Source organism: Choloepus didactylus, chromosome 11 (genome assembly GCF_015220235.1).
Source record: "Choloepus didactylus isolate mChoDid1 chromosome 11, mChoDid1.pri, whole genome shotgun sequence".
Lineage (NCBI taxonomy): Eukaryota > Metazoa > Chordata > Mammalia > Pilosa > Megalonychidae > Choloepus > Choloepus didactylus.
The window spans coordinates 43308680-43380768 of NC_051317.1; the positions used below are offsets into that span (position 1 = coordinate 43308680).

At 35.7% G+C, this 72089-nt stretch overlaps 1 long non-coding RNA gene across 1 annotated transcript; it reads right to left on the reverse strand.

Annotated features, from left to right (window-relative positions):
• Positions 1 to 2194: 2194 nt before the first annotated feature.
• On the reverse strand, positions 2195 to 58726 carry LOC119505860. The gene is made up of 3 exons (XR_005210890.1): positions 58597 to 58726; positions 38942 to 38991; positions 2195 to 2434 (listed from the first exon to the last, which is right to left on the reverse strand). It is a non-coding gene; the product is annotated as an uncharacterized LOC119505860 (long non-coding RNA).
• Between the last annotated feature and the right edge of the window lie 13363 nt (positions 58727 to 72089).

Sequence of the window (72089 nt, forward strand, 5' to 3'; positions counted from 1 at the left end):
TTCATTCTAAGAAGAAACTGTACTGCTAATTATATATTACATCTTAATTGAGTTATCTGACAGTTTTGATTTCACTAAGATGCCAATTACTGTGAATTCATTGTGTTTACATTCTGCTTTCAGTGTGAAATAAATCTGTTTAGTGTAACTGTTTTTTGATAATTATGGGTCATAGAAAATTGAATTAGCTTCTGTCTATTTACACTTCTGTGAATGCATAAGAATAAAAAAATAGTTTCTGAGTCACACAGAATATGGTAGCATTGATATACTGTTTGCATGTTTGAGGAAACCAAGAGGATAACGATAAAACAAATATTTGAAGGTAAACTACATTTGGGACTAATTTGAAGTTCACCTTCAAGCACTTTTGCAGACTATGTGCCACCTTCTGCCATTAAAAGATAAAGACAGCTGTGTCCAGGTAGACATGTGAACCTCTTGGGATTATAAAGAGGAGACAAAGTAAATTAAATGGTTACCAAATGATTTTCTGCCTACTTCTTTCAGAATATAGGTTTGGGTAGAATGTAAGCTGTGAGAACCCATGCAAGAAGTATTGATTAAAATGAGGTTTTAAATCTGCTATAAGACTGATGTGAGAGAATGACACTGCATTTCTGGGGTGGAAATTATAGTTCTCTTTTTTTTTTTCTGTATATTCTAGCTTGTTTGAAATTATAAGTGATTATTCTTTATGGAAGGATTTTAAAACCGCATGATGAATAACAGAGAAATTGGGGAATGAAGGAAATCTGCCAACAAGAGGAAAAAAATAATTGATGGAAACATAAAAGTGAGCTGAGAATGTGGGATCCAGTAGGGGTCTGTTTTTGGAGTTGGTGAATCCTAGAGTCTGCCGGAAGTTGTTGAAGGGGTTAATTCAATAATAATACTTAACACTAAGTGCTGACTATGAGCCAGACATTCTTCTGTGTACTGTACTTGAATTAATCAATTTAATCCTTGCTAAATGCTAGCCTCATACAATTATTATTACCCCATATTACAGATGAGGAAGCCGAGTCATAGAGAAATTAAGTAACTTGCCCAGGATAACATACCCAATAACTGGAAGAGCCAGGATTTGAAGATAGGTTACAGTTCTAGAGACTGCAGTCTTTACTGCCTTTATAGTAAAAGACCTTCAGAAAGAAGACCGATATCAGAGAGGCTAGGTTTATACTTTAGCATAAAGGAGCAAGGCATGTCTCATTTATAGGAGAAGAACCAGTTGGTGCAGTTACCAGGAGAGACAATTTAACTCTCAGTAGTTGGAGAGTCAGAGACCCATAAATCAATTGTGGAAGAGAAAGGGGGATGGCTTCTAGAGTAGGGTGGGACAAACTGAAGGCCAGGGCCAGAACATGGGTGGGTGGAGGGGGAGAACAAATAAGAAATTCAGGTGCCAGAAATTTCAGACCTTCAGAATAGACAAAGGAACCAGTAAATTATTGTTAGAAGGTCTCATACATCAAAGGAGAAGTATTTTGGATCAGAAGTACAAGTGCATTTTTCTTCCCAAAGTGTCAAATCATTACTGGGATGCCCACATCTGAACAATAGATTGATTACTAAATTCAGAAAGAGACCGTGGACCACACTGCATCTTTAAACATGGCTAACTCAAATGTAACTCAGAATAATTTTCGGATAACATGGTTGAGCTTTGCCGACCGAGGATGCGAAGTGGCTGGTCCCAATTTTGAGAATTTAAGACCTCTCCCGTGAAGCCACCTAATAAGGGTGCCTGGGACCAGGGTAGCATTAGACAAGTGTAGTTCCCTGTAAAAATCTGTTAGGAGATGGTGACAGTGTGGTAGAGTGAAAAGTAAAATCTTTTGGGAATCTTAAAGTCATAACTTATTTCTCTGAATAGTGTCTCCTCTATTTTTTTTCCTATGACCTTAATAAGAATACTTAAATTCTTGGAATTTGTTTAATTAACCATGAAATCAGAACAAGAATACTGACTTCATAGGGTTGTTTTGAGTGTTGATTGAGGTGCTGTATGTAAAGTCCTTACATGCTGCCTGAATCTATGAGTATTAATCTTTCCTGATCACCTTTGGAAACATTTAACTTCCAAATATTCCTGATACATATTATGTCCTGGCTTACAGCAACCATTAGCAAAGTTTGTAAAGGAAATAAGAAGCAGCAAAGAAAAGGAAGTATTTTAAAATCTGTTTTACTGACAGCACAGCTCAAGCTGTTGTGAATCCAGGGCCACGAGGAACAGTCTAGGGCAGGTGGGTGATTCCATCTGGGGCTGAGCATCTTCTGGGTTATGGCCATTGGGCTGCACCACATGGATAAGGTAGCTTTACAGCACCACACCGTGACCCAGCCCACGGGTGAGGAGGGATGTGATCCTGAAGTTGCATGCATCTCTTCTGCCCTCACTCCATGGTCCAGAACTGGAATCACAGGGCTGGAAGAATGATGTAATATAGGTTGGTTGACATTTTAAAACTGACATTTCAAGATATAACATTCTAATTGCTATGATGAGGGGATGAACAAGTTGCAATGGGAACAAAGATAAGAGCATTTTGAAGTAAGGGATATCCTTTCTTGGTCCTCATGTTTACTAATTTCTATTAATATTTCACAAAATTGACACTATATATAGTTTAAATGTGCTCCTTTTATTGACATGCCAAAGGGTAGCTTCTCTGTGAATTTCAAATTATCTATGTTGATCTTTATAATTTTTTAAATCTCACGCTGTACATTTTGGTGTTTTCTCAGGGTATGACCTTGGGTCCATCATTCTGCAATAATCATAATGGTCACTGTGATCTTAAAGTTATTTAATTCAAGTAAAGTGACCTGTATATGAATAGTCATCCTCCCTCATTTCTTTACTCTTTTAATGGCAGTCAAATAGATGTTGGAAATCAACAGAATTGAAGATTAGAGACAGAGAAGAATGATTAAGTATATGGCATTAAACCCTGGGTGGGACAGGAAATCTGACTCAATGCTATTAAAATAGTGGAGCTGAGTTGAGAAGAGAGAGAAGTCAAGTTAGTCATAATATGCTCCAAAATGGGAGATTTCCTGGATGTATGTTCAGCCAAATGATCAACTGAATGGGCAACACTTGCTAAAAATCTTCCCATTGAACATTTTGAGCCCTCTCAACCATGACTAAAATGAATGGAAAATGTTAAATTAATAAAAGTTAATCACTGCTTTTCCTATTGAACTATCTATGGTGTTTCGTGTGTCTTGAGTTCTAATTCCACCAAGAAGCTACTGGTGATATATTTAAAAAACATTAATTGACACCAAGTATGAACCAAAAAGTGTGTTAAGTGCTAGAGGTAGAAAGATTAGAAAAGAGCTCATAGTTCATCAGGTAAGAAACTGTGTGTGGAAACTATTTCTTAAGTGTAGTTAGTGTTGTAATGGTGTTATATAAAGTGATGGAGCAGCGGTTGGCATATTAGGGATTGCGAACAGGCATAGACACTGTTTGTAGAAGGAGAAAAAATATGGAACTCTGGGACACTCACCAACACCAGTCTCTCTCCCCCTTACTAATTCTACTGGCTCAATCAGAACAGATTGTGATTTTATCAGTTTACATATTCATATTCTACATTCAATTTGTTTGAAGAAAGGATTCAATAGGAAACAAGAATTGAAAACCCCATTGTTTCAGGATCACAAAGTTAAAGAAACAATGGCTTCTGAGTGTTATGGATGCAGACCAAGAAAGGTTTCCTTGACTAACATTATGTTTTTATATTTTTAATATTTATTAAAACACATATATAATAAGCAAATACGAATATAAAATATGTACCCAATCTGCTCACCACCGAGCTTAAGAGAGAAAATGTTACCATTAGAGTCTGAGATCTCTTTTTTTCATCTTTAAAAAATGTTTCTTTCTGTTGGCATGGTTTAAGTGAACACTTTTTGAAAGTTAGGAAACATGTACCAACTATCCAACAAGGCTTCTAAAGCCTGAATTTTTTTTTACTGTATATAGAAGGCAGTTGACATTCCTTTCTTTTTTTTTTTTTTTTTTAACTTTTATTCAGACACCATACAACCCAAAGTAAATGTACAATCAATGGCTCCTGGTATAATCACATAGTTATGCAGTCACCACCACAATCAATATGGGAGCATTGCCATTTCTTCTGAAGAAAAAAAAAAGGAATCTCATCCGCTTCGCTTATACCTCCCTATTATTAACATTTAGCCTTAGTTTAGTGCCTGTTACAATTAATGAAAGAATATTACAATGTTACTACTAACTATAGAACTTAGTTTGAATTAATTGTATTTTTTCCTGTATACCATTCCACAATTAACACCCTCTAATAATCATATACATTTGTCTAGTTCATGTAAAAACTTTCTTATATTTGTACAATTAAACACTGCTATCACTCTAGGTTTCACTAAGTTATACAGACCCAGTTTTTATCCTCTGGCTTTCCTTCTTGTGACATGCACAACCCTAATCTTCCTCTTTCAGCCATGCTCACACTCAGTTTTTGTTAATTAGACTTACAATATAATGTTACCATCACACAGTATTGTGCTATTCATTTCTGAACCTTTACAATCAACTTTAGTAAACGTTCTGTTATCCCTAAGTATCAGTTGCCCAATCTCTACCCTCTCTCTCCTGATAACCTATGCTCTCAAATTTAACTCCCAGAGTTTGCTTATTACAGCTAATTTACATTAGTGAGACTGTACAAAATTTTTATCAACCAGGCAAGGTACTTACCCTTTTTTTGATCTCATCCCTGGCTGTCCTCCTTTCAGTCATTAAACTGAATTTGAAGATGATCAATGAAGGTGAATATTCCCAGTGTTTACCCGTAAGAATAGGTATATATTCTAAACAGTATGGTTTTACTGAGTTTAAACTCTATATAATTAGTACCATGCTGTTAAGTTTTTTCCTATGTCTTGTTGTTTTCAATTAATTTATTTTATTGGATCCATCCATCCAGGTTGACAAAAAAGGTCTGTTTCATTCATATTCCATGTTAAAGAGTATTGCATTGTTTGAATCCTCCATGCTTTATTATTCACTCTCCTGTTGATCTCACATATTTTTCCTGTTTTTAATGAAGCCATGTAGCATGCAGAATTCTGATGGCCCCAAAGACTTGCAACCCCTGGTGTACATGCCCTATAAAATCCCCAAGCTTTGAGTGTGGGCAGAACCATGTATATAATGGATTTCACTCTTACAATTGGGTGACATTATGAGATGAAGATGCAGAATTACTTAAGGTGGCAATTCAGTTGACTTTGAGTTATTCTGAAGGGAGATTACCCAAGGTGAGTCTGATCAAATCAGGTAAGCCCTTAAAAAGTGTTGCACACTTCCTGTAGGAAGAGATTCAAAACATGAAAGAAATTCTGTTCCTGGCCTTAAAGAAGCAAGTAGCCTTGCTGTGAATTTCATATGGAGAGGGACAGCCTCGGAATAGCTGAGTGCCTCAGGCCTCCAGTCCCAAGGAACTGAATTTTACCAACAAAATGAATATGCTTGGACCCCGAGTCTTAGATGAGTTCACAACTCTGGCCAACATGGGGATTTTGTTCTTGGGAGACCTTGAGCAGAGTACCCAGCTAACTTGTGTCCAGACTTTTAACACATGGAAATTGTGAAACAAATTTTTGTTCATTTAAGCCAGCAGTTTGAGGTAATTTGTTACATAGCAATAGAAACTAATATAAGCAGCTATAAACATTTCCATAGATATCTCCTTGTATTCCTCCACAGAAATTTCCCTAGAATATGTAACTAGGACTGTATTTGCTGGGTTGTAAGACATATATATGTCTTCAATTTTACCAGAAATGGTTAAATGACTGTCATAGGTGTTGAACCTCGTTACATTACTGCCAACTGTGCATAAAGCAGCAGCTGACTTTCCCAGCAGAGGAACTAAGTATCACGTAATCCGATTTGTGACCAAGAACTTTCTCTGATACTTCAGCTTTATGGTAAAGTCCTTAATCCATATACTCTGATGGTATAATAGAGTCTCATTAACCCATTATTTTTCTTAAGAATTCATATTGCAGATGTACTTCTCATATTGCATAGTACAGTAAAAAAGTTCTTAAGGTCAAATATATTACTGACATAGTAATTAGGGATGCCAATTTTTAGTACATAACCAATTTTCTGTCTTATATTTTTCTGAGAGACCATGGGTTCATTGGCTCATTTAATGTATACCCTGAAAAACATTACAATAAAATGGCCATGTCTGGAGTGCTATCCAAATTCATAAGTAATGCCAAAATAACCAAAGATCCTTTATGCACTTTAGTTGCAGGCACAAAAGAAAGGTCACTAGTTTTGCCTCTGCAGATCTATATTTGCACATGTTGCTAGGCAATGCAAGACAATCACAGCCCTATAGCTCTCGATTGCCTTTTCTGACATCCATTACTACAGTAAAATTACTAAGTATTTGCAGTGAAGTGATTTTATATAATCATTGTTGGAATGTTGTTAAGCACTAATATCTATCATAGATGATAAAAATGTTAATTTCTCCCTGTTAGCAAATGTGAAGTTATATTTCTCATTTCTCTTGCTTTCCTTATGAAACAGTCTCAGATCTTTTATTTATTATTATCATATTTAGAACATGACAGTTTTCTTTTAAAAATCCAAAATGATGTTAAATAGTGTATGGCATTTACAGGTTTAATATTTGGAACTTCAATTTTTCACAAGCGATGAATTTGATGATCTATATCCCTTTATCATTTTGCCGAGGCACGTATTTGACAGTGACCTTAGCAGGCCACTCAGTATCCTCATTACATATGTCTTATTTCTCTCTATGTAGGTGTTCTTTCTTGTGAATCAGACAAAAAAAAAAGACCTTTGTTGCTTTGTGAAAATTACTGTCTCCCTCATACACATTATTCCAAGGCCATGGGTGGAAAAAGCAATGAGACTTAAAAAATTTCTAAAAAAAAAGAAAAGAGCCTGGGTCGTAGTTTGACTTTGAAATTTGGGTTTCTGAAGTTCTTCAGAAAGCATCTGTTAATATCAACTATTTCCTTTTTGACATTTTATCCTTTCATTTTGATATCTGTAGGCAGTGATCAGATCTGATTGGCCTTTTTTAAAAAAAAAATGAAATTTATGGATGTGCATAAAGCATTCTGTAGGGAAGGAACATAAGCCAGAAGGAAGAGTCTGTGAAACTTCCTTCCAGGCCTAGAATACATAGTGGTCTATAAGGCTGGGCATTCCTGTGTATTCTTTCCATCTGCTGTGAACTTGCCTTCCTTTTGGAACTGGTTTCAATGTCTCTTGTTTCAGGCTTTCTTCACTCTCCCCCTGCCCCTAAGTTAGGATATCTGCCATCACATCTGCAGACTCCCTTTTGCCATGTGAGGTAACATAGACATGGCTTCCAGGAATCCAGCATGGGCATCTTTAGGGTAGAATGGGGTAGTGTGATTCTACCTGCCACAGTTCTTTTGCATTTTTCTGATTACTATTGAAGGTGAGCATATTTTCTGTTGTAATTGGACATTTGGGTTTCTCTTCTTTCAATTTCATGTTCATGTACTTTTAGTAATTTCCTAAAGAATTATTTATGTTTTCTTATTGATTTGTTGTGATTTGTTTTATATTCTGGTTAGTAATCATTTATCTGTCATGTGCATTGAAAATATTTTAAAACTATAGCTTGGCTTTTAAATTTGTTTATGATATCTTAAAGTAATCCACCTTTTCAAAGTTTTAATGTGGTCAAATTTATCAGTCATTTTCTTTCTAACTGTGATGTCATAAAGATGTTTATGTTTATCTACATATCTTCTAAAAGTGTTTAGTTCTCCCTTTTCTTCTCCTTTTCTACTTGTGTCTTTAAATTATTTGGAATTGATTTTAATGCATGGTAAGATATAGAAATAATTTTATCTTTGGTAGATTTGTCTCAACACTGTTTATTTAATAACACTGATTTCTCTTTTGGTATTGATATCAAATTCTCATATACAAGGTTTCCATATATTTCCCTTAACTCTCTTTTATCATACCAATATTATACAATTGTTAGCTATAGTGAATCTTGTTATTTGGTAAGGAAAATTCTTTCTTAATTATCTTCCTCAAATTTTCCTTGGCTAATTTCTCCACATTTGCTCATGCTTGTGTATTTTAGGATCAGCTGGTTAAGTTTTGTGAAAAACTCTTTAGGAATTCTAAATCTTGTATTTATAGTTCACATGGTGAGAAATACCATCTTTATAATACTGATGCTTCTGTTTGTAAAACAATAAAAAAACAAAACAAAACATGTTCTCCATTCATGTAGATTTTATACTTTTTAACAGCTATTATTTTTTTCCAAAAAGATGTGTTTCTGCTGTTAGACTAATGATATCATACTTTTAATTGCATCAACTAGTTTTTCCTGCTTCTGTACAGAAATGTTATTTTCTTTATATATTGATCTGTAGCAGCTAAAGTTGCTATAAATTCCTTGACTTTTAATAGTTTGGAGTATCTTTAATTTTCTGTGATGACAAAATTGAAATCAGTGAACTCAAGCAGATACTTGAACACCAGGGTTCATGGTGGCATTATTTGCAATAGCCAAAAGGCAGAAACAATCCAAGTGTCCACATACTCCATTGACAGATGTGTGAATAAACAAAATGTGGTATATACACCATGGAATATTATTTAGCCATGAGAAGGAATGAAGTTCTGAAACACCCTACAACATGGATGAACCTTGAAAACATTATGCTGAGTGAAATAAGCAAGTCACATAAGGACAGATACTTAATAATTCTACTTTTACTAACCATGTAGAAATAGCAAATTTGTAGACGCAGAAAGTAGATTACAGATTATCAGGGGTTTGGGGGAGTAGAGAGTTGTTGCTTGGTGTATACAGACAGTAAATTTTGGAAATTGTTAAAATAAAAAAATATATTGTAACATTTAATTTAATATTTTATTAATTAAACAGGGTCTTTGCTCATAAGTGAAAGTGGCTAAAAACTTCTCATGTCTTTGGTTTAAATTCTTCATTAAATGAATTACATGCAATGGAGACACTTTCTCTTTTCTCTATCCGAGAACAGAGTGTATGAATTAAATACTAACATTTCTGTGAATGTTTCATAAAACTTATCTGAGGAAATGTCTACATCTCATAGTTATTTGTGAATTGTTTAACCAATCTTTCAATTTCTTTATTGAGTTTTTTATATTTATATTTTCTCCTACATTCACTCCTTGGATTGTGGACCCATGAATTCTTCCTAATAGAGAGCTCTAATTTGGTGCATAGATTCTATCCTGGAGAGTGACATCTTATCCTCACAGATTATTGCTTCTCCACTGTTCCTTCAGCTGTCAACTGGCATCAAGTGGCTGTTTGGTCCCCTTGAGGAATGGTGCCATCATACTGGGGCTCAGTTTTGGTCTTAGTGGTTGACAAATTGGTTGTTCAGCAGCAGCAATGGCAAAAATAAGCTTTAATAAGGGGAAAGCTATGTTATTGGATAAACAAGTCCAAAACTGGCCATTTCCTCTCCAAGTCATCCACATTATGCCAATGTACCAATCATCCCAAAATGAGAATCCACAGATTCATTAGATTTCAAATATTTCTGGAGAATTATCAGAAACCATATTTTATCCATTTTATGTTTATCTGAATAAGTTTATTTTACTAAATAAACATTACATTTTAATGAGAATAAAACACTTTTAGAAAAAGCTCTGAGGGTATCATTTGTGCATTTTAGCATCTTACAAACTCAAGAAGAGTAAGGCATATTGTATAGAACAGTGTTTCTTAAATTTAGCATACATCAGAATCACCTGAGGGGCTTATTAAAATACAGATTGTTAGCCCACCCCCAGTTTCTGATTTAGCAGGTGAGGATTTAGGGCTGAAATTTGCATTGTTGATACGTTCCCAGTGACGCTGATGCCTCTGGTCCTCCCTGGAACTACTCTTTTTAAATTTACTGCAGGGAGAATACTGATTTCCTCATTTGCCTTTTCCAGGCTCTGTGCACTTTATTTCAGTGGATTGAGCCATCTATGATGTCCTCTTTTCTCCACAAATCATTTTTAGTTCACCAGCAAAGAAATTTAAGACAACATAATTTTTTGTATTTATTGGAGATTGGATCATGTTCCCCACAACAGGCATGTTCGGGTCCCAACCCCTGGTCCTGTGGGTGTGGACCCATTTGTAAACAGGACCTTTGCAGATGTTATTAGTTAAGAGGGGCCCAAACTAAACAAGGGTGGGCCTCAATCCAATATGGCTGAAGTCTTTATAAGCAAAGGAAATTGGGCATGGAAGAAGCTGCCACAGAGAGCAGTCAGAAGTGGAGGTCAGTGGAACCAGAAAGAGAAAGGAGAAGATGCCACCTTTTGCATTGCCATGTGACAGAAAAGCCAAGGAAACCAAAGATTGCTGGTCAGCCCCAGGAAACCACAGTCTTCAAGGAGAGAGCATTGTCTTGCTGATGCCTAGGTTTTGGACGTCACTCAGCTTCAAAATCATGAGCCAATAAATACTCATTTTTTTTAGCCAACCCATTGTATTGTATTTGTTTCAGCAGCCAAGAAACTAAATGGTATGATTTGACTCTTCCTTCATTGGTTCTTATTTTTTGGCAGCTCAAGTTCTGCTAATCTTTTCATGTCCTGATTCACCCCATGAAGCCTGTGCTGTTGTGTGCCTTTCTTGTCTGAACTGATTAGGCAGCTTTAAAACTCCATCCCAGCGATGACTGGCTGGAAGCCCAAGAAAACACTTCCTGTTTCAGTTTTGTGTACTTCAGAAGACCCTTGCAATCTCTTCCTTCTCATAATCGTCCTAAGCTAAAAGTTCAGTGATTTTTGTCCCATTGCCTATGAACTGGTTTTTGCTTTTCGATCTACCTTTCCTTTGAACCATATTCTTTTGGTTATCAAACCACAGTGTAGTCCAAACCATAATAGCAACCAGTTCTCGCTCCCAGTCTAGATAAAATTCATTCCTCAACACTTAACCTGCTAGAGAGGTTAGTACAGTTACTTTAATTAAGGTTCTCATAGCAAATTTCAGATCTTTGCAGTTTTTCAATGTCTATTATAAATATTGAGCCTTCAACAAGGATTACTAAGGAAAATCTGTAAAGTCTTCTTCAATAGCCTACCCCTAAATTACTAAAAACAAAATAGATGATATCCCTATTGATTTCAGTTTCTCAGCTTTCTATCTCTTCCTTCTACACATTTTAGTTCCCTGCAAAGCTGTTGAGTGGGTCATTTTGTTCAAATTCTTTCGTAGCAGCAAAGAAACATTGAGTTGATGACATTTTGTAATGAGTCCTACGGCTGCAGCAGTTCAAGGATATTATTATTTAAACAATTTATGTCCACTTTTATGTGAGCTGCACATACTCACTGTCCTGTATAATATCCACACTGATAAGCAAAAAGAACATACAACCATGCCTCAGCCTTCACTTTTATGAGTATGCTTTTCTTAACATCCTCATTTTAACTTTTAAATGACTTTCAATATAATTGATATCCCTAGTGAAAAGTGAAAACTTTGATACAAAACAAACTATTTCTTATTTACTGTACTTTAGGTAACTTCAGTCCTCAAGGGCTAATATTTATTGCATTCATTCTCCTCATACATTCTGTTTATCTTTTATGTATATTATGAGATCATAAAGCATTCCATGGAGCTGTTAGTTGCGCCATGTTTTACAATACGATGAATGCATTTTTGCACATCTAAAATGATACATTGGCCAAAAAGAAATTGATTAACACTAGGTATTTTATGAACTGAACCTAATGGTTTAACTGAATGGATTAGTTGGAATCTCTTAGACTTCTGGGAGGATATGTTGACTTGTTATCATGCCTTTCTATTTCTATTATAATAAATTTTCTGCAAATGAATGACTTTATAACAGAGTACATTTCAATTTATAGGCAACATGGGTATGCTAGTTTCTCAAAATATATGTTAGAACTCATAAAAAAGTCTAATGAATAAATTATTACACTTTTTATGGTACATATTTTGCCAGTCACAGTAATATGAAACTAGTTTGGGGACTTCCAAATTACTCAAAATTTTATCTAAAAAGTTTGCTACGACTATACTCATTATGAAAGTTTGACCTTTTCTGCCCCTATCTCTTATGACTGGAACTCAGGGAGGAAATAATGAATTTCACTTAGTTACTTACATTGCTCTTACACAGATTTTAATGGTGCTCGCAGATGTATCTGCCTTGAATTTTGCAGCCATGAAACCCATTATAGTTGGCCCCATGTGAATAAAAATTTAGCTTTTGCTATGTTTTCTGAAGTAATAGTCCTGCTAAGTTTGAATGTATTCAACTCGGGTATTCTGCCATTTGAAGAAGTCTTAATATTAATAAGACTTGACTTGGAACATGACTAGTTTTTAGGAAACATGGTCTAGATATTTATGATTTATTAACTTCTTACAAGGAAAATTGTTATATCTGAAGTCTTTTATGATACCAGATAGTTCATACTCTATGTTGGCCAAATTTCCTGGCAATTCCAATCTTAGGCATTTTTATCTATTTTTATTTAGGGTAGAGGCCAAGATGCAGTAGCAAAAGCCAACATGACCACTATCTATAGCATCTCGAATAATACAGAAGATTCTCTTTCTCTTATGCAATAGTCCAAAGCTAGGTCACTCTTCAGGGAGGACAGGTAGCTATGCTCCACATGATTCAGGAAACTGGCTCCTTTTTTTCCTGCTGCTCTTCCATTGTCTAGGGTTTTGCCCTCTTTCCACATTACAGCTTGCAGGAAGGAGAAAAAGTGAAATGGGAGTAAGAAATTTCTTATGTAAAAAAGGAGAGAATGAGTTCTGCTCCAAAATCATTAGCCTTCTCTTTTCCCTTTTGAGGTATAACAGGTTGATTTTACTAGGTCTAGTTAAAATTTTTATTCTCTAATCAACATTTTATGCAAATATATAGCCTTCAATTTTTTAAAATTGGAATGAATATATGAATATTAATATAAAAATTTATCATGGTTAATTATAGACTTCAAAGTGAATCTTCTAAGGAAGCTATAGTAAACGTATTCAAGACGTTCTGTCTGGAAAGTTATGAGATTAACATTTCCATCCAATTTGACCATTTTTAGGTATTTGTAACCTGCAGGGCATTTACAGACACTGGTGATACTTCGACTTAAAAATATAGTGCTTCAATTCTGGCCACAATATTTCTGTAGCATTACTATTTGCAATATAATAATAATAATAATATAATAATGCAAGTCAAATCAAATAATTGTGATCTCTCAAATGTAGTTGTTGATTTATTGCATATAAGTTCTTACTATAAAAATGTGACATTAAAAATAAATATTATATTAAGCAAGATGCCCAAACAATGTAGGCACTAATTACTAAGTTTGAAATATTTTTAAAAATTATAAAATAGAATTTATGTTGAAATTGTGTTTATGGAATTATATGTATTGAATGGATAAGTTCTCAGAATCCCTATTTTATTAAATTATTTTTAATTATTATTATTTTTAACTTTTTATTTTGAAATACTTTCAAACTTACAAGACAGTTAGAAAAATAATACAAATTCCCTACATAGAATGCCAACCTACCCCTACCTCCAAATCCCATGACCCACCATTTTTAACATTTTGCCACATTTGCCATATTGTTTGTTCTATCATCCTTCTATCCACCTATCTATATTTCTGTCATCTCTCTATCTCTATCTCTATCTGTCTGTCTGTCTATATTTCAATCCATTTTCTGAACATGTAAGTATAGGTTGTATACATTATGCTTCTTGAATACTTAATACTGCTATATACATTTCATAAGAACAAGGATATTCACGTATATAATCACCTTAAGGGCAGTTATCAAATTCAATAAATTTAATATTGATATAAAATTTACAGTCTATATTCTGATTTTTTCATATGTTTCAATACTTTCCCTTTGAGTTTTCTCTCCTCTGTCATACCCCATACAGGATCATCTTGAGGCTAGCTCTTGTGAAACTTATGGTTGTAAAGGGGAGGCTAATCCCACCGATAATTATGCCTAGGAGTCACCTCCAGAGAACCTCTTTTGTTGCTCAAATGTGGATTTTCTCTCTGAAAGCCCAACTCTGGAAGTAAATTCATCACTCTCCCGCTGACATAGGACAGGATCCCCACATTAGTGAGTCTCCCTGGTGAAGTGGGACATGGATTCCAGGAATGAGCCTGACCTTGGCATTGAGGTGTTGAGAATGTCTTTTTGTCCAAAAGGGGGAAAAAAGGCAAAAAATATGGTTTCATGGCTAAGAGATTTCATATAGAGTCAAGAGGTTGCTCTATGTAAGCTTCAGCTAGATATACCAAATGGCCACAGTATGATAAGCCCAAGTCAACACTAGTCCCCAAAACCCTAAAGAATTCTCAGGTCTCTAGCTGAATCTCAGAAATTTAGCTAGGTGGATAGATAGATGATAGAACAAACAAAATGGCAAATGTGGCAAAATGTTAAAAATGGTGGATCGTGGGATTTGGAGGTAGGGGTAGGCTGGCATTCTATGTAGGGAATTTGTATTATTTTTGTAACTGCCTTGTAAGTTTGGAAGTATTTCAAAATAAAAGTTTCACTCACTAAGTTTATTTTTTCAGAAACTTAAATCCTCCAGAGAGATCCAATGCCAGCTAAGTCCCCAAACTCAGAGGCAACAGCTTCTTCAAGAATGTCAACCAGATGCATCGCCTTACTCCATAATGTCAACACCCCTTTTCAACATGAACAAGTTAGGGTGGTCACTGCCTAGATATACCTGAAGATCAGGAAAGTGATTAAACTAGAGGAAGGGGTAGCAACAGACAAGATAGAATTTAAGGTTTACAAATACTGAATTTCTATATAATTTTATTTTTCTTAGTTGCTAGGGTACTAAAATATCTACAAGGAAAGAACTGAAATGGTGGAACTGTGACCCATGAAATTCTTTGAAATTTTCTCTATAGCTAGTTGTTAAATTATAATTGGAAAGTTATCATCTTTTTGTATATATCTTATATTTCACAAAAAGGAAATAACTGAAACTATGGCACTGTAACCTATAACATTCTTTGAAATTTCCTATATAACTACTTATTAAATTGTACTTTGAAAGTTATCACCTTTTTGCATATATGTTATATTTCATGATAAGGAAATAACTGAAACTATGGAACTGTAACCCATAACATTCTTGTTAAATTGCACTTAGAAAATTATCACTTTTATGTATATATGTTATATTTCACAATAAAAAAATGAAAAACAAAAAAAGTAAATAGAAAATACATTGCATTTAATTGTTACTGTCTTTTTAGTTGTTCTTTCTTTTTATCTTTAATTGTAGGAACATATATTCAACATAGATGTTCCCATCTCAACCACTCCCAAACATACTATTTAACAGGAGTATTCACATTCACGATATTGTGGTCCCCTCACCATGTGCTAAAACTTTCCTAGCTCCCTAAACATAAACTCTACACCAATATGCATTAACTCCCCATTCTTCCTGTTCTCAGCTCCTGGAAACATTTATTTTAATTTCTATCTCTATAAGTTAACACATTCTCAAAATTTTCTTTGTGGTTATGGAGCTTAAATTTAGTATTATAAATCTAGAACAATATCATTTGCTTTGATACCAACTTAACTTCAATAGTATACACAACCTATGGGCCTATACTCCTCCATCCCCCCAATTGTATGTAGTTCTTGTCACAAGCTGAATGTTTATAAATTATGAGTCCAATACCACTTATTTATCATTACATTGTGTGTATTTGTCCTTTTGATCCTGCAGGAAGTAAAATGTGCAGTTACAAGCCAAAAATAAAATATTACTGTCATTTGTATTTACCTATATTATTACCTTCACTGGATTTCTTTGGGTCTTCATGCAGCTTTGATCTATTACCTCTAGTCCTCTACTTTCAACCTGAGAGCTCCCTTTTACATATCCTGCGGGACTAGTCTGGTTGTGGCAAACTCCTTCAGCTTTCGTTTATCTGGGAGTGATTTAATCTCTCCCTCATTATTAAAAGAGAGTTTTGCCAGATATAGAATTCTTGGTTGGAAAGTTTTTGCTTCTAGGAATTTAAATGTGACCACACTGACTTTTTGCTTCCATAATTTCTGAAGAAATCACCATTTAACCTAATTGAGGCTTCCTTGTATGTAACCTATTGGCTTCTCTCTTACGGCTTTCAGAATTTTTGGCATTTGAGGGTTTGATTATAACATGGTGCAGTGTGGGTCTATTCAGATCTATCTTGTTTGGTAGAGTTGCTTCGATATGCATATACATGTCTTTCACTATATTTTAGAAGTTTTTAGCTATTATTTCTTTGAATATTCTCTCTGCTCCTTTCTCCTTTTTTTCTCCTTCTGAGACTCCTATGATGTGTATATTGGTATGCAGAAGTGTTTGTCTGGTGTGTCCCAGGTATGGCCCTCCTCGTTGAAGGAAGGAAAGAAGAAGAAAAAAAGAAAACACCTTTCCCAGTCTTTGTAGATTGGCCTGTGTGAATTTTCCTCAGGGCTGATCCACACAAAGAATTTAAAGAGTAGCTCCAGGCCAAGGTGTAGTGGTTTCCCTCATCCTTTCTGTGCATGTGATAGGTCTTGCAAATGTACATATGGTCCTAGGAATTCCCTTTTTTACAATACAAATGTCCTGTTTCCCTAGGAATCAGTTTTCTCACCATTCTAGTCACCTCACTATATGTTCCACAGCTACCAATCCCTTGCAACAGGCAGCACAACTTGACAACTGTCCCACAGAATTCTGTAGGAGAGCTCTGTGAGCTGCCTTCTACATGCAGGGCAAGTTCTAAGGCAGCAAGTTCCTCAGGCCACCAGCAAACAGATTGGGCAACACAAACACATGCTCCCTGTGGAGCAAGTTGCTTTATAGTGTGTCTTGAGAAACCAGGCTCAGGCACAACAGAGGTTACCAGCAAATGATTACTTTATTGCTTAACAGCACAAAGGGTCCCAAAAGAGCAGCAGAAGATTCTATGTTGGCCAGTCCCCCAGGCAGGACAACTGTTTGGATCATTGATACTGGAGGGTAGCTCTGCACATCTCTCTTTGAATCAAAGATGAGGGACCATTTGTGGCTGGTGCCCTGAGAAGGCCAAGTACTCAGCAGCTCCCCCTTCCTCTGTTTGCATCGGAGATGAGGAGCACCTGTACTGACCAAGTTCTGAGCTTTTATATACTCCAGGGAGATGGGCATTGCCAGTGACAATTTTTGCTGGGGCTGATTAAGGATTAATGGCTACCACAGCTGTCTGTGGCCTCTTGCAAAATAGAAACATCCCAAACACCTGCATGCAAACAAGAAAAATGAAAACATAACAAACACCTGCATACAAATAAATAAGAATGAAGACATAGCAAACACCTTGCAAACAAGCAAGAGGGGAAAAGAATGGGATAGGTTCAAGCTTGGAGATAGCCAATGAGTGTGTCCTTTACTTCTCCAACACTCCACATATGTTCTAGAGGGTTACTGTTTCGTAAAGTACTGGCACCAGGGATCTATGCTGTGCCATGCCAGTGAGGGGAGGGGGAAGGACCAGACATGGTGCCATAAGATCCTACCACTTGTTTCTTTAGAACCAATTATATATAATTTGAGGGAACACAATTTTTCTTCTTTTTAAATTATGTACAAACTTCTAACATTGCTTTTAAGAAAACCATATTCTACTAACATGTATGCAATGTAAAGTTTCCCACTTTAACCATTTTTCATTTCACTGGTATTAACTACATTAGCAATGCTATGCTACCTTTAACACCATCCATTACCAAAACTATCTCATCAAAACCTAAAACAGAAATTCTGTACCAATTAAGCATTAACTCCCCAACCCCACCCCAACCCCAACCCCAATGTAACATGTATTCTACATTATGACTATGAATTTGTAATTCTAATAATTCCGTATCAGTGAAATCATACAGTATTTGTCCTTTCGTGTATCACTTATTTCACTCAACATCATGTCTTTAAGGGTCATCCATGTTGTCACATGTATCAGAACTTTGTTCTTTTTAATGACTAATTAATGAATAATACCCCATTGCATGTATCTATCACTGTTTATCTATTCATCTGTTGATGGGTTCTTGGGCTGTTTTTACCTTTTGGAAATTGAGTAATACTGCTATGAACATCAATGTGCAAATATCTGTTTGAATCTCTACTTTCAATTCTTTTTTATATAACCAGTAGTGGGATTCTCAGGCCAAATGTTAATAATATACTTAACTGTCCATAGAACCACTAAACTCTTTTCCACAGGAGTTACAATTTTACACTCCCCAAAATAAGGAAAGAGTATTCCTATGTCTCCACATAATCTCCAATACTTTGTTTTTTGTTTTTGTTTTTGTTTTTGTTTTTTTAGTAGTAGTGGGATATTTTGATTAGGTTGTTTCCATGGAGATGTGACCTAATCAACTGTGGGTGATAACTTTTGATTAGATTATTTCCATGGAGATGTAACCCTGCCCATTCAGGGTGGGTCTTGAGAACTGAACTCTTGGGTACAAAGAAACCAAAAATTGATGGTCTGGGAAATTCTGGGTTTTCAGAAATTGAGACCCCAGAGGATAGTGCACCACATGAGAATTTAACTATGTATGGAAACTAACAGCCATTTCAGCATAAGCCAGGGTTGGAAATGGAGTTATCGAGGAAGAATTTGTGGAAAGTCCTATTGTCTGATGGTTTTGACCCTTGTCTACTGCATGTCAGGCCAACAAATTTCTTGCAAGATCTGTATAAACTGAACCACTGCCAGTCTTGACTAAAAGGGACAGAAAAGGGACAATTTGAAGGAAAACTTTCTTCAAAGGCAGAACCATGGAAGCTGAGGTCTGGAGTCAAGAAACCTCAGGCCAAGAGAGCAGACCCATCCATACATGTGGAGATGGTGAGTTCAAAGAGGATGGAGCACATTCCTTGGGGATTGGGGAGAGCTGGGCCATCATCCCACCATTCTGAAGGGCTTGAGCATGTCCCAGAGATGGCAGAGAGTCAGGGTGCCACCCAGATGCTTGAGGAGGGTAGGGCTGAGAATAAGGTGTTCTTCCCAATACTTGAATATGTTGGAGCAATCACCCCAGCATTTGGAGAGAGCAAGGCCACTGCAGAGGCCCTTGCAAAGGGTGGGACTGCTGCTCAATCAAGCCCAAGGATAAAATATCATTCTACAAATGACTCTCAGATTTGAAATCTAATGGAGTTTGCTCTGCAGGTTTCTGGAACTGTTTGGGTCCCATGACCCCCATTTTGCTTCCAAATTCTTCCTGTGGCATTGGGAATGTTAATCCTGTGACTGTCCCTCCTTTGTATATTGGAAGCAGATAATTTATTCTAAGTTTCACAGGTCCACAACCAGAGGAGAATTTTGCCTTAGGACAGATCATGTCTGTAACTGCTTTTGATAAGACTTTGTACTTACTTATTGCTACTGAAATGATTGAAGGTTTTGTAATATTTTGATGGAATGAATGCATTTTACATATGAGAAGAACATGTATTTTTGTGGTCCAGAGGATGGAATGTGCTAGTTTGAATCTATTATGCCCCCTGCAAAAGCCATGTTCTTTTCATCCAATCCTGTGGGTGCAGACTATGGGTGGAACCTTTTGATTAGGTTGTTTCCTGGGAGCAAAGGACCAGTAGTGCTAGATTTTGTTACATGTCTTTTCTGCATCCATCAATATGATCTTTTTTTTTTAAACTTCATTCCATAATGTGTTTTATTGCATTAATTCTTTTACTTTTGTTAACCATCCTTGCATGCATGGGATAAATCCCATTTACTCATGATGTGTAATTCACTAAGTGTGCTGTTGGATTTGGTTTGCTAGTATTTTGTTGTGAACTTTTGCATCTATATTCATAAGAGACATTGGTCTGGAATTTTCTTTTCTTGTCATGTCTTTATAAGGCTTTGTTATGAGAGTGATATTGACTTTATAGAATGAGTTAGAGAATGTTCCTTTCTCTTCAATTTTCTTGAAGATTTTCAGCAGGGTTGGTATAAATTCTTCTTGGGAGGTTTGGTAAAATTCACAAGGAAGCCATCTCATCCTGTGCTTTGCTTTCTTGGGGGATTTTTGATTACTGATTCAATCTCTTTATTTGTTATGTGTGTGTTGACATCTTCAGTTTTTTCCCAAGTCAGTGTAGACAGTGTGCTGGTTTGAAAGTGTTATGGACCCCAGAAGAGCCATGATCTTTTAATCCAACCTTTTTGGGTAGAACCTTTTGATTGAGTGTTTCCATGGAGATGTGACCCCACCCATTATGGGTGGGTCTTAATTAGATCACTGGAGTCCTTTAGGAGAGCTCCTGGAGAGGAGAAGCTCAGAGAGCCTGAGAGAGACAATTTGGAGAGAAACTAGGTTATGTAATCTAGGTTTGCCCCTGGGAGAAGCTGAGAGCTGACACAGACCCAGAAACTTGGAGACGCTGGGAGATGCAGACAGAAGGATATTTGGAGAGGCTAAGCTAAGAGATGAAGCCTAGAGTTTGCCCTGGAGAAGCTAAGAGAGGACCCCCAGACATTCAGAGCAAAATGCCTTGGATGACATGCAAGGATGCACAGAGGCTGGAACAGAGAAGCTAAGAGAGACAGATGCTCAGAGACATTTTGGAGAAAGCCATTTTGAAACCAGAACTTTGGAGCAAAGGACCAGCATATGCCAGCCACATGCCTTCCCAGCTGACAGGTGTTCTGGATGCCATTGGCCTTTCTTCATTGAAGGTATCTTGTTGATGCTTTATTTTGGATACTTTTATGGTCTTACAGCAATAAATTTGTAACCTAATAAATCTCCTTTATAAAAGCCAATCCATTTCTAGTATTTTGCATAACGGAAGCTTTAGCAAACCAGAACAGGCAGTTTGTGTGTTTGTAGGAGAAAATTTATTGTATTATCTAATATATCACCTATCCTGGAAATTATCTATGTGCACTAGAGAAAAATGTGTACTCTGCTGCCATTGGGTTAAGTGCCAATCAATGGGGATGAGGAATGGAGCCTAAAAGACTGACCTAGGAAACTTGTCTCAGGCTGCCTTCCAGACAGAAGCAGCTTGCAGCAACTAAAGCAATGTTTGAAACAATTAAGTCAATATATATATTTGTTAAGTCTAATTGATTTATAGTATTATCCATGTCTTCTATTCCCATATTGAGCTTCTATCTAGATGGTCTATCCATTATTGAAAGTGGTGTATTGAAGTCTCCTACTATTAATGTAAAACCATCTATTTCTCCCTTATAATCTGTTAATATTTGTTTCCTATGTTTTGATGCTCTGTTATAAGATGCACATATATTTAACATTGTTATGTCTTATTTAATTAACCTCTTTATTCACATGTAATGCTTGGCTTTGTCCTTCATAACAGTTTTTGACTTACAGTCTATATTGTACAATACAATAGTATTGGCATTTATAGTTGCCCATATGGTTACCATTACCAGAGGTCTTTATTGCTTTATGTTCCTTCAGTCCACTGTCCAGTGACCTTTCCTTTCAGTCTGAAGAACTCCCTTTAGCATTTCCTGTAAGGCAGGTCTAGTGCTGACAAAATCCCTCCATTTTATTTTTCCAGGAATGTCTTAATCTCTTCCTCATCTTTGAAAGACAGGCTCGTGGGACACAATATTTTTAGTTGTTAATTTTTTCTTTCAGTACTTTAACTATTTCATCTCACTGCCCTTTGCCTCCACAGTTTCTTCTGGACTCCCTTGTACCTTGCTCTTCTCTAATCATTTCCAGAACTCTCTCTTGTCCTTTGCACTTGACAGCTTGACTACTATCTTTTAAGCATGTTTCTCTTTGAGTTTACTCTGTTTGGGGTTCACTGGGATTCTTGGAGGTGCATATTCATGTTTTATACCATGTTGGGAAGAATTCTTCCATTAATTTTTTGAAGATCCCTTCTGCCCCTTTCTCACTTTCTTCTAGTTCTGGAACTACCATCATGAGAATATGTGTGCACTTGATGTTGTTGTCCTATTTCATTTTTTTAAATTCTTTTAATTTCTGCAACCCAACCTGATTCATTTCAATTCTTTGTCTTTGAATTCACTGATTCTTTCTTTTGCCATCTCCAATCTGCTTTTGAAACTCTCCAGGAAATTTTTCATTTCAGTTATTTTGGTCTTCAACTCCACTATTACTTTCTGGTTCCTTAAAATTTCTATATATTTATTGAGATTCTAATATTGCTCATTCATTTTTTTTCTTGATATTCTTTAGTTCTTTCTATGGGTTTTCCTTTATCTCCTTGAGCATATTGAAGATTGTCCTTTTAAAGTCTTTTTCCAATATGTGCACAGAATGTTCTTTGTTGATATTTTCTGGATTTTATCCTGTCTCTTTGGATGGGCCATCATTTCTTGTCTCTTTGTATATTGTAGTCTTTTGTTGCTCACTGTATATTTTAACATTTTAGAGTGTTAAATCTGGAATTTAGTCTTTGAACTCTCTGCCCCTTGAGTTTGTATTCAGTTCATGTTATGACTGAGATTTCCTTGAGGATTTGGAGCTAAGCAAACCAAACAAACCAATGCAAAAACAAACAAATAAGCAAAAACAAAAGCAAAACAAAACAGAAAAAACTTCACAGTCTTTGAAACTTTCATTGGCTGGTACTCTCCTTCAGAGTTCAACACTCCTATCAAGATCAATCCAGGGCAAATGCAGTGTCCTTCCAGTATTTCCTGAGCCTGTGTCTTGTCCTGAGCTTGTGTTTGCTAGTGACCTTAGGACTTCCTTGTTTACATGAATTTTAATGCCCTCTCTACTCACTCGAGGTAGACTTTTGCCCTCTCCCAGATTCTCTGTTGTATGACCTAAAGCAGGTAAATTTTTCCTGCAGTCTGTTTTGACTTAATTGTTTTTAACACTGCTTTAGCTGCCCCAAGTTGCTTCTGTCTGGAAGGCAGCCTGAGAGGAATTTCCTAAGTCAGTCTTTTAGGCTCCACCTCTCATCCCCATTGATTGGCACCAACATACTGGCACAGCAGTATGGCCATTCTACTCTTGCTGGAAGAGGGCCAGGGACTCACAAGGAGAGTGAAAGCTGCTCTCCACCACTTTGGGGAAGGGTTGGGGAAGGGCCAGGATAGGTGCCACCTGCTTCTACAGGCTTTTGAAGCTGTGTTTTCTTGATTCAGCACTTGCCCAGTTACTGCAGCCCTTTAACTGTTTTCCACAATTTTCAGAAAGGATACTGTCTAAGACTCATCTGCTACTTTTGCCTGAGGGAGCTTGGAACAGTGGCTGCCCTTAGAGCCAGTACCCAGTGATCTGAAGTAGCTGATGAAAAGCAGTGTTCAGCAATCAAAGCACACATCCTTGGAGTTTGGAAGACTAGGTCTTTATATCCCAAGCTGGCATCAGCAAGCTGTACCAGGAACTGGGGCTGTGCAACCCACTGCTACCTATAAGGCTGGGGGATGGCAGCTACTGCTTGGAGGGTGGGATTCATGGATATTTACTTCAACGTACCAGCTCCTTCCTCCAGCTCTAACTTGGATGTTGCACAGTTTTCCTCTATGCTCCAGAGTTTCAAAATAGTTGATTCAGACAGTTCCCACCAGTTCAATAGTTATTTTGGCGGAGAGACTGATTCTTGGAGCTTCCTACTCTGCCTTTCCATAATACCTTCCCTAATAGTTCCTGCAGGTTTTAAGTAACCTTATTCCTACAAACCCTTAACTGTTTTCTGGAGCTTTAAAAGAGAACATTCTACCAGTTCTTGCTGGTTGTTTAAAGCTTCTGTAGGGGGATAGAACCCTAAATGTCTCATTCAGCCATCTTGATGGCAGGGCAAGTCACCCCCCCCCCCCCGCCTTTTTTAAATTGAGCAATTTCCCTTAGGTAACTGGTATTTTTCATTTCCTCTTATAATGATCTCTGTACTGTGCAATTGTTCTAGTTTGCTAATGCTGCCAGAATGCAAAACATGAAAAATTGATTGGCTTTTATAAAAGGGGGGTTATTTGGTTACACAGTTACAGTCTTAAGGCCATAAAGTGTCCATCAACAAAGGATACTTTCACTGGAAGATGGCCAATGGTGTCTGGAAAACCTCTATTAGCTGGGAAGGCATGTGGCTGGTGTCTGCTCCAAAGTTCTGGTTTCAAAATGGCTTTCTCCCAGGACATTCCTCTCTAGGCCACAGCTCCTCAAAATGTCACTCTTAATTGCTCTTGGGGTGTTTGTCTCCTCTTAGCTTCTCCGGAGCAAGAGTCTGCTTTCAGCGGCCATCTCCAAATTGTCTCTCATCTGCAGCTACTCTCTCAGCTTCTGTGCATTCTTTAAAGTGTCCCTCTTGGCTGTAGCAAGCTTGCTCCTTCTGTCTGAGCTTAAATACTGCTAATCAAGTATCAAGTAAGTAATCAAGGCCCATGCTGAATGAGCAGGGCCACACCTCCATGGAAATTATCTTATCAGAGTTATCAACTACAGTTGGGTGGGTTGCATCTCCATGGAAACACTCAAAGGATTCCAAAATCTAATCAACACTAATATGTCTGCCCACACAAGATTGCATCAAAGATAATGGCATTTTAGGGGACATAATACATCAAACTGGCACAGCCATATTTTGAAAAATTAAGTGGATAAATGTGACAATAGCAGTGGTGTTTTGCCACAAGTAATTCTACCTACAGACCTTCAATTTGGACATTTTCCCAACTCTAATCATGGAAGTTTTTTTTGTTTGTTTGTTTTAGTCATAGTTAATATTTACCTACAAATGGATTCCCAGTCATTTGAATTGGGATCACCTACAGCTCTAACACTAAAGGATATTTCACTGCTAAAACTCTTTTTATAATGCTGTTTTTTTAAACAAGCATCAAAATTATAGAAATATTTTTAAAATCATAATTTTACTCAAGTATATTCAAATTTCATTTTTCAATTACTTCACTGTTCTCTCAATAAATAATCCAACATGCCTCAGTAGATTTTTATAGGCATGGGAAAACTTGACAAAATTCTAGCTCAGTAACTATTTTTGTTCTGTGACTATTGAATAAGACTCTCTTTGTTTTGGTTACCTCATCTTAGTATAAGGGGTTCGATTAGAACACGGCTACAAACTCTTAAATCAATTTCTAAAGTCATATATTCCCATCACTTTTTGAGAGCCTTTCAGAAGGCATCTTTTTGAATTTGAAAGATACGAAAATAATTTAAATACAGTCTTGCCCCATGAGGAGTTATCTTTATTAAGAGATCTTTTGCACTCAAATGGAATAATTAATTCATGAAATAAGTTCCACAAGAGAAATATAATTATATGTCAAAGTAATTCAAGGTAGAGCACTACTATTAAACTGCTACTAAAGTAATAAGCTATAATTCTCATCAATTTATAAATTATGTTATCCCAGTTTCATTTAATATCGGTTCTTTTCTATTGTCCGTGTAGACAAATATCATCCATTTTTTTCTAACTTTTGCCCAGATATCCAGTTACCTCTCTTCCTACCCCTTGCTTCCCAGGGAATTCTTCTTGCATTTCATAGTCCCAAAGGGAAAAAAGACAAAAACATTTTCCCCTAGGAAAATAAAGTCCAAATTCCTTATAGCGGCACTGGCGACGTGCCATATGGTGATCCAATACCTTTCCAACATTGTTTCTTATTAGTTTTCTACAGAACTTTCCATATAAGCAGACAAATCTATTACAGAGCTGCACAAAAATACATTACTCCATGAAAACTTGCTTTTAGTGGGTACTTACCTAGCAAACTACATTGCTTTCATCTTTCAGGATTATTATGGATTAAAATTAAAAACTTCAGGAAGTACTCACTCCCAATCATCTAACATTATGAACAACACCTCTTATTTTTCTTATTCTTGAGATATAATCTAGGGGCAAATATAGCCAAGAATTGGGATTTAAGGATATAATAATCCCAGATATTAAGCAGGAGAAGAGTAAAAACACAGAGGTGATTTTTGCCAAGTCAGCCAAGTAATAAAATTGTGGTGTCCTTTAACTTTCCAGAAGACATTTTTTCAGATCCAGACTTGCTCTTCTCCACCTTCCCTGGGATGAGTGACTTTGTACACCTTAAAATACTCAGTCTTCCAAGGTCAGAATAAAGCATCTCCCTTTGAACCCACTGTTTTACATTGGAAGAACCACAGATGACGAGAACTTTGGCTGTAAGAGGTACCTACCTTTGGAAACCAGAGGCTGTAGAAGGGAATGGGTTAGTTATAACTATATTATTCACAAATTAGTAAATGACAAGATACTAATACTACCTACAAAATATTACAGAACAGCAGAGTTAGGAAACATAAACATAGAACACTTTGGAGAAAGGCTACTTCAGGAAACAGAAAGACTTTAGCCATCACTGGTTTTTGAGATTTTGAAAATTAGAAAAATTGACTCCATGAAAAAAATAGATGAAAAACACAATCTTAGATAAAAAGGTAGAATTTTAGGCTCAAATGAAAGCATACTATAAAATAATATAATAGATTATTATACTGTATTTGAATCATGAAAGAATAGAATTGATGAAGATGATATATAAGGATTACGGACAGGAAATCAGAAGATAACTTTTGAGTAAGAGACAGATCACATATATGGAAAGCAATAATTTAAAAAATATATATGTAACCCTAACTTTCTTGAGATTAAATCTTGAATTGTGGATTGAAAGGGATAGTATCAAAAGGCCCAATTCATGGGACAAAGTAAGTGAAACCAAACCCATGTTTAAACATATCCTGGTAAAAATTTTGCACATCATATTTTTAAAACTATTAAAATCATTCAGGTAGAAGAACACCTTTCCTATGAAAACCCAAATCAAAATGACCTCATATTTTTCTGTCACAGTGCTAACAAATCAAAATTTTGACACAACATCTAGAAAGATTTGAGAACAAAAAATCCTGGTGCAGGTATTTTAAAGGAAGCTTAGTAGATCATGCATGGAAGTAAACAAAATATTTTTCTCTGCTTTGTAAAAGTTCATAATCCATGTTATTCATATACTGCCCCCCCGCCAAATGTATGCATATTTGTATATAAAGAAATACAAGAATGAGTAAATAATGCTATAAGGAATTCAGCATGAACTTTGAAAAACTAGGTAACATCTTTTCTAACTGTCACAGCCTGAGGGGGCTTTGCCAGTCCAAAGACCAACGAAGACGTTGAGTATTTTCTGAAACATGAACTTTATTCAGGCCTTACTCACAGGGAGGCTGAAATCAGTAGAAATCAAATGTCTCTTCTCTTCGCCAGACGGGTACAGCATTCAGCAGGGAAGTTGACTGCACAATCAGGCTAACTGGTTAAGCTAGTCTTAAGGGCTTTGTAGGCAAAGATATTCCTAAGGTTACGAGAGCATGGGGGGTCTCATGATGTAGGAGTAATCAATTATGTTGTGCAGAAGGGAGTAGAGAATTATAGTTTGCTTTTTTGTAGATTACAACAAAATTGACAATAGCTAAGGGGTCCCAGGAAGGAGGTAAGCTATAGATTAGTTCTTGATGTATAAGGTCTGGTTTCTATATGTACACAGTCCAGCTGCACATTCTTTCCCGGACACAGAGATGGTAGATTAAACATTAACTGACTAGGTCATGCAGGCTGCTGAGCACCAAGTCTTATGGACCCCCAAGTTATACCAGTGGCTCTCACACTAGTATAAATAATAGCAACTGTCATTACCAAATTAAATGGAAATATTATACATAATTCTCAAGTTATTTAGTAATAAAACTGATAATTTTAAAGATAACAAGAATATGTGACAAGACTCTCAGGTCATAAAAATGATAAAAAATGACCAGAAGAAAGTTGAAGAATATAAAACATTGACACATTTGATATTTACAATGGTGTGGGCAGAACTACTGGAAATGGTCAAGGGATGGTGCAGCACCCAAGAGCCAGTACCAGCAGGGAAATCATCTCTCAGCCCGAAGGGACCAGGGGAAGAACTGGTTTGCAGTGCTCCTTGAGTCCTGCGGGTCTAGAAAAGGGCTGCCTCATAGCAGCTGTGGACTTCAGAAAAGAGGTGCAGCCTCTGCCAAATCACGCCCACTTTGGAATAAAACACAGAGAATGCTTTAAAAATCAGCTGAGGATCTAAACAAATAAGCCTCACTGTTAGAGAAATACACAAAATAAATAAAATGGACTAGCAAAGGGGGAAGGGAGACCAGTTTTAATCAGAAAAAAACTGTTTTGGTTTGTTTTCAGTATCATTTAAAAAAAACGGGATATCAGTTGTTTGAGATAGAATAAATTTCTGCTGGTCATCTTAAGAACTACCCTTTAGTCACCATAAATCATAAATGGCTCAGTAAAAGGAGACTGAGGGTGAAGCTCTGGACCCTTATAAGATATTTTTTAACAGATATCTGAGTTCATGATTTAAAAAAAAATGGATTTAACTCTGCTGTATTTATATTTGGTGCCTAGGCTTCTAGATTTCCATTTAGAACCTAATTGCTGAGATCAGTATGCAGATGGGTAACTCTTGACTCAGGTATTTGGGGTATCACAGTCCAAAATTCGTGCTTGCCTATCCATTCTGAGGCAAGTTTCAGCCAAAGATTGTCAGGGACCAACTGTAACTTTAAGTAGGAACATATTATGGATGTTATATGAGGGAGACTGCTAGACTGGAATAAAAGAAGACAATAGTAAAGGACAATAAAACTCTATAAAAAGAAAACAACAACAAAAAAGAATTATTTCTATAAAATCATATGCTGAAAAAAACATGGCAATACAACTGGGTAAACATATGTAATATACATGAGCCACAATTTTTATGCTCAGAAGAACTCACAGACATGAAAAAGGAAAACTAAAGCCTCTCCCACCTCCCAAAAAGACAAGGCACATAAACAACAAAGTTCAAAAGAATGAAAATGAAATAATAAAATTACAAAACATATTCAATTGTAGAGGTAGTAGAAAATGAAAATCAAAAGGGTAATGAGATTTTTTTAAATCTCAAATCACTAAAGAAATAGATATTATTTTACTCCATATTTATAAAGGAGATGAGAGCTGCTTTTTTAGTGCCAATGTAGGTATAAATATATCTCAACATGCATTGTGAGATTTAACTTCCTTTTTGTGCACATGCATACACACATTTGCATAATAAAGACTGGAAATTATATCATAATGTTAATAGTAACTTTGTTTGAATGGAATAAAATATTTCAGGTTACATTCTACCATTCATGTAGAATGCATATATGAATATTTTCTTCCTTCTTCAAAATTTCTGAGAATACATGATTTATGCTCTGTAGATATGTTAAGCTGAAGAAGGTGACTTCATATATATTAAAATAGATGCAGTATGCTCATTCATTTAGTTGCAGTTTAAATGAGTTTTTGATTCTGCTTGTGTCAAGAATATGCACATCAGTTTTGTTGCACTGAGAAATAACCTTTAGATGTTGCAAACTTACCTTTTTAGGAAGTGCACTGGGATAAATTAAAGACATTAATTATCTTTCTAAGATAAGAAAACGTGTATTTTTGAAGAAGTAGGCTACATGCTTAAAAACTCATAGCTCAAATATGTGACATTTGGTTTAAAAAAGAAGAGAGAAAAATATGTGGGATTCAATCAAGTTTGCATATGCTGCTGTCTAGATAGTCTGGATGCTCAAATGCCAAATATATATTAGAAGATATAAATGGGATTTTCTTTTTCTCTGACAATGATGCACTTCTAACACATGGTATTCAGAGGAGAAATGTATACAAATCTTCTGGAAATGTTAAAAGTGAAAAGATTGACATTATTTTATTTTAGCGATACATATTATGACATCAGGTTGAATGAATTTCCAAAATTCCAAAGTGTGTTCTACTGGTTACTATTAGACATGCTATGCAAAAAAGCCGTTAAGTTTCATGAGTGTGGGGGATTTTGGGTTAAACAAAGAATTTTTTTTAACTGCAAAATATCTCAGAGCCTTTAATATAATAAGTGATACCTAAGCTATGGGTCAGGCACAATGATAAGATCTGCACAGGATCATCACAACAATATTATGAGGTAGATATTATTATTATCCCTGATCTGTGGATGAAGATACCAAGAGTTAGAGGGGCTAAGCAATTTGCCTTAGCCTGTATGATAAGAAAGGAGGGTTATGGGGCATGTATTTTCACTTTTTTCTTTATTCTACTGCTTCCTCAATCACAGAGATATTATAACTCAGCAGCGGTGGTAGTGTGGTGAAATTCAATAACAATTGCACACAAACTTGAACTGTTTCTCACTTGGGTCTGAGAACAAGGTGGGAATCCATTCACTGGAAAGGCCAAGTGAAAAACCTAGTAAATTATTTCTTTTGACTCATGGTAGTAGTGCAGAGAGTATCTGCTCTCCATGTACATTTATTTATCCTTAGATTGAGTGTTCCATGGTGAATTTTTATGGCTTATTGAAAGTCTGTTTAACCTTCAGAAAGCTTTTCTCTTTTGCCTGAACCTTCCAGTAAGAAGATCAAAAAGTCTAATCTGCAGCACTCAGTCTTGCTTTCTAATAAACAGTTGACTTTAATCTGATGGCATTTTCTTGGGTTGGGTCATACTAAAACTTACCTAGATCCATAATCTAGTTAAGGATACTAGACCTTGAGTAACGAGTGAGCAAAGCGTCATCCCACCTCAATATGACCTGATTTCAGGTAAGATTTCATGGGCCCACATCTCTGTGTTTCCTCAAGTCCTGGCCAATACCTGTGATAACTTGGAAAGAGGCCAGCCCTGGAAAACTAGAGAACTAGAAAAAGTCTACAGAAGAATATTCCTTGGATTCAAGTTCTGATTGAGTTGAAAGTGGAACAGTGAACAGCGCCTACAGATAGAGGGAGGTAGGAGATAGAATATCCCTATGGGCCAAATTAAGCCTTATCTATAGGTCCAAAGATGGTACTGCAAGATTTTATCTGCTTTTAGTGTTGTGATGGGTTTGTGTGTTTATTACATGCTCAATGCCAAGCAAGCCACCTCAGAATCATCTGGGTTACCTTTTAAAACTGCAAAATTTTGATTCAACAGGGTTAGGGTGGGACTTGAGGAGTGGAATAATAATAATCTCCCCCTAAGGCTCTAGAATGCAGACCCATTTTGCGCCATACTTGTCGCACCACACAGAACTAGAATGAATGAGAAATGGTGGAACAAGATAGCTGAATCATTTAAACGGTAGGTCAACTGAAGCTTAAGTCTTGGAAAGCAAAGTGGATAAAAGAGTCAGGATGATAATTGCCTCTAATGCTAATTCTTCCCTCCTTTCAATTTAATGCAATTTTTTTCCAATCACATACGTTTCCCAGTTTTTCTTATAGCTAGTTTTGGCCATGTGATTGAGTTATGGCCAGTGGGATTTCAGAGGAACTATCCTAGGGCACACTCCTTCACTCCTTTCTCCCCTCTGGTTACTTGGACATAGAAGCTGCCATATTAGACCATGAAGACAGGGGCCAACCTTGGGAGGGGTGAAGTGGGGGAGCCAGAAGGAGCCAGAATCCCTGAGGACTACTCAGAGGGACTAGACAAATTGTGTCCATTTTATAAATACCCAACCCCTAAAAGAGACCCATGTTCTATGAGCAAAATTTAAATTAGGCATTAAGAGTTCTGATAAAAACATATCACTTGAATCAACTGTTTTCTTCTTATTAAGGAAAATAAAATAATGCGCTTACATAATATGTCAGCCACTGTGGAGATTAGAGTTCCTCTTTCTATATGCAATTTTATAAACATCTGTTTTAATTTGTACAGTATTATAGTCATTTTAGGCTTCCTCCTTGCTTTACTGACCTCGATACAGAAGTATACATATTTAAATAATCTGTTTTGCTTGAGCAAAAATTTAAAATCACCTCTTAGTCATGATCATTTTTCTAACCCTATAGATAAGATCCACCAGTCCTTTCCTCCACATTTAATGCTTTTTCTGAACTGGTAGTTGTTCTCTTAAGAGACAGTTCTAGGAAAGAAGAAAGCCAATCCACTTTGTTATGAACTTAGTTTTGTTAACAGAATTTTGTGAGTGGGCTGTAACTCTTCTAGAAAACCTAGGATTTATTAAACCAGACATTTGTACTCAAACATAGTTAAATCAGATTTTCCCTTACACATCTTTTGATTGCAAAGCTCTAGATTATTTAGCAAGTTGAAAATGCTGGGATTTATAATAAAATATAATTAAAAAATAGAAACACCTCCAAGATTAAAGCAGCCTGTGTTGCTATGCATTTCAGGAAAGCAGGTGCATCTCATTGGATCTCAAACTAAAGATTACAGTGTTTTGCCTTAGGAACAAATTCATCTGTTATAAATGTCTATGACAATATTATAACCATAAAATGCAATCATTAAAATTGCAATGATTTTCTGGAATCGTGGGTGATCCTCAGGATATTTAGTATCTCCTTAAATAGCATAAACCCTTTTTTATTATTCAAGTTTTCAGAGTTCATTTAGCTGGATGAGATATTGGCCTATTAAGTATCATTAAGAATATAAACTAGCATCCCTATCAGGAGGCAAGTGTTTATAGTTTCAAAATGATATATGGCTTTTAATAAAATCGAAGACAAATAATTTTCCAAAATTAGAGTGCCCATTTCACCATCCAAGATTATAGATACGAATCCTTGCTTTATAGTAGTTTGGTTGGTTTAGAGTCTCTCTGTTCCTCTCTTTTTACCTGAAGCTTCCTCATACTTATTGCAAACTAAATTCATTATGTGCTTATCTTTTTTTTTTTCTGCTTTTTGAGAAAACTTGGAAGTGACAAATTGTGCCCATTTCCTATTGCCATGAAGTATTGAAACCGCACTGCCTTTCCCACTGAATAGCCCCTCCCTTTAATGGCCTTGCAGAAGTTTCTATTTCCTTTGTTTGAGTTCCCACCTCCTCATATTTTTTATTCAGGAGAAACTTGCTACACTGCAAGAAAAGTTACTATTTCTTCTCCCTTTGCAGCATCGACTAAAGCCAGTTGTGGCTGACTCTAGCCACTAGGGCATGTGCAGTCAGGAGAAGCCCTGACCTAAAATTACCTTTGCCTAATTATAATAGTAAAAATTAACACACACCGAGCAGGCTATGCTGCCATTTTTGAACATGCTTCTAATGAGATAGCATGCTCCGTTTAACCCATGTCAGCTCACTTTATCCTAAACCACTTCCTTATACCCAACTACTTAAAACGCAGTAAATCCCAATCCTCTTCAGCTTGGGGAGACAGATCTGTCTCTTTGATGAGCTGCTCGCAATAAGCTCGCTCTTTTCTCAGAATCCTGGTATCATCTGTGCATCAGGCAGCAAGCCCACTTTGGGCAATAACAGTATGTAGCACCAAAATCTCTGCACACCTTTCTCAGATAAATTTCATACAAGTCCCACAGAACTTGTATGAATCATCTCTGTTCAAAACCAATTGCATTCACAGATGTGCCCATTTAATTTGCCTCAAATGAGTTAATTTTGGACCTCGTATAGTCAATAAATTCTGCCCTAAGAGAGGTTATAAAAGAGGTCTCATTTGAAGTAGACTCCAAGCCTCACCTGTCTATCCACCAAACATATATCAAAAAGCAGGGATTCTGGATATGTTTCACCATTTGACAAGCAAAAATTCACCAGCTAAATCCACCATCATACTATGCTATTAAATATAATTTCATGTAATAAATAACTAGTTAAGTAATTCTTTGTTTTTTTATGATATATTGTTGCTCTATAATGCATTTTGATGCTGATATTTAAGAACAAAACTTATAACTAGCTAGGAAAAGAAAATCATCCTCCTTGATTTAGACAAATACCTAATGCTACAGATAGGTTCTCTATGTATGGTTGTGCAGGTTGTTTACTACATAAGTGCACCAGGGCAAGGGGAAAATTAATCCTGAACTCCTCTTCAAGCCATTTGTCCTTGTTAAAGCTATGCCCTCTAAAGAAAGTAGCACTCTTTCCTTATTGCCTACAGGTGCAATTAGAGATACTATAGCAAATGGATTTGGGAAATTCCTATTAGTCATAGAAAAATGGGATGCTAAATACCCTAAGACTATGCCACTAGCCAATATTAAAAATAAACTGAGGGTTAGCCCTTAGGAACACAATCTTAAATTTATTAAATCAAATATGTACCATTTTAACATTTTACATAGATGAATTACTTAAATTTTGGAACAAAAATTTCATCTCTGTATTTTAAGCTCCATTCCTTAATGACATTTACATAGGGCTTTGACAAATAAAACTAGGACTAACTCTCAGAAAATTAAATGTTAAAATGACTAATAGTATGAAACATCCATGGGCTACTAATAAGAACCTCTAGCAACATTGTAAAAAGGTTGCACCATGAAACTGCCATTTGTAGTTCAAAATAGTCAAAATTTAATTTCTTATCATGCAGTCTATTAAAAGTGTTGCTAATAAAATTCTTCCCTCAAGCCATTTCCCTGAACTAGCATCATATCCCTCATCAAATTAAAGGCATCCTTCTAAACTCACTTACTTTAAGAGCTCTTTATTGAATTGTATATTATACTGGCTCTCATTTGTTTGTACATTTATCCCTTCTTTTATCAAGCACTGATTTTTGAATGCCTACTCTGTACTAGGCAAATACATATGAATAGTTTATATCTTCAACTTTATTAAGAAATATCAAGTTTTCTTTATAAAGAATATCATAGCTACCTCTAAAGCATCTGGCTTAGAACATGTGATTTTTGAGTGAGGGGTTTGGTATGTGTTTGTAAGTTGAAGACCAAGTTTGTGGTGAATAAAAATGAAGAGGTAGGAAGTTGAGGAGGCTAAAGCCAGAGGTATGGTAAATCTTTGCCAAATGGACAATGTCATATATGTATATATATATATGTCCTCTCCCTTTCTTGAAGAGGGCACCCAGCAGTCCCCCAGCACCTCAGTTCTCAAGTTCTCACTGTGCATCATAATCACATGGGGAAGTTTTAAGACATATCCTCAGAGATCTGACTTTGGGCTCTAGCATCAGTATTTTTTAAAGCTCCCAGGTTGGGCTAATACGCAGCCCAAGTAGGAATGGACTGCACTAAATGGACTGCACTAGAGCAAAACCAATGTGGGATGAAGGGCAATGTGGCTTTCAGATTAAAGACCAGTTAAATGGTGGGAGTCAGTTAGGAGGGCTTCCTTTTGACAAAGAAAAATCGTTGATTGGGTTCTCTGTTGGCAGTTTTTTAAAAGTGGCAGAGATCATTGGCCTTGTGTTTAGAGCAGGATTTTAATAAAGAAAACTTAAGAAGAGTCCAAATAGCAAACAGTAAGAGGTAAAACCAAAGTAACTGAAACAATTAATGATGCATGCTGATAGTAGGATGAAAATGCATCTGTTCTATTATTTTTATTCAGAAGTCTCTTAATAATACAAATTTTAAAAACTTGGGTTTTCATAGGAAAAGTGATGGTATTTACAATTTTAATGATTCATATTTGGAAGGGTGGGCTTTCCATTCAAGGTAGCGTATTGTAGGGCCACAGCTCTAGAAGACAAATCCGAAATCGATTCATTTTGAGCATGTTGACAAGTTGATAACTTGTGAACCTCTTTTAATGCTATCTTTGTATTCTGTAATTTTGGAGAATTACAATTGCTCTGTCTTATCTCACAGTAAGTTTAAACTCTCTTTAAACTAAAAGTCCTGTAAAAATAAAGCAGCAAAAGGATGCCTGTTGGCATTTCTCACATATTGCTGGCAATTCTCATATATTGCTGGCAAGTGGGTACGCTGAGAAACTCAATATTTTCTAAAGATCCTGCGTTGAAACCTAAAGATAAACAGTTTCAAAAACCATATGGTGCCCTACGTTCCTGCTTTTGATCTACTCTCTTAGTTATTATTTGCCCTAGTAATATTTGTAGCTTATAAAATTTGTCCTTTGCATATCTATCTCCAAAAGAAGGGACAAAATCTAGTTAACATTCATTAGCTAAGAAAGAGACTTTTTGATACAAGGAGAGGAAAATTTAATTAGGAGTCAAAAGACATGAGTTGCGTTAATGTTGCTTGGCCTCCTTAGAGGGGCTAGGGTTGAGTCATTTTACTTCTCTGGACATTGTGTCCCCAATTTGCAAAGAAAGGTGGCTGGATTAGGTAAACTGAAATGCTTCTCTAATTTTTATTTCTAAAATTCTAGAGCTCTGATAGGTTGGTATTCAGCAAAGGTTAAGTCAACTGACTTAGGGTGTTCAAACTTGCACATTCCAAAGAAAGGATGGGCCTTTGACCAGCTTTGGGGAAGTGACAAGTAAGCTCTTGGACTATATTACGTAGTTTTGGGCCATATTACGTAGTTTAAGTCACAATGCAATTTAAGGTGAATGTCTGATTTTGTTTTCTTGGTGCCCTGGACCATGCTATATCAGTTTGACCTTTGGGAGGCTGGAGACTGAGTAGCTAAGGTCAGTCATGTGGGTGTTCCATGACCATGTGACTGATTCCCAATAAAAGCCCTGGACACTAAGACTCAGGTGAACTTCCACAGTTAGCAATACTGAGTAGTGTTGTCACACATTGTTGGGGAGGAAATTAAGCACTGTTTGTGCAACTCCACTTTGAGAGGACAACTGGAAACTCATACTTGGTTCTCCCGGAATTCATGCTATTTGCCTTTTTTCTTTGCGACTTGTATCTACATCTTCTCACAAAAAGAAGTTGTAACCATGAGTATAACAGCTTTTTGAGTTCTCTGAGTCCGAGTGAATTATTGAACCTGAGAGGCATCTTTGGGGTCCCTGACACAGCTGGTTTTATAGTTTTATTAATGAATTATACTCATGGATGCTATAAAAAGTACTTTTGTACATAAACACTAAATCAAAAAATTGAATTATTGTTTGTTACATTCAGAAAATTGTATTAGATTTCATCACTTATCAAATTTTGCAATAATAGTAACTAAAGAATAATATATTAAATGTATGAAATACACTTATGCAAAATCAATCTTCTTTTCTAATATGCTTGCAAGGTAACAGAATTCCCATAAAATTTCACTTTTTATGTATTAAATCAGGAAGAATGGAACTGCAACAAAGATGTATGTTTAACTTAGTTTAATGAAAGTTTCAATAGGCAGAATATAATGTTATTTTGATGCCTTTTTGCATATTTTTATATTCACATTTCATAGAGAGAATAGAAGAATGTATATTTTTTTACATCATGGTTTCTAATACAAGCTTTAAAAATTGTCTTTTACTGCAGACAACTCAGTAAGTGTTTTGAGGTGCATTTTTAATGCTATTCATTTAACAAATTATTTGCAGGTATTCTTTTGGGAATTATCTCTGATAGTAAGATGAATAAAATAAAGCAGGATTTCTGCTTTTAAAACATTTAGAATTTGGAGGATAAAAGGCATCAACCCAGATATTAATATGCAAAGCCAAATTTGATATATTTAGGGATGGTGCAAAAAGAAAAGTGTGTTAGTTTAAGGAGGAATTATCCTTCCTTCCCATTCCTCCCCAGGCCCCAATGTAGAGAAATGTTCATTGGTGCAGTTTATGCTTCGATGATGGAACATTAGTGGGAGGTAAATGAGTAAATCTTCTTAGGGCATATGGTCTTGTTCCCTCTCTTCTTCTCTTAGGGTGCTCCTATTTGAACCAACTTTTAGTCTTATTGAAGTGGTAAGCTATAAAACCAAGAAGGCCTTGGCCTGGGGCAGGAGGCCCAGAAGGCTGCTAATCTCATGTTGGCTCTGAGCCCAGGCCTTTTTGCTCCAGGAGAGAAAGTCCCTGTAGATGTTCATGTCCAGCATATTGTTTGGATCAAAAGATTGCTGGGAGACAATTCATGGATGTCTTGTATTTCTGCAAGGCATAACAGCAGAGACTCTGAGTGCCTTTGTTCTAGACTATCTCTTCAAAGATGTTTGTATAAAACAGCCTTGGAAGCTAGAGATGGTGTCTCCCAAAGAAACAAAGGGTAGGTTAGTTAGAATAATATAATAATAAAGATATTATGTCCCTCCCAGGCAATGGCCAATCAAGGCTATAATTCATTAGAAAAGATTAATGCTCCCTAAGCTTGGGTTCCTTTTCTGTAACACAACCCAGTCTGCTTTCTGTTGCTTACTGGGAGTCATGCTTGTTCAAAATTCCAGTTACCTTCAGAGGGTCACCTTTTGCCATGACTTGACCAAACTACCTTTACTATTTTCCATTCAAGATGTCAAACTGGGCATAATGTTAATCTTCCACCTTTTCCCAAAATATGTTAAAGTGACAGTAAAAGAATTGAGACTTATTGCACCATAAAGCAGGAAAGGGGCCACCGGATGACAAAATACGTAAGGCAGCCAGAGCTATCTTTATTCATAGGTGAAGGCTACAGCAGATGTAGGAGATGTTCTTATTGGAAGAACCATAGAATGACTCCAAGGCCAGAATGGGAGGTATTGGGAGCAAGTTTGCAATATGCTCATCAGAACACTTAATTGAGGGAAAGTCTGAGGAATGTGGGTGCCGGGTGGATCCTCACCACCATCTCCCTCAGGCACAAAGAATGACTATCTATCATCAACATTCATCCTCATCATGATAACTTGAGAACAGTTATAGAAAGAAATTGAACCAAATTTCTATGAATCATAATATGGAGGCTGGTACTCCAAGGGCCCTCTTTGATTTGACATTTGTGGGCAACACATCCTATTGGTTGGATCCTTGTTGTGCACCCCATTGACTCACCTCATTTATATGCACAAAGTGTATGCCCATCCTCTTTCAGGAAAGAAGCACTATATGGAAACAAACCAACACAGGCAGTATTAATCAACCTAGATCTTTACTCATATAAATGAACAGTCTAGTCTGCTAAGGATAACCAGACTTTTGAGAAAACCTGGCAATTTAATAGTGCCTTCTCATGTTAAAAACAGAGACAAGAATATTAAAATGAAATAGATATTTCATGGAACATAAAATTTATTTTTTCTACTAATTAGGAAACTCAGAAGAAATAAAGATGATAAAGCAAATATGAACCACTTGAAAAAGAGTATTTTGAGGCCAAGAAAGAGTTATGAAATCATAAATATGAATGCTGAAGCAAAAGAAATAAATACAACTGAAATTTAGAAAAAAAATATCTCAGAGTATTTAACAAAAAGTCAAACATGGTAAATATGAGAATAAAGTTTATCAATATTAGGAAACCAAAACATAACAAAAATATCAAGAAGAAAGAAGGAAGAGGAAGAATATTTTGAGCATTGAAAATGAGACATGAATTTTCACATAGAAAGTACCAATGTAAACAAAGCAAAATGAAATCAAAATACTACCACTGAGACAGAACACAATAACCAAAGATTCTAAAGGCTTTCATCAAGAAACAGCCAACTAAAAGGATCACCTATAATGGATTAAGTATCAGTTCAATATCATACTTGTTATTAACAAATAAACTTCCAAGTTCTGAGGGGAAAAAAAATTGAACATAGAATTCTGCTGTCAGCCAAACTATTCATTTAATAAGAGGGAAGAATAAAGCATTTTCAGAAATGCAAAATCTCTACAGGAGTACATTTCACAAGCTCAGGAAACCTACAGTTATTAACCAGACAAGAGGAAGTACAAATCCTTGAAAGAGGAAGAAATGGAATCAAAGCAAAGATGAACTAAGATGTGCAACGAAAATAAATGGTATGACAGCACCGTCTGAGAAAGCAGTCAGCCTGAGTTAGAGAGCTCAGCAAAAGATGCTGTCAGGAGCAAGGACATCAGTCATTAGGGAAGAGGAACATCTTAGAGAAGTCATGAAAAAGGCACGTGCTTGATTTTTCCAACAAAAAAAACACAAAATCAACAACAAAATATAGGAAGAATAAGAAAGCCAATGTTCAAATAAAATATGGCATTCACTTAGTGAATAATGGAGAGTAAGAAGAGAGAATCCTTTTGATGTTTTGCTTATGTGGAAAAAAATTTAAAATTACAATTTGGAAATATGGCTTTTGTCCTTTATGGAAAATCTGCATGCAGGAAGAAATGAAGAAACTAAGCCAGAGGCCAGACACCTGGACACTTCAGTCCTAGACAGCTCAATATTATATTTTCTTCTACGTGCTAGAGAACAACCCAAGAAATCACCCTACTCTCTCTCAAATGTTTCCTGAACACTTTTCCAGTAATTTAAGTTTTACACAGGAATTGGGTCCTTGTGCTCACATTTAAATAAACTTCAAAAAGTTATTACATTTAAAAAAATTATATTCAAATGTGAATTTTGATAACAAGTAGAGTCCTGGTAAAATATATTTTAAGTAAGATTTAATTATATGTTTGCAAGGAAAGTCGGGCATTGTTCAAGCAGACAAGAGAGAGTTTCTGACTTTAAAAATTTGTAAAGAGGAAGCAGTTGTTGCTCAAAGCAGTAGAATATTAAGGATTTTTTTTGTTAATTGAATTCTAATTTTTTATAACGTGTGGCACAACATTATTTCGATAACGGTGGGGTTGATTTACAGTTCATTTTGGCACTTGGAATGTTCTTGAGCGACACAATTTTATTGGTGTAGGTTACCAATTTTCTTCATGGACCAATTGCAATACTTGGTGCTGCTCTACATAGTCTTGGAAGAATTCAATATGTTAAATAATTGAATATATAATTCTTTAAAAAATATTCCCGAATTTATTTCTCCAGTTTTGTCTTCTCTCCTAGGCATCAGTGCCTTATTTTCATGTTGCAGGTAGGCCTTCTGTTCTATGCTATCATCCAAAACTTCATAGATATATAATTTAACTGTATTTTTCCTAACAATGGCTCCTACTCTTGACTGACCTATTTTCCTTAAAGGTATAAATGTTTTTGAGGCACTCTTTTTCTAAACATTGAGGCAATCTTAAAAAACTTTCTATACTTTATCCAAATTGCTAGACTCTCAATTTTATTTGACACTTAGTTTTCATTCTCTCTCATTTCTACCCCTCTTCAGGTTCATTGCCCTGCTCTTTTTTTATTTTATTTTATTTTTTTAATTTTTTAAAATTTTTATTGCGATTGTTCACATACCATACAATTATCCAAAGATCCAAAGTGTACAATCAGTTGTCCCTGGTACCCTCAAACAGCTGTGCATCCATCACCACACTTAATTTTTGTTCAATTTTTAGAAACTTTTCATTACTCCAGACAAGAAGTAAAGCCAAAGACAAAAAAAGAAAGAAAAGAAAAAAGAAAAAAAAGAAAAGGAAACTCAAATCCTCCCATATTCCTAACCAACCCGCCTCAATGGTTGACTCATAGTATTGGTATAGTACATTTGTTACTATTTATGAAAGAACAATGAAATACTACTAACTGTAGTATATAGCTTGCAATAGTTATATATTTTTTCCTATATGCCCCTCTATTATTAACTTCTAATTGTATTGTCATACATTCGTTCTGGTTCATGGAAGAGATTTCTAATATTTGTACAGTTAATCATGGACATTGCCCACCATAGGATCCAGTTTTATACATTCCCATCTTTTGACCTCCAACTTTCCTTCTGGTGACATATATGACTCTGAGTTTCCCCTTTCCACCTCATTCACACACCATTCAGCACTGTTAGTTATTCTCACATCTTGCTACCAACACCTCTGTTCATTTCCAAACACTTAGGTTCATCCTAGTTGAACATTCTGCTCATACTAAGCAACTGTTCCCCATTCTTTAGCCTCATCCTGTATCTTGCTACTTTATCTTTCGTGTCTATGAAATTATATATTATAATTAGTTCCTATCAGTGAGACCCTGCAATATTTATCTTTATGTGTCTGGCTTATTTCACTCAGTATATTGCCCTCGAGTTTTTGTCACCAACCCTTTTGTTTTTTTTTTAAGATGGTTTTGTTTACATGTCATACAGTCCATCCTAAGTAACCAGTCGATGGTTCTCTGTGTGGTCACATATTTATGTGTTCACCACCCTCACCACTGTCTATATAAGGGCATCTACATTGCTTCCACAAGGCAGGAGGGAGAGTCAAAGAAGGTAGAGAGGAAAAAGAAAAAGAAAAAAGAAAGAAGAAAAAAAAATGACAGCTAGGAAGCAACAAAAGGAAAAATAACCTTAAATCAAAGTAGAGTAAAGTGTCAGACAGCACCACCAATGTCAGGTGTCTAACACACCTCTCCTATCTCCCCCTCTTATCTGCATTTACCTTGGTATATCACCTTTGTTACACTAAACGAAGCAAAGTACAATGATTCTGTTAGTTATAGTCTCTAGTTTACATTGCTTGCATCCCTCCCCCAATGCCTCCCCATTTTTAACACCTTGCAAGGTTGACATTTGCTTGTTCTCCCTCATAAAAGAACATATTTGTACATTTTATCACAATTGTTGAATACTCTAGATTTCACCGAGTTACACAGTCCCAGTCTTTATCTTTCCTCCTTTCTTCTGGTGTCTCACATGCTCCCAACCTTCCTCTCTCAGCTGTATTCATAGTTACCTTTGTTCAGGTACTTACATTGTTGTGCTACCATCTCCCAAAATTGTGTTCCAAACCACACACTCCTGTTTTCTCTTATCACTCTGTAGCACTCCCTTTAGTATTTCCTGTAGGGCAGGTGTCTTGTTCACAAAGTCTCTCATTGTCTGTTTGTCAGAAAATATTTTGAGCTCTCCCTCATATTTGAAGGACAGCTTTGCTGGATATAGGATTCTTGGTTGGAGGTTTTTCTCTTTCAGTATCTTCAATATATCACACCACTTCCTTCTTGCCTCCATGGTTTCTGCTGAGAGATTAGCACATAGCCTTATTAAGTTTCCTTTGTATGTGGTGGATTGCTTTTCTCTTGCTGCTTTCAGGATTCTCTCTTTGTCTTTGATGTTTGATAATGTGATTATTAAGTGTCTTGGAGTAGGCCTATTCAGATCTATTCTATTTGGAGTATGAGGTGCTTCTTGAATCTGTAATTTTATGTCTTTCATAAGAGATGGGAAATTTTCATTGATTATTTCCTCTATTATTGCTTCTGCACCTTTTCCCTTCTCTTGTCCTTCTGGGACACAATGATATGTATATTCTTGTACTTTGTTTTGTCCTTAAGTTCCCGGAGACATTGCTCATATTTTTTCATTCTTTTCTCCATCTGCTCTTTTGCATGTAGGCTTTCAGGTGTTTTGTTCTCCAGTTCCTGAGTATTTTCTTCTGCCTCTTGAGATCTGCTGTTGTATGTTTCCATTGTGTCTTTTGTCTCTTCTGTTGTGCCTTTCATTTCCATAGATTATGCTAGTTGTTTTTTTGAACTTCCGATTTCTGCCTCATGTATGCCCAGTGTTTTCTTTATAGTCATTATCTCTTTTGCCAAATCTTCTCTAAACTTTTTGAATTGATTTAGCATTAGTTGTTTAAATTCCTTTATCTCAGTTGAAGTGTACATTTGTTCCTTTGATTGGGCCATAGCTTTGTTTTTCTTGGTGTAGGTTGTAGTTTTCTGTTGTCTAGGAATCTGCCCTCCTAGGCCATCCCAATCAGGTTTTCCTAGATGAGAACAGGCTCAGGTCACAGAAGGAGGAAATATATTTCCCTGATAGTTTTTCTTAGAGAATTGATACACCCTGTGCTTTTTTGCCTGGCAGGTGCACCTATCAGTCTGTCACTGGCTGGTGTAAGGGGGTGTGGCCTGTGGCTCTTTTCCCCCAGGCTTTGGGGTCTGGTTCCGGTAAGGCAGGCAGTAGAGCTGGGCCCCTCCCTTTCCTCTTGGGAAGCTATGCCCCCTCCAAAGAGGTCATCTGCATATCAGTAAGTTCTTTGTTTCTCTGACTCTGCCGGTCAAAGTGCTACGATTTTAAAATGGCTGAGGCTTTCTTTACTGCAAAGTGCTGAGGGCTGAAAATGGCTGAGGCTTTCTCCACAGAGAGAGAAAGGAATAGAAAGCTTCCAGATTCACCCATCACCCAGGGATAGCACCTGATCCTCTGGGCTCCCTGTCCTGAGACAGATAAATCCTCTAACTCTCCCAAGGTCTGTTGTCACCAAAAGCCTCTGTCTGCTTGTTGAGGATTCGCTGTCTGTATTGAGCAGTTAACATTAAAATCCCAGTTGGAGCTGGGCTCAGAGAGTGCTGCTCTGTAGCACTGCAAGGCTTCTGTGAGGGAGGGGCTCTTGGCTCTTGGTGTGGGCCCACAGTTTTTACTTACAGATTTTATGCTGCGATCTTGGGCATTCCTCCCAATTCAGGTTGGTAGATGATGCGTGGTCAGTCATGTTTGTCTCCCCACAGTTATTCCAGGTTATTTACTATTTTTTTGGTCATTTATGATTTGTTCCGGGGGAGACTAACAGTCTTCCATTCCTCTCTATGCCGCCATCTTAGCTTCTCTCCTCATTGCCCTGCTCCTAATTCAGACTTTTTTTAATCTCATATTTGTAATATTTTGTAACTTCTTAAATAAAAGTTCAAAGTACATTATTTTTGTCTTCTAACCTCTGCATACTAAATCAGATTAAAATTTCTAAAATGCTGCCTGTAACTTTCCTATGCTCAAAATATTTAAACACTCTCATGCATCCAAATTGCTTAGCCTGGCCCTCAAGATTTTCCACCATCAACACAACAGCAGTGCCAAAGGGAAGCTAAATTATTATTCTCCTTAATTTTTAGTCTGCTTAATTCTCCAGTTGACAATTCAAAGCATCCAGTGAAAATTCAGTCAAGTAAGCAAAGTGTTTGCAATATATATATATATAGGCAGTCTCCAGATGGGGTCCAAGTCATCCCCTTCCCTCCTCACATAAAACTCTAACACCACTTCTGATATGACTGCAAGCCATAATTTCAACCACACTAGTCATATGTCCAAAGAGTGAAAAGAGCATTGCAAACAGATACTTGTACACCAGTGTTTATAGAAGCATTATTCACAATAGCTAAAGGCTTCTATCAGCCTAAATGTCCATCAACAAATGAATGGACAAACAAAATTTGGTATGTACATGCAATAGAGTATTACCTGGAGATAAGAAAAAAATGAAGTTATGACACATGCTGCAACATGGAAGAAACTTGACAACATTATGCATATGCTTTTTTCATATGTGAAAAAAGCAAGGCACATAACAAAGTTGTATGATATCACTTAGATGACTAGAAATAGAAAATTCGAGAGGTAGAAAGCAGATTAGAGGTTATGGAGGAGAGAGGGACTGGAGGATGAAGGAAGGAATAGTGCTTGCAAAAAATAAAAATTAATCAAAATCTAAAAAATAAAATAAAAATAAATAGCTCATTTTCCCTGTTATGACCCTTACAGACTCCAATTAAGACCCTGATCAGAAACCAGTGATCATTTCATAGTTTGAAGGGGAAACTGAGGTCCTGGGAGGTGGGGTGGGGCATTGTCCAGGGCTCACAGAGCTGGTAAAAAAAAAAAAAAAAAAGCTAATTATATTCTTTCTAGACCATGCTATTCTTCTCTTATCCATCCATTTCATTTATAAAATAGTGTATATTTAATATACTCAAGCATAGACATGTGTTCATGTAAACTTGAATGGAAAAGCACAGAGGTTTATTTTATAATTATAGTATTACTGTAAGAAAGATGTGTGTGTATACCCAGTGTTGAAACTGTTACATTGTTTTCAATAACTGTGGCAACCATTTCATACCCAGTAATGCATTTGTTTTCATCTGGCAGTAATATCAGTTTCTTAAAGCTTGGCTCATATTGTCAGCTTCACAAAAAACAAGTTTGTGTGTTTTTCTCCCTCTAGCCCTAACATTTGTGTTTGTGTCCTTTTTCAAAGAGCTTCAGACATAACACTCTGCCCCATGTTGACCTTATGGTTTTTGTCAACTAGTAGCACCTGTGTTTCTCCATTGATTTTTTTGTCCCTTTAGCCTAGAAAGACTCATGGATGCCTTTCAGAGACTTGTTCTCTGGGCATGGAGATGATTAAAAGAGAGAAATAAGGAGAGGAAAAGAGAAAGGAAGGAAGGAAGGAAGGAAGGAAGGAAGGAAGGAAGGAAGGAAGGAAGGAATTAAAAAAATAAATAATCTACAAGTGAGCTGGTGGGGCACAGTGTGTGTCTGATAATGATTTATTCTGATTTCTCATATATATTGATACTTAATATTTTCTGAATGAATGCCCAAAATCACATTTAGAGTGCATTTAATGTATTAGTGAAAAATAACACTTTAAAAATTATGTTGAACTATAAAATAATTAATGTAGATAGTACTGGTGCAGGATGAGATAAAAATTATGAAACAATAGAAAGTGCCATCATGAATTTGTGTGTGTGTGTGTGTGTGTATGAATGTAGTGTATGAAAAATGGGACATTCCTAATCAATAGAGAAATAATAGAGCCTTTGATACAAGTTCTTGGGACAATCTATTATATTTTTGAAAAAAAATTGATTCCTACTTTTATTGATCTTTATAATACATTCACTATGGATTAAAGTAATAATGTTAATCCTACAATTGCAGTAGATGAGAATATAGGAAAATATTTTTAAATCAAGCTGTTGAAGTGGCTTTCTAAGGAAGAGTCAAAGCCCAGAAGACATAAAGGAAAAGATAAAGACAAATATGGCAATCTCACTATTTACAAGTTTTATAAAGCAAAAGTGTGGCCAATTACTAGAAATTGTAGAACCTAGTGGATTTTATTCATAATTTTAAACTCAATATACAAACAAACAAAAAGAAAGGCTAGCAAGCAAAAGAAAAAGTGGAATGAATCAAAGGCAATGAATAGACAAGAAATATACCAAGAAATATAAATGGCAAATACCTTGAAAGGTGCTCAACTTTAAAGTAGCCTGGGGAGATATAAATTACAACAATGACGTGACACATTTTCCTCATCAAATTAGTGAACATCTTTTTTTAAAAATGATTTCATTTCTTAGAAACTAAAGAAACTGGAATGCTCATGTTCTCATTAAATAATTGTAGTATTTTGACACTTATTTGGAACAATTTGAAGCTATTAAAAAAAGTAAGTCAGGACACTTTGTATTTTTGTTATCCAGCTGCCAACAAAATGCATACCATGGGTTGGCTTAACAACAGGAATTTATTGGCTCATGGTATCAGAAGCTGTAAGCTTGCTTCATCCTGGGTCGGTGTCTTCTGGATGGCTAGCAAACCTTGGGGTTTCTTGGTTTTTCAGTCATATGACATTGCATATGGCAGCATCTTCTCCTTTCTCTTCCAGGTGTCACTGACTACCAGCTTCTGGCTATTCCCCACAGCTTCTCTTTTCTTGTTTCCAATTTCCTTTGACTATAAGGACTTTAGCAGGTTGGATTAAGGCCCATCCTCATCAGTTTGGGTACCTTCACTGATAAGATCAAAGGTCTTTTTCATGAATGAGTCCATACCCAGAGGACCAAGGGTTGGGACTGGAAGGTGCCTTTTGTGGGGGACATGATTCAATCCCCAACACTGTGTATTATAATAGAAAGTTTCCTAAGATATATTAATTGAAACAAAAAGTTACTGAATAGTGAGGATAATAAGTTCCATTTTATATTAAAGCAAAAACAAAAGGGGAAAAACATCTGGAAACATGAAATGGAACATTAATAATTATTCTCATAATATTAGGGAGTATGTGTATATGCATATATCAAATGAAATACATATTATTTATATCACTAATTCCAAAATAAAAATGCCATATTTATACTATTACAAGATAGGGCTTCAGAGAGTACCTCAGGGAATGTCTTCAACAGTGCAAACAAAACACAGATCATCCATTTTTACTAGGGAATTTATTAATCATAAACTTTCCTATTCTACGTCAGGCATAGCTTTCAACATCTTGAACCAAAAAAAAAAAAAAAAAAAAAAAACCCAAAAGCAATTTTCTATCATTTTCTGTATGGTTACAATACAATACAGAACTAACTTCCAAATATAATTGGTTACAATACAATAACACACCTAGTTTATGTAATTGACCATCTACATAATTACTTCTTCCCTTTATGGTAAATAAATCATAGGCATTCAAACAGTATTTTTTGGTCACATCTTCAATTTTCAAAATCTGTAATTGAATTTGACCTCTTTTTAACTATGATCTATTCTTGAGGCATAAAAAGTAGAGACTTTAAAATTGCTTGCAATTTCCAGAGATATAACATCTAGTTATTTTTCTGAATCTAGGCTTAGATGTGTGGGGGGAGAAAGCAAATCACTTTCTTTGTTTTAAGTCTTTAAGATGGAATAGATCTTGAAATCAGTGAGCTTAAGAAAGTATATGAGAACATGAAGGTCAAGGACACATCCCTGGGGTCATGTACTTTGGTAGGTGTGGTAATCTTTATGAACCTAAGAAAAGTGCCATAACTCTTAAGTGACTCTTTGAGAATATTTCTCCCCAGAGATTGTTAATTTTCTGAAATGGAGAAAATTTCTTTGAGAGTCCACTATTACCAGTGGCAGCTTGAAGAGCAATTCACATTTAAATAGCTGTTTCATAAAATCTCATCCTTTACCAGCTGCATGATCCTGAAAGACTAATGTGTACCCAGCAAGGAGCCTGTTATTATAACAGTCACAAGGCTAATGCACTTTGAATACCATGTCTGATATTTTTATTGAGATGTTGTCACTTATTACATGGGCTAGCTAAAAATATAACCAGAGATGGTAGAGAGCAAATGCTATTTCTATTAAAACCCATTTTATCTTCATTACACCCATATTTTATCCCCCAGAATACAAGTATATAACTAAGTCAATGTTACCCACCATTAAATGCACCATACGATGACTTTAATTTTAACATATTAGAATAATAAGACTGCTTTGAACATGCATGTTTGTCATTGACTTGGATGATTAACAAGATTAAAAGCATATAAAACTTACAATATATCCTAAATGCAATATTTTTGAAAGCAGAGCTATAATTTCAAAATGAAATTTTATTAGGTTGAACCATATGAATTGGTTTTGGTAGGTAAAATATGTTCAAATATCAACAATTTTATGAGGATTAATGCATAAAAATAGAGCTCATTATTAGAAACAATAGAATGTAAAGATAATTCTTTGCCCTTCCACTTTCCTTTAATTCATTAAAAATTGTGGAACTCGGGGAGAGTGTATTGAATACTTGAACTTGGACCTTCACAAAGTCAATGAGTTCCTTTGAAAATTGCCTTGATGAGACTTACTTCAAGTTATTTATTTATTAATTAATTCCAGGTATAATCAAGTTAAGTCAGTTATTAAATTCAAGAACCTAAATAAGACTTGAACAATCCCTGAAAATTCTTTAGCTTTTGATTAAAAAATGGTGCAGTTTAAATTCTAGTAGATGAAAATATTTTCAGAATATATGCTTTAAAAGGCATAAACCACCTTCCTTTCTGATTGCAGACCTTTATGCAGTAACTGTTTCCTCCAGTGCTACCTTTGTCTTCCTTGCTTGCAGGCTTTCTCCTGCTCTTTAACTAAGCTCTTGCTAATTCAAACAACTCGGTGTATTGTTTGATCTGTAAATTTATGACACTTCCATTGAATGTTAAAAATTTGTATGATTGCTTTCATTCTACAGCTGACTCCTTGAAGGAAAGGCTGGTCTCACTTTTTTTTTTTTTGTATACGACAATACATAGGAAATATGTTTGCTCATAAGTCATTTAAATATTGATTGAGTTGAATTAAATCCTGCAAGAAAGAAACTGAAAATAATGACTGCTAGATTTGCCTTAAAAATGGTTATATGTGTTATATGTATCTTCATGGACATAAATGCATTAGGATTGCGTATAAAGGGATGCGTATTTATGTGTGCATATATGTATATATACCGATAATGTTTACATAATTGGTTTGCAATATTTTTCATTGACGTTTTGTTACTATAAACATACAGCTTCTGGTAATATGACCATCAATCCATAACAAACACATTGCTAGATTCCTCAGCTTTCCAATTTCTTTCAGCACGATTTCATTCTTCTACCCAGCCCCCAATCCATTTGAAGTTTCTCTCCGCTCCCCGCCCCCACCTTGCTCAACAGGGAAGAGGGAAGATTCTGTTTATCAACTATTTCTTTTCTATCTTACTTTTGCTGCTTTTGTAACTTTTAGAGTAAGGGGAGAGAGGATCCTTAAGAACCCTTGTTAACTTGCAGGGTGTAGCTCAGCTCACTACATCTACATTTCTTTCTCTGCTGACTTTAATAAACCCTCTTTGTTTCCCTGGCCTTTTCTTGAATGTGTATTGATAGAGTGGAAAGGTGATAGTCGTGGGGCCAAATCTTCCCTCCTTTAGTAAACCCTTGAGTAGTTGTTTCTTAACTCCTTTGTACCTTCTTTGGAATATGGAGACCCTTATGCTTATGGTTTGAACTTAGTTGAAATTTTGAGAAAAATGGAGAAAACTCCAATATATATTCTGTTCAATAATGATGTGCCATGTCTCTCTATACAGCAACAAACAAAAAGTTAGTAAAGAAAAATCTACAGCTTAATATCCATTTCCCAGCATATCAAGCTATAACATTTAACCCTACTAAAGAACTAGATCTCTCTTTTTCTCCCCCAAATTTCAACTTTTTTTTTGGACTAGCTTCAACATTTTTTGTATCTAATGTTATTTGAAAATTAGTTCTCTAGATTTGTTAATAATTTAGCAATTTAAACTAGAACTTCATTGCAGTCCATTCAATTAACACTTATCGAGTGCCTCCTATGCTCCAGATACTTATGGTAGGTAGTGTGCATTTTTCAGACAAATTCTCTGGAAGAGCTTATCTATGTGTATAGCTCTGCCTCCACAAAGGTGCTGATGACTCTCAAATCTTCAACCTGGATCTCTTTCCTAAGCTTCAAATCCCCCTATCGAACTTCCTATGGACCTTTCCTCTTGAGAGGCTGGCAGGAAAGGATTCACAGTGGGCCTATAACTCCCTGCTCCTCTTCTCCAGATGCAAGAGTCAGTGATGACCCTATTTGTCCTTGTAAACATATTCACTGTCAAGATTTCTTATTACTAATAAGTCTAGAATTTGTGAGATGCTACTAGATGGAGAATGGAAGTTAGTTATGTAGTATGTTTACCCTGGAATGATTAACCAAATGGAACCAAAACAAAACAATAATCTAAGAACCCCCAAATCTGAACGGTGTTCTCAACACCTCATGTACATATTGTTAGAGCTTTTCTATTACTACAATTGCAAAATGTGTCTATGTAGGCAAGAGCCTTCAAGACCTGCATCTCACAGGTTTGGAGCTTCTCCAAAGAGCTTAGTTGCATCTGTGCCTGGATTTGGCTTATATATATTGGTGTAGGATTATATCTCTGATTCCAGTGAGTCTATTTTTACAAGTCAGTGCTTTGTGATATTTCAAGCAGTCTTACAAGTATCTCAAAGTTAACATATTCAAAACTGGGATGATCATATCAAACCTCCAAACATGCATCTTGATTAATAGCCCTCAAATTCCTAAGTCATTTTTTGTCTTATTCTTCTTTAACAGAGAAGGGGAATGTAAAAAGTGCTTCATTCATTTATCAAACATTCATACAACAGATGTTGATCAGTATCTACTTTGTGACAGTCATGTTTGTAGACACTGGTGGTGGTAAAGCTGTGAACAAGACAGGCAAGAGCCTTGGTCCTTCAAAGCTTATTCTAATTGTGGTGCATCTGCAATAAACTAATCAACTGGTAGATGAGTAAGAAGATATTTGATAGATACGAGTTATGACAAAAACAACAGGTAATAGGATATACAGTGACTTGGTGAGAGGAAGACGTCTTTCTTTAGGTAAGGTGGTCAAGAAAGACCTCAATGAAGAGGAAATCTTTAAACTGAGACCCAAATGAAGAAAGTTTTGGTGGAGGGCCATTCTAGGTAAACAGAAAAGGAAATTCAAAATCTTTGTTATCTATGGAGTAAAGAAAAGAAGAAATCTCCTGCAACTGGACTTAGAGGCCATGAATCAAATAATGCAGACAGGTGGAAGTGGTCAGATCTTGTACACCATAACAAGGCTGGATTTTGTCTTTATTGTAATGGGAAACTAGTAGATAGTTTTAAGCTGAAATTGGTATTTGGTTTACATTTCAGATAAACCTTTCTGGCTGCTGCGTCAAGACTGAAAGACAGGAAAACAAAAGTGGAAAAAAACAGAAATCAGTTTAGAGGTTATTGATTACTCTAGGCAAGAGATGATGGTGATTTAGACCAGAATGGTTAGCAGCAGAGATGATGAGAAGTGGTTGACTTTACAATAGATTCATCAACTATCTACTCTGTATCAAGAACATTACATCTGTAGGATGCCAAATAATGTGCCCCCTCCCCCAAATGCTCATGCCCTAATTCCTGTATCATGTGAATATGTTATGTTATATGGCAAAAGGGACTTTGCAGACATAATTAAGGTTATGGACATTAAAATAGGGAGATTATCCTGGATTATCTGGATAGGTCCAATGTAATTACATGAGCCATTAAAAGTAGAGGGTATGTTCTGGCTGGGATAAGAAAGATGAGTCAGAAGGAAAAGTTAGAGAGATTCAAATCCAGAGAAAGAATTGACCCACCATTGCTGGAGAAGGAGCATGTGGAAAGTACGAGAAAGAATGTGATCTGTCTCTAGAAGCAAAGACAAGTCCTTGGCTGACAGCCAGCAAAACAACAGGAACTTCAGTTTTATAACCAAAGGGAACTGAATTCTGCAAATCACCTGAATGAGCATGGAAGCAAATTCATACACAGAACCTCCAGAAAGTAGCACAGCCCTGTCTGCACCTTGATTTTTCCCTTTTGAGACTCTAAGTAGAGGACCCAGCTGAGCTTGGATTTCTGACCTTCAGAACTCTGAGATTATAAATGGATGCTGTTTTAAGCCACAGAATCTGTAGTAATTTGTTACACAAACAATAGAAACTAATACAATATCCATATTTCCCATGCAAAATGTAATTGGTCCAAACTTTTTCATTTCCAGTCTACTGGGTAATGAATAAGTTATTTTGGATTTTATTTATTATTACAAATGACCACTGAAATCCCTGACTCCAATCTCACCTTATATCATATCATCCACATTCAACCAGTCATTTTTCTAAAATGCAAATCTGATCAGGATATTCCTTCTTTGTTTGTGTGACTAAGTCCTTTCTGTCAATGAAAACAACTCAGACACCCCTTCTTTCAAGAAGCCTTCTGTTAAGGATTCAATCATGTCCTTCACAAAGACATATTCAAACCCTAACCCCCAGTCCTAGGGTATGAACCCATTTGTGAATAGATCTTTGAAGATGTAATAGTTAAGTTGAGGCTAAACTGAATTAGGATGGTCCTTAATCCAATGTAACTGAAACTGTTATGAGCCAAGGAAATTGGATGCAGTGGGAGAGAAGGAGACAGATTACCATGTGACTGAGGCAGAGATTAAATAACCAGCAAGCCGCCGCCAGAACCCTACAGACTTCAGAGAAAGTACAATCCTGCTGACATCTTGATTTTGGAATCTAGCCTCCAGAAGTGTGAGACCATAAATTCCTTTTGTTTAAGCCAACCAGTCTCTGGAACTTTCTTACACAGGCCTTGAGAAACTGTAACCTTCTATGATAGACTCCCTCACCAGGTTGGCAGCCCCTCTTCTGTCCTTTCACAGCTTCAGTTTCAGTTTCTTTGTTGCTAAATCAAATACCATGCAAAAAATTGGCTTAAACAATAGGCATTTTTTGGCTCGTGGTTTTGAGGCTAGGAGAAGTACAAATCAAGGTATCATCAAGGTAATGCTTTCTTCCTGGCTTTCTGAGGCTGGCTGCTGGTGATCCTTGGTCCTGGGCTCTTATGTCACATGACAATGCACATGGCGGCCTCTTCTGGTCTTTCCCTTCTCTTCTGGGTTCCACTGATTCTCAACTTCTGGCTGCTCCTTTTGTGGCTTTCTCTCTATCTGTCTGAATTTCATTTTGCTCATAAAGGACTCCAGTGATAAGATTAGGATCCATCCTAACTGAGTTGAGTCATAACATAACTGAAGTAATCTCAACAAAGTTCTTTCTTACAATGGTGTCACACCCACAGGAATAGATTAAGTTTAAGAACATGTTTTTCTGGGGTACGCACAGCTTCAAACCACAACAGTTCTCTAGTCATAGTGCTTTCTCACCTTTCATCCTTCTGAAAAGCCATGTTTCTTTTCAAAAATGCTGTTTAGTATTTTTAAGTTCTCAAATGATACATGAAAACATATATATCAGGATATAAAAAGACAAAAGTTTCCTCCTACACCTCTCCTATCCCTTTACAATCTTGTATCTGAAAGAATCTCTGTTAAGAACCACCCTTTTGTATATTTTCTATATACACATAAATTGCAGGGTGATAATTGTTTGTCACATATATACAAATATAGGTGTGTATACAAACATATTAGCATATCCCTCAGAAGAACATAGAATTTGTTTTGCAATTTTACTTTTACTAAGTCACAAAAGAGTTGTCTTTCTAATGTCTGTAAAACATTCCATTGGTTGGATGCATTTTATTTTTTAAGTAGACCCCTATTGGAGAATTTAAAATATAATTTCTGGGTTTACTTTAGTATCACAAACTTTTTCTTCAATTAACATGCATGGACACTCTGTCTGGAGGACTTGTGAAAATATGTTTGTTGAAAAAAACATGGAAAATAATAATCAAAGGGTAGGTCATTTTAAATTATCAACCTGCATTGCAAAAATAAGGTGTCAATTAAAATTTCCGTAAACATTGTGTGAAAGTTCCTGTTTTTTCCCAGCTTCAGAAAGTATGTGAAAGTTTGGGGTGATTCGTTATGCAGCAGTAGGTAACAGGAATAGCTACACAGATATTTAATCTATGGGGTGCAATAACCAACTAATAGGCAATCCAAACAAAAGAAACAGTGACAATGGGAGGGGACCATTATACAATAACAACAGAAATTTTCTAGAGCTGAAAAGAGACATATGTCTTCACATCCAAGGAAGATGGGTGGAAAGCAACTACCATTTGAGACATATCATTCATGGATTTACCACTTCATGGATAAATGATGGAAGCATTGGTGTAGGAGGTAGGAAAGAGATTATCTATTTGCCTACCAAAAAGAATCAGATTTACCCTGGATTTCTTTTCAAGTTTATGTATAGTAGAATGCTTTCAATATAATTTTCATCCTATACTGCTTCAACTAGTCAAAATATTAACTTTGAGGTCCAAATATAAATGTTTTAGGAGTCAGAACATTCTTCTCCTGTGAACTCTTAGGAAATTACTTGGGACAATGTTCCATCAATAGGAGATAGTGAAAGTTAGAGGATACAGAGCTCCAATCCCAGAGAGCAGAGAATAAAATTTCCAGAATGAATCTGGGCTGTAGGTCTAGAGAATCACAAGTCCAACTCAGAATTGAGGCACAGATTCAGCAATAAAAATCAGATAGTATAATATATATGTAATAAGAACTTTACTGTATAATGAAGGCTAATGCCAAGAACAAAATAAATGCAATTGGAGACTCCAGGAAAAATCAAAGAGCAACAAAGAAACACAGTTTACCAATATGAAGCAACTTATTCAATCAAAATAAGACGCCAGTGAGACATCAGTCAAAGACAGAAGGTGTTCTTAGCAATATATAAAATAAATAAGAAGCTAAATGATAATAGTTATATGGTACGAAAGATTTTTTATCTGCCAAGAAAGAAGTGAAATTGAATACTCCAGGAAAAAAAAAAAAAAACCCACATCAAAAACAACAAAAAGCTGCAGAGATAAGTACAGTCTAGATACGAAGCAAACCAGCAAGTAGCTTGATTTTAAGTGATTGGTGGAATATAAGGAAAAATAATATTTTGCACATTTTTACTTTGAAGTTGTACAGGGACTGAAATATTGGAACTAAAGAGAAGGATATATGATTATAGCTGTTAACTGTATAGGATTATTTATATCATTCTATTGGTTTTAAACTTATGGTCACAAACGACAAATTGGATGAAAGCTACCAGCCTTGGCAAGGGGAAAGCAAAATTACTGCCAATAGAACTTGGGAGCTACTAAGCAAGGAGGAGATAGAGAGTTTAGAGAGCTGATTTGTTCATACTACCAAGAGTGGAGGTAAGAAATATTTGTCTTCAGTTCATAGAACTTTGATATCAAAAATATATGTTGAAATGAAAATTAGTGGCTTATGGATATTACTTAAAATTATGGAGGCAATTACAGGGTAACTGATAGAGAAACTATGGTAAAAGTGTGATAAATTACATTATAAAGCTTTCTGAGTTGTTGATTTCTTTACACTATAATTAATCTTAGGTGAAAATAATCATGAATAAGGAATTTGGTTTCAGGAACAATGAATTTCATTACAAATATTTAGACTATATTTTATTTACTTCTTTTGTTTATGCATACCTATAAGAAACACATCTTTAGATTTAGACTTAACATTCATTCCAGTATCCAAAATTCCAACTCATTTTTCCTCCCAAAGTCCATATATAGCACAAAACTGTTATCATGGGTGGAGGTAGCTACATATATTTATTATGCTGATAGATCAAATGGCCTGTGTTTATTAGTTATATCATCACAAGAAGTATTATTAAAATCAAAATCAAAACCAAAACATGGAGCTAGAATCTTATATCCAGAGCAAATGGATATGATAGATTTAATATTTTGTATATGGTGCTTTCTTATTACCAGGTTATGCATTTTTACTTATCCCTCAGTAAAGTTTATGCTCCTGAAGAGAGGAGTTTTTCAAACATATCTGTGTATTTAATAGTGCCAAACACATTAATTTTAACATATTAGATGCTCAAAAATATATGTTGAAATGAAATAAATGATAAAGTATAGGTCCTAGAGGGATCCTATATATCTGAGGGGATTAGCCAAAGAAGTTCACCAAATTATTTCTGACTTAAAAAGCAATGAAGGCTGTATTTCAATTGTCAGATGCCTAGCCTAGAACCCTATGGAACAGTCCCCTTTTGAATGATGCAATAACATCCCATGATTGTGTATCTGGAGTTTTGCTTTCCAGTCTCAGCCCACAAAAATAAACTCTCCGAGGCTTGGTTTTTCTGTCTATAAACTGATGTGAATTTTCTTCCAGGGCAACACTATCTTCAATTTACATCCTTTTGTCATTGATCACTGGGATCAGTGAAATGGATTCACTTTACCTGTCCAGTTTATTGCCAGTATCATGGAATCCTAGAAAAGTTGACACTCAGCTGGAGATACTATTGGTTCTAACTTAGAAATGACATAGAAACCTGTAGTAAAATAAAATTATTGAGATCTATCCCGCAATAAAGCTCCCAGGACGGAAATTACATTTAAACCCCAATGAAAGCTATCTATTAAATGCTTCTCAAATATTTTGGTACAAAATAAAATCTTTCTGATAATGTATTTCTGTACTAAAAAATTAAAATTCTCATAAAATATAGAAATGAAAGGCAAAACACTTTTATCATAAAATTTCCCTAAGCAATTCAAAATTATTTATATATTTGTATCTGTATAGGAATATGCAGATGTATATGCAATAATTATTTTAGATTAAATCAGTATCATGCTGATTCTAATTGAATGAACAAAAATTATTCTCTTAAGACTAAATGCTTTATCACAATATTTTATACTGATGTCTTTAGAATTTTAATCTCTTAATAAATTTTAAAATATAAGAAATATAATAGACTCAAAAGTAGAAGAGCTGTTCAATGGCATAATTTTTTATCAATGTTTAAAAACATATAGTAAGATTTGAAATAATATTTAAAATGTAAACTCACTTAGGGTATACCACATTTTAAGAAACATTTTAATCTGGAAATGGCAGTGTTAAAATCACAGGGTTATGGTGCTAGGTGATAAAATTTTACCCCAGATCCTGTGAAATTGTGTGTTTTTAATACTCAAAAATAGGTAATTGATATAGGAAAATCAACAATTTAGATTACATGGGTTATATTTGAGTGTGTATGTATTTTATTTCAGATATTCATTCATGGAACCAAGATTTTTACTTCTATTCACGAGGCTTTTTTAATAGCAATATTATTTTACATTAGTGACTCTCTAAGGAATTTGAAGTATTTTATGCACACCCCAAATATTTATAAAACTTGATAAACTGATTTCTGAAGTAAAATGATAGGTAATAGGATGGAGGAGACAAAAAAGGGGAGGAAAATCCCTTTTGACTCATTTAGCCATTAAAAGAATTGAAACAATTGAAACTAATCCCAAATCTTAAAGGTAGGCATGCACCCTACCCTTCGGTGCATCAGCGCATTTTACTCCTTCTGTCCCAGTCCCTCCTGCCCCCACTAAACTGACCTCTTTCTGGCTCTGCTGGTAGTTGTGGTGGCAAGAAATTTTCCTACTAATGTCCTGGCATTGGATGTCTGATGCTCCTGTCCTGTGTCTTCAGCTGGAAGGAAGCCTTCAGGGAGCATCTATTGATGGGTGAAGAGAAAGGAGACACCAGTCCAGCTGCCCAGAGCTTTTGAACAAACCCTGACAATCAATACAGCAGCAGATGCCAGCGCCAGCTTGTCCTGACATGCTATTCCCAGGCCCAGAATGATTTCATTGACTTCACAGTGGAGAGTTCTTCTATCAGTTCTCCAGTGTCTTCTTTTTTTGTTGCTTGCCAGAGGCAAGATCTCATCAATTGAAAAGAGGCAGATGTGTTAAATTTCACAAAGGACTCCCTTATGCTCTGAGAATTGAAAAATGAAAAGACAGAGTAGTTGATTTTAATGAGGTTCATGACTCCTACCCTCTCACCAAGGACTTCTTTTTAACCTTTGAAAGCATTATAGAGAGAAAAAGACAAATATCAAAAATGTAAGGGGAGGAAAAAATTAAGAAGGAAAAGAAAAAAAAAAAAGATGTGTGAATATAAAGGTAAAGAAGGAATGTAGAGATAACGATTCCCTTCTGCTACCAGTAAACCTACCTTAACTCCTGAGAAGTTTGCACATTTAAGCATCACTACCTAAATAAATTTTATGTATTTGTTAAATTTAAAAAGAGACTGACTGCCCATTTTTCAGTTAAACCAGGAACATTTAACTTGCATTTATATTTTAAAACTTTTGCCTCCTTCACTGGGAAATTTTCTTAATTCATCAATTTGAATAATGTGAATTATTCATTTTAATATAAGTACTGTATTTACCATTATTTTATTATGTATTTTTTTCCTGTTTCACCACAGGAATATCAGCTTCATGAGCCAAGGGTCAATGTCTCCTCCTTATCACTTTTGTGTTAGCAGTGCCCTGCAGATTATTCAACACCCAGTCAATAATTGTTGAATAAATGATAAATTGTCCCTTATATAATGTGGCTTAGATTTCTTTAGAATTAACTAAAATAACTCTCCACTGGAACATTTCACAAAGTATACTGTTCAAGTCCTAACATAATATCCCATGTAATGTTTGATCAGCATAATATATTTCAGAATTTGCTCTTTTGAAAGAACAGTGGTTTCCAAAGAGTTCTTATTCATGACAAGTATTACTTCAAATAAATTTGCATGAGAAATCCTGATTTAATAGGGAAAAAAAATCCCACTGAATTGTTATCATTAAAGTGAGATTTGGAGGATGTTTGTTGGGCTGATTTGGCCTTCTCCTATCCCTATAAAGTAATCTTTGAAGTATACTCAGAGAAATGATGGAGTCCAAAGCATAAAATTTGAAAACAATGCATGAGGGATTAAATTCTTTTTGAAACCTATCCTTTCTGTGATGAACCTATTTGATTTAAACTTCTCATGAATCTCTATGCTACTTACTCTCTATATGCTGTCACTTTGAAATAAATGCCTAAAATAGGCCTTGATAAAATATACACTTGATTTCTATTTTCTGTAATAGTGAGGTGGTTTATTAGGATCAATTCTTCTTTTTTATAAATGTTCAGTATATTTTCTTAAAGTGATTGAAGAGCTTAATAATAGTGGGAAGCAAACAAGCCAATTTTGGGATGTTAGAGAATCACAGCTGCGGTTGTCCTGAGACCAAATGCTAATAAGCCATGGTTGGATTTCAGTTGGGAAGAGATGGAAACTAGTTAAGGCCCCTGACCATTAAGCTGGGAAGTCTTATAGAGTTTCTCCCCACATTTACCTGGAAAACAGAGGGATACTCAGAGAAAACGAACCAAAAACAAACACTTCTCTCCTTCCTCTACTTCTCTAGACTCACAGTCCTGGAGCGACAGTTCATTAAAGAAGACACATAAACGAGGATACATACCATGTTCGTGGAATGTAAGGCTTAGTATTTAAATGACCTTAATTTTCTCCAAATGTATAAGTGAATTTAATACCATACCAATCAAAATTCCAATTGGGTTTATGCATAAGTGTGTGTGGGTGTGTGGTGTCTGTGTGTGTAACATAACAACCTATTCTATAATACATTTGGAAATGCAAAGGACCAAATATGGTCATAAAACTCTTGGTGAAGATGTAAAAGTTGAGAGACCTTGCTGTAACAGATCAAAACTTATTATAAAGTAATGGTAATACAGCTACTTTTACAATCAGTCCATAGATAGACAAACAGACCAATAGATGGGAATAGAGAGTACAGAAACAATGCATACATATATTGGCACTGATTTATGGCAAATGTGTCATTATAGAGTAATGAAAAGAGAACAGATTTTTTTTCCCCGATAAATGGCACTAGGAAATTTGAATAGCCATATTAAAATAAAATAAAACCCCATATTAGGTAAAGACCTAAAAGTGGAATAAAAAAATTTAGATAATATGGAAAAAACCTGTTGAGAACTTAGGATACTGAAAAATGTCCTAAGCTGAGTATAAAGAAACACTAATCATAAAGGGAAATGTTGATAAAATTTACCATGCTAAAGTTAAGAACTTCTGTTCATTAAAAGAAGAGCCATAAGCAGTTTAGTAAAAGCAGCCTCCCCAGGATGCTACAACCACAGAAGAATATGGTGCTGTGAGTGATGCATAAATTGTGTTTCAGTCCCCATTTACCTTCTTGGCTGAGTACTCTGGTGCTTAACACAATATATGTAACTGTATGTGGTTACCCTTCATATTGTAGGAAAGAATCTTTGCAACAAATATAATTAATAAAGAACTGGTATTCATATGTGGAAATAACTTCTGTCCGTCATTAAGGGAAACACAGAAAATGCAATAGAAAAATATCGACAAAGATTGTGAATGAGCAAATCCGAAGTAGTCAATAAAATCATATATATGCTTAGCATCATTAATAATCAGAGTAATGTAAATTAAAACCACAATGAAATACCACTGCATGCCCAATGCATTGGCAAAAACTAAAATTAAAAACTAAACAAAAACACATATATATATATTATTTACATTATATATTATACAGTATTATACAAGTCATGATTCCAATTATATGAAGTCAGAGTCAAAATTAAAGTGTATTTTGTTACAATACATCTTAAAGAATAAAACCAAACAATATCAAATAAATAATTGACATTAAACTTACATGGTGGTTATGACTGTGGAAGAATGGGGGTTTGAGTGAGAAGAAATTTTGAGAAATTTTCAAATTTCAGGCAAAATTCCCTTTCTAGAAATCTAGTGGTGATTTCACTGCTATTCACTTTATATCTTTTATTATTTGTTTTGGATTTTGTGTATGCTTTGGATTTTCTCTGTTTTTCACATGCTCTCTGTGTATATTTCACAGTTCTTAAATAAGAAATACTCAATTGGATAATTGAGAATTTACTAATTTATTGAGGGAGTATATAGTTTAATAAGTTCCTGAGGTATAATTATGGTTTATAAACAGCAATACGATGTTCTAATTGATGATTTACCTCTTAGTCATTGGGACAGGAGGATTTGAGCCCAGAAGTGAGATCCATCCCATCAAGGAAACTAATATTTCTGAAGCTAAAGAAAGCAAAGATGATCTGGGAAGGCCTTTTACGGAAATCGAGTCAGATTCTCTATGGAAACTACATCAAAATGATGGGAATTTTTATTGAGGATTAGATTCAGAATTATCTTTGCATCATATGAGTCTAGTACAGAGAGTAGGTTCAGTTCCAATAAACATGGAAGGTACCAGAAGGAACAACCTATTCTAATTCTTTAAAAGTGAATTGCTCAAAATTAGGTAAATACATTTGTGGACTGACAAGCCCACAAATGTTTCATTTGTAGTTAGTAATTTTACAATCCGAACACTCTTTTTTGGGTAGTATTTATCTTTTTTGCATATTTAAATTATGGCCAGCATTGGACTTCAAAATAGCTGTGCCTTATTTACGTTCATTAAGTAATATTTACAAGTAACTAATTTGTAGATAGACTATGACATCTTTGAATCTAAAATATATAAATTGATTTATTTCTCTTATGAATAGGTTAAATTAATTTTCCTTTATAATTCTTTTAGTTTCTCTATCCATAACTAGTCTGCCAGTTTTCCATTAATATCTGGAGTTGCTTTACAGAATCATTTTCTGATACTGAAATATGAGATTGCTATTGGAAAATCTGAATCATTGTCTTCAAAACCAAATTGTGCATATGCTGTATCTCCTCAGTAGCTCAGCCAGCAAAGAAAAACAAAGTACTTTTGGGGGTTAGTGGGAAAGGGAAATCTGGATTGATTTCATAGTTAAAAAAAAATTGCTTCTTGGCAGATTCAGAAGACTGGGTTGTATTCAAAATATCATAGAATGTTAAAACTGGAAATTATCTTATAAATCATTTTTCCAGTTCATTCCCTTCATTTAATAGATGAGGAACCTGAAACCCAGAGAGAATTGGTAACATGTTTAAGGCTTCTTAGCTAGCCAGACATAGCTCTGCTTTATTCTATCACTGGGACACGAACAATTATATTTGGCAGTACACATGTTTTCCCAAATACCATGCACACTAGTGTCCTAGTTTAAAGTCCAAAGATATGTGACGTTAGTTCCTAACGGTGAGATTAACTGACAACCTCAGGAGTTATTCAGAGGGGACAAAGAGAATGGCTGCAAAAAACAATCAGGATTATTATGGAAGTTCGCCATTTAGAGCACCATCCAGATAGGTTGAGGATCTGAAAATAAGTCTGTGGGTTTCATGAATAATTGTTGACAACCATGGGGAATTAGGATCAGGCTGTCCTTAGAACCACTGAACATTTACTTGCACTTCATTTCTTCCCAGCACTTTTCAGCACAGGGTCTGTACCAGGCTTCTCACCCTGGCATGTATCTTCTAAGTCCTGTTTTCTACCCTGGAACCCCAAGCCCACTGAGGACTTTTTGATTTTAATTACTCCTCACTAACATATTTTTTGGACCTTAGTATAAATTTTAGAGCAACATTTGATCTATTTGATTTATCAGGATATTTATTCTCTGTATGATTTGAGGGAAAGAATGTATCATAAATAGAAAGATTTTTTTAATTAAAATCCTCTGAAAGCAGTGTCACTTATTTAGTACTGTAAATAGTGACCACATTAGAAAATCTATACAATGAATAAGGGTTGTCTTAAATTTATACCAACTATATGCGGGTTCACATTTCCATTCATGTACATCATGGATTGTCCTTTTTAAAGTTTGGAGTGTAAAAATGTGCCTTAGTCCAATCCAAGATGCATGCAATCCTCAAGCTGTCACCAAGTGTAGGATCAGAAATTCCATTTAAGATATGTTCAAGGCCCCAATATTCTCCACTTTAAATGATCAGCAGTCTCTGTCTTCTTAGCAGCTAGAGAGAAAGAGTGGAGTCCAGTCCTATATGGTCTAACTTCCATGTGCTGACTCCTAAGGCATATTATTTGCTGAGTAGAAGTACTTTTCAATGGACTGTGGTTTGAAGCTTTGGATGCACTCCATTTACCAGGTACTGCTATGGTTGCTAGGAAAAAATTCTTGCCTCATTTGCCGCTATTTTTTACAGGTAGTAATTTTTCAATGTTATATCCCAGTTGAAGACAGAGCTCCCTCCTGAATTGATGAAGGACCTCAATGTTAATGCTTATTAATATCTCAGCCAACCAGATTAAGTGGGTGAAAGACCAAGATAGTACGTGTTGGGCATCTGTCTCCTGATGGGTTTTTGGTGGCAGGGATTCTGGCTACAATGAAGAGAGACCACCGTGTGGCTGCTAATTCTTCCAGTTGTAGCAATCCATCAAGTGAGAACAATCCTTCTGTATTACTTAGTTTAGGGAAATCAATATCCTTGTTGGCTTGAGCTATCCAATTAGACTAGCTTATTAACTAGCTCTTTAAAGTCTCACATTCAAGGGTAGAGGTCAGTTTTAGAATGAATGGGTAAGGAAGGACTAGTTCCACAGTGTCAAAGCCCATCATAGGCCCAAATCATGGTTTTCCTTCCCACTTCTTACTCAGTTCCAGGCTTCATCCTCTGATCCCATATTTCAGGATCATTGTGTGGATGTTATTTTAAGAGGACTCCTTTCCCCTATTTGTCATGGGTCTCCATAGAAGCTATGGCATTACATTCCAACTACAAATCTCTAGAAAATGTGTTGGGAGTTCTTGATACCTACTTTATCCATACCCCCCCCCCCCAATATATTAATCAGTCCATGTCCCACCCAAAGCACTTCATACCTAGGCTGTGCTGAACTTCCCCTAGATGGAACAAAGTTTGCTTTACACATTTTATCTGCACAAGAGGAGCTACTCAAGAACAGCTCAAGAGACTTTTATGTTTTTATAGAGGGCAGATGACAGCTTCTTGGCTGGAGAAGAAAATTATCCTGACATCTATTAGGTGCCCAGATAGAATGTTTGTTTTATATATCCTTATAAATGCTAAAGCAGGACATTATTACAACTTGAATTTAATAAAGGGGAAGAATATTAGAACAAGATAATATCTATAAAAGATAGAGAAGGTAATCTGTTTCTTTGAAAAAGGGAAATAGAAAACTGCCATGGAATGTTTTCATGGCTACTATTTGCATTTGGAATTCTAATTCAGTAAAAAAATATTTAAGAAATAAAGAGTCAACTGTCTACACAGTTGCAGATGACAAAAATGTGGAGGATGGTTATCCTAAATACGGTTCGACTTAGCACAATTTACCTCCTGTTTCATCTTGGAGGGAAAATTTGGGTCTTTCTGCTTCAATGATTAAAATACTTCCTATTACTGGTCTCCTGAAATCCACATTGAAATCCTGACCTCCCCAAGAGCAATGAATGCTTTAAGACATTTGGTCTTTATTGATATCTTTTCCTTCTTACCTTCCATTTCAACTTTGCTTAAAATCATTCTGACTACATTAAAATAGCAGCTTCCCAAGACATTTTTATTATGAAATATTCTATTTTTAAAGTGAGCTTTAAAGAAGTATTTTTATTAGTTGATGTTACTTAGTTTTAATCTTATTTGAGGCTATGATTCACAATTTTAAGATATGTGTAGTCCAATATATTGACACATATTTTCAATAAACTATAGAATTTTCTAGCTAACTAATGCTGTGTAATGAATATAGTTATAATTTTCCATTGTTCACTATATAACTCTGCATTATTTGAATTGTTGTTTCCTCAATAGGATTAATATAAATATGCATCTGAAACTTTTAATTAATGTTAAATTTGCAGCACATATTTTCTTGGAAATATTACAATCGATGTAAAAGAAATGACACAAGTAGCCTAGCAATTAGAATGACAATATAATTTGGTTTCATAAACTAAAATTTTATCTTTCTACCACTGGCTATGCATCTTCTACTTTTGGATATCTCTGTGACATATTACTGCATGGAAGTTCAGAAACAGATCGTCTCAGTATCAGGAAAAAAAAAAAAAAAAGTAGCTCCATTTCCCTGATCATTTCTAAGGGAAAACCTTACTTACCTTCTCTTAGTGTTTTCACGAGGAAACTATTTTTCCCAGGAGGGAGCAGTATTGGAGTAACATTTTGATATTTTGAACTCCCCCATACACTCCTCCTTGACCAGAATCCGATATTCACTGGTCCAGTTCCTCTTAGGCATGGTGAAGGCATGATGTTTGCTCTACCCTTATGACTTGTATTTTCCCTCTTTTTGCATCTTCCTGCCTCCAGAATGGGTCTGCTCTCCCTGAAACTGGGTAGTAAATGAATCAAAGCCAGGATGAAGCAACAACAGGAAGCCCATCTGCGCACTGATCCAAGCTGCATCTTCCAATCATCAGTCTCTCAATAAAGCTGATATTTTGATCCACATCTGATGCTTCTTAATTAGTTCTCAATTCAGAGAAAGAAGGGCAGTGATTTAACCGCAGAAGCTTTCAACACAATTCAAAATAATTGGCAGGTTATTTTAAAAAAATAAGTATTTATTAAGGGAGGAGTTCTTATATTTATTTATCCCTTTGGAAATGCTAAGCATCACATATCAGTTAATTTTTTTTGTTTAATCTCATGGGATATTGGCGAGGAAAGAGTTTCACAGATGAGATTGCTAAGGTTTTAGGTCTAGAATTATTCAAGCATTCTTTCACAAAATGTAGGGCTTATAAAGTTTCCAAAAATCAAGGAAACCCAAAACTTTTGTACAAATCAACACATCATTTTCAATGACTCTGACACATGTTTGTTCAAAAAATCCACCATATTAGTGGTAGTAATCCTTGGATTTGGAGAGGAAATGCCAAAGGCAGAATGCTTTGAATTTCTCTGATATTCTGACCTCTGTTCTCACAGAAGTTTGACCATGGACCAGAGCAAACTGTAGCTGTATATGCTCCGTGTGAACTATATACTAGGTTGAAAGAATTTTGAATCAGGCAAAATTAGAATATAATTAAGGAGGTAATTATTCAGTGAAATGCAGATATGTTATGTTGGAGGAGGATCAAAGCTGAGTTATTGCTTCACATTCCATGCAGGCATTTCATTTGTTTGGAACACAGTGTGACATGGTCATATGAAACAAGCTCAAAGTGCAAACCCTACTGGAAGTTTCGCCAAACACGTCTACCCCACTGTACCCAAAGCCATCTTGTGGAGTCAGAAGTTGCATCTCTTGACACTTGAAAAATGCTTTTCTGTTGTCCATATCTTTGCCTTATAATAGGCAGAATTTTATATCTGTTGCCTTTGAATAGGAACCCATTTTTCCTAGAAGAAATACATCATTCAAAACGCTATTTTGTTGCAATAAATTATGAATGTGACAATCAGCTTAAATACAATGAAGTATATTCTACACTGGAAACTATAGTGGTCAACTGTATTAGTCAGAGTTTTCCAGAGAATCAAAACTGACAAGAAATTTTTTCAATCGTGTTCATTCCAAGACCAATCCAGCCAAACCATAGGCCATAGTGCATGAATCAATATACAAATGCACATCTGGTAATTTCTTCGTTCAAGCAAAATGAACAAAAAGGTGCACTGCTCAAAGTTCTGCTCATTGTGAGGATTTCCCTTCACCAATGTCCTCCAGGGATGTCCCAGAAAGGGGTTATAGTCCTGCAGGTGTCCACTTTTGGGTGGTACCTCCAAATGCAAAGCTACCTGTAAACCAGGCCCAAGTTTTCTCTTATTCAGCCAACTGTTGACAGGGTACTTCCCCAAAAGACATAACTGTTGTTTGGGAAAGAGGAGGTTATGAGACAAGAGTGGGGGCCATGGGCCTTTGGACCACCTCTTCCTGTAACTTACTTGTGCCTTCAGGGCCTGTCTGAGCCTGATCTTGTATATAACACTTCCATTTGATGATGGAGTGCTTCTGTACATGCTCAACTTTATGGCTTGATGGGTTGGACAAAAGACATTTCATAGAGGACATGAAATTAGTCATCACACCTACTGTTTTAGTTTCCTGGCTGCTAAAACAAATAGCATAAAATAGCTTGGCTTAACAATAGCTGTTTATTGGCTAATGGTTTAAAGGCTAGAAGTCTTGCTTCCTCCTGGGATCAGTATCTTCTGGCTGGCCTGCAATGTTTGGTGTTCCTTGGCTCTTCTGTCACATGGCAAAGCACATGCCCATACCTTCTCCTTTCTTTTCCAGTTCTGTTGAATTCCAGCTTCTGGCTCATCCCCATGGCTTGACTGCTTATAAATTCTGTAGTCATATTGGAATAAGGCTCACTCTTATTCAGTTTGGGCACTTTAACTAATAACATCTTCAAAGGTCATATTTGCAAATTGGTTCACAGTTACAGGACCAGGGGTTGGTACCTAAGGATGCCTTTTGTGGGGGGGGGGGGGGTATGATACAATCCCCAACACTGGCCTACATCCCCTCCTCAGAACGATTAACACTCTCATCCCCCACCTGCTGGAACTATGTTTTGATGTCTCACAAATCCATCCCTCACTGGGAATTTGTCTCAGCCTTGGGAACTGTCTTGATCAAGGTTGTATCCCTCTAAGGGGCAATCTGCAGCTAGCAATTTTTCCCTGCACATAATCCTGACTTCCTCACTTCCTTAAATGATGTATTTCCCAAGAGCACTCACAAGTAACTTCTGCATGAAACTCTACAACTTACTGTCTTTTTTTTTGGGGGGGGGGGCTTCAATCTAAAATGATCAGTTTCAAGAGGGAACCTAGGGAGTAGAATCGAAAATGGAATTTTAAATCCATATTGCTCACACTTTGGCTGGCAATGAGGACTCCATCACTGGGTGGCAGAAGGATATGTACAGCACCTGGCATGCTCTATCAGCAAAACTATTGAAATGTCCTTTGATAGTGAACTTAGGATGCAAGTGGAAGGAAACTCACTTGCTGGTGCAATATCTCTGGCATTTGAGAAATATGAGAAAAAACTGTACCAATAAGGACAATGGAATTAGTTGACTTGCTGAGTACCATTGATTCACTGAAGAGATAAATGACAGAATCAGCATGATAAATACCATTTCAAGAGAAATTGAAAGCAGAGTATCTTCTTGGCAGTATTTAAGGAAATCTTAATCTTTTGCAGTTTGAGGACAGACAGAATGGAGGACTTGGTTTAGGATTTCATTGTATAATAGCAGATTTTCAGAGTAGGTTGAATCCTCAATCTTAGTTCTCTTGCACAAAAGTAAAGGCCCTAACAGAGAGATAGTGGGACCATGAAGCTTAGGAAGGGGATATTTGAGTAGATTCAGTTGGGACCTTTGATGTCCCAGGTGACACTGAACTCACTAGGACTGGAGAAGTGGTTCATACATCCTGGTTAGGTGACAGTGCTTTAAGTCAAGTACACTAGTTAAAACATAGAAAATTTCAGACTGGATTAAAAAGGAAGACTTCCCTACTAATTGTATATAAGAGATTCAATTTAAATATAGTGTATAGATAGGTTAAAATTCAAGGATACAAAATAACCTGTCATAAAATACTTATAAAAGAGAAGCTGGAATCGCTATATTCCTATCAGACAAAGTAAACTTTAGAGCAAGGAATATCACCAGGTAAAAGATAATGGGTTCAATTCTTTATAAGACATACAAATTGAAATAAGTATATGCCTAGTGACAGAGTGTCAAAACACATGGAGCACAAAACTGATAGAATTGAAAGGACAAACCAATCTAGTATTATAGTTGGGGATTTCAACATTCTTCTCAGAAATTAGTAGAAAAAGGAAACATAAATCAGGATATGGAGAACTGTACAACATTATCATCCAACTTAATTGATATTTATAGAACTCTCTACCCAACAGCATAATACACATCATTTTTCAATGCTCATGGAACATTCACCACAGTAGACTTTAATCTTACCATAAAAATATTAAAGAAATGAAATTTTATAAATTATATTCTCTGGCCATATTGGAATTAAACCAGAAATCAATAAAAGAATGATATCAGTGAATTCCCCCGATATTTTGAAATTGTAGCACATAATGTCTAATCCATCCATGGGTGAAAGAAAAAATCACAATGGAAATTAGGCAATATTTTTAATTGAATGCAAATGAAAACGCAACATAAAATTTGGGCTAGGTTTTTAAAGCTGCACTGGGAATGTACTTAAAGCAATGCTTAGACAGAAATTTATAGCATTAATTCTTTGTTAGGAAAGAAGAAAAGTGTCTACACCAACTCCTAAGCTTACAGCTTAACAAATTAGAAAAAGAAGAGAAATTAAATTCAAACCCAGAAACAGAAGGAAATAGAACAAAATCACTGAAATTGAGAACACAAATGCAATAAAGGAAATCCACAAAATTAGACTTTTTTATTTGAACAAAATAAAACAAAATTGGTAAACCCCTTGCTAGATTGATCACAAAAAGGAAGGGAAACACAATTATGATATCAGGAATTAAGAGAAGACATTACTACAGAGCCCTGAATCATCAAGAGGATAATAAGAGGTGATTATAAATCACTCTATACCCACATAGTCAATAACTTATATGAAATGTACAACAGTCTTAAAATACACAAACTTCCAAACCTCTTAGGATGAAATAGTTAACTGAATTGTCTTATATCTATTAAAGAAATGCAATTTATAGTTAAAACCCTTCCAACAAAGAAAGCTCCAGGTCCAGATGGTTTCATTCGGGACTTTTATAGAACATTTACATAAGAAATAATATCAAATCTATACAAACTCTTACAGATCATAGATGAAAAGTGACTACTTCCCAGCTTATTTTCTGAAGTTACTATAACTCTGTTATCATTAAGAACAAAGAAAACTACAGAGCAATATCTGTCCTGAATATAGATGCAAAAAATGCCACCAAAATTCCTCTCTCAGGGGTAAATTGAAACCAACAATATACAAAGCAGTTAGAAGTTATGTCAAAATATGATTTATCCCAGGAAATCCAAGGCTTGAAAAATATTTCAATAAATGTAATTCCTCATATCAGCAGACTAAAGAAGAAAAACCTGATTTATCTCAATATAGGCAGAATAGAACTAAGCATTTCTCAATGATGAAATGTCTCAGAAAACTAAGAATATGCAAACATTTAATCAGTTGATAAAGGGCATCTACAAAAAATTTACCTAAAGCTAACATTGGAATAAAGAAAATATTGAATGAATAATGAAAGATTGAATGATGTTCTCTAAGACCATGATCAAGGCAAAGATGTTCTCTCTCACTGCTCTCATTGAATATCATCCTGGAGGTCATAGCCAGGGCAATAAGCCAAGAAAAATAAATGTATACACATATACATACATATACCTAGAAAAGGAAGTTATAAAACCACCTCTATTTGCAGATAACATAATTGTCCACATAGAAACCCCAAAATGTCTACCAAAAAAGTTACAAAAGAGTGAGTTTAGCAAGATTGCCATTTATAAGGTTCATATCAGAAAATCAATTGTGTTTTTTTCATGCCAGTAAAGAATAATTAGAAACTGAAACAAAATAAAAGCAACATCATTATCAATATCACTAAAAATGAATACTTAGACATATATCTTACAAAATATATACAAGGTATGTGCACATGCTGAAAACAGAAAACACTGATGAAAGAAATAAAAGAACATGTAATAAATAAAGACTCATGTAGTGTAAGACTCAATTTAATTAAGTTGTACATCCCCCAAACTGATTTATGTATTCAACACAATTACAATAAAAACCACAGCAAGATTCCCTTGTATAAATTTACAGAATGGTTATAAAATTTAGATGAAAAAATAAATGAACAAGAAAATCCAAAAGAATGTGAAAAATAAGAACTAAATTGGAGGACTCACCTTCCCTGATTTCCAGACTTACCTGAAAGGAAGAGCAGTAAGGACAGTGCGGTGCCAGAGACAGGACAGACATAGAGGTCAGTGGCACAGCATAGAGAGCCAGGAAATACCCACAC